General features: G+C 46.7%; 1 protein-coding gene across 1 annotated transcript; it reads right to left on the reverse strand.

Annotated features, from left to right (window-relative positions):
* Positions 1 to 18,237: 18,237 nt before the first annotated feature.
* LOC142784769 (tetraspanin-33-like) lies at positions 18,238 to 52,145 on the reverse strand. Its single transcript, XM_075883269.1, has 5 exons — positions 51,988 to 52,145; positions 46,343 to 46,439; positions 43,391 to 43,712; positions 25,563 to 25,719; positions 18,238 to 18,589 (listed from the first exon to the last, which is right to left on the reverse strand). Exons 1-5 carry the CDS (start codon positions 52,143 to 52,145, stop codon positions 18,238 to 18,240), a joined length of 1,086 nt encoding a protein of 361 aa, XP_075739384.1.
* Positions 52,146 to 72,089: the final 19,944 nt, after the last annotated feature.

Here is a 72,089-nt window from a genome sequence, read left to right on the forward strand (position 1 = left end):
ACGAACAGACACATGGACGGATAGATAAATGTCTGTCTGTTCACTGGTCTGTCTGTCTGTCTGTCTGTCTGTCTGTCTGTCTGTCTGTCTGTCTGTCTGTCTGTCTGTCTGTCTGTCTGTCTGTCTGCGTGTCTGTGTCCGCGCGTGCTTTCATCCATCCTTGTGCCTATCCATGCGTGCATGCGTCCATGCATCGCATCGCGTTCGAGAATGCACACGGCACGCGGGTAACACCGACGAGACGCCAGCCAAAGAACCAGAGCGCAAGCTTTTTCAACGCACCCACCACTCTGCTTCGCGATTGGGAGAAGCAGGGGTGGCTACTACGATGGAAGCGATACTAATCCACACCCAAAGAAGCTTCGTCAATAAAAAAAATTGCCCGCAGCTTCCCTCGGGGGAACACTGAGGAGGATGCGGAGCATATAATTGGTTAACGGGGTGTTAAAGTGCGACTTACTTGGGTCGATGGCTAAATTGGTTAACGTGGTTGTGAAATGGGGTGTTAAATTGCGACTTACTTGGGTCGATGGCTAAATTGGTTAACGTGGTTGTAGGAGGGGTTGTTAAATGAGTGAACACGTACACACGTATGCGAAAGGGCGGCGCTGGTCAAAGGGACGTCGATCATTGTGTTTGTGGATTCGTTGGAATTCATTTCACCGCGACCTTGGACGTCGACGCGCCGTACAAACCAACTGACGAGCGGCAACTGAGCGAGCGAGCGCCAACCTTGAGTATATATACAGCGCGACGGCGCATGCACTGTCAGCTGTCGAATGTTCGAGAAGGGGGAGAAGCGCAATGGCGCATGCGCGCGCGTCAGCTGCCGATGTTCTCGAAGCGCGACGGCGCATGCGCGCGCGTCAGCTGTCGAATGTTCGAGAAGCGGTGCGGATGGCGCGGACGGCGCACTACAAGGCGCGAGTATAAGATGCTTCCGCATCTAATAGAATTTATTTTATCTGTTTCAAGGTAGCTGAGCTCGCAACTCTTCCTCCTCACCTGGGGAGGAGAACTACTCGGCCAGGAAGAGACAAGCCTATGAAAAGAGCATAGCAATAGAAAATAGCATAACAAGCAAGGTGCCTTTTTTGAAGATCATACGCATGTAACGTCGTTGATACGACACCGCTTCGAAATATTCTGCCGGGTACGTGCGCGGCGAAGAGTCATACGCAGCTGGAACACCACAAATAAATGTTGGCATTTGGGTGGTTAGGGTGCTCTTTGGGATATTTCTATGCCAAAAATTTGGCTGACCCCACGTACAGTGGAAATCGATAATAATCCAAGCACGAATGAGAGATGTTGATATGTCATTTTAAAATCAGCACAAAAATACGAGGTGGAGGTGAATGATGCCATACATGACTTCCGTGTTATGATTATAATGTTTGGATGTGTGGTTCACCTTCATCATATATTTAAGTCACGTGATACCAATATTATGTGTGGAGCTAGCGAAACAGCCTTGAGAATGCTATGAGCGTGGTATGTTGCAATGTTCTTAGATGACACGTGTGTCAGGATTATCATGTTTGCACCAGTCATATATTTTGTCATCCAATGACGACACGTAACACCAAATTTGGTATATGTGGAGCTAGTAAAACAGCCGCGAGCGCATCATGAAGGGCCCATTATACCCCAATGTAGCGTTGAAGCACGCGCACGCTGGACACAGTGACGCTACGTTAGCAAAACACGAGCACTCTTTAGTGTGACGCTAGGCGTGACCGGCGTGACTAGCGTCCATCGGCGCGGCTTGATGGCAACCGGCGAGAAATGTGACACGCTGCATTTCGCGTCGATGCGTTACCCAGACAACACTGCGTCTCCTTCTTTTTGTGACAGAGGGATGCCGGACGCGCTGAAACGTGCATGCGTCACAGCAACGCAGCGCGGCGCGTGCCTACGAATATAAGGCAGGACCAGCGCCTGGCGTGGCAACACCGGCGTGGCGCGACTAAATGAACGCCGACGACCACGCGCACCACTTCACCTCGAAATGTACTGGAGCCTTGACTTTGGCATGTAGTCATGTATTCACATGACAGGCATCTCCTGATCATCATGTTTGGATGTCTCATTTATCTATGTCGTCCGCTTGCGTCGCGTAATGCGGTGTTTGGTACGTGTGAAGCTAGCGAAACGGCCGCGAGCACATCATGAGCGTAGCATGTCGTCATGTTGTTATTACAGGTATTTCATGTTTATAATGTTTGCGCCAGTAAAATACCTTCATCATCCATTCACGTCCCGTAATGCCAAATTTCGTATAAGTGGAGCCAGCGGAACGGCCACCAGCACATCATGAGCGTGGCATGTAGTCATGTTTTACATGACACGCATAGCATGATTTTCTTGTTTAGGTCTGCTGTTTGTGTTCGCCATGCAATCATCCCATACCATGTCAGTTTTGGCACATGCCATGTGAACAAAACCACCTCAAGAGCTTCAGGACGATGAAAGGTAAATCTTGACATTCATAACAAATACGTCCAGATTTTCATGTTATAGCTAGTCAAATGTGTTCTTCATACAGTCATGTTATGCCATACCAAATTTGGTATCGATACCATTATCAAAACGGCCAGCGGAGCTAAACGTCGTAGGCGGTTAGATAGATAGATAGATAGATAGATAGATAGATAGATAGATAGATAGATAGATAGATAGATAGATACGCTCAAAGTCGCTGAAATTCGCTAAAAAATGCTTCGCTCTTGAAAATAGTAATTGCTTAGCATACTGGCAGGATGTATAAATATAAGTTTGTTATAATGTTAAAAAAAACTTGAATACAATGACTTGGTCTTTCTTCGTTCAAGGCGTATCATTTACAATAGAGAGTTTTAGTACTGCGGAATGGTGCTACGTACGCATCACGCAAGCGCCTTGCGTTACGTGGCGTTGTTTGCCTCTAATCGGCTTTTAGTATGCCGTAGTACTCACGTACGTAACGAGTGTGAAGCGTGTTGCGCCATCTGGTATATCAAAATAGAAGCACGTGTTGTTGGCAGCCATTGTGAGCCCATCCAAGTGTTATAGCCAGATAATGGCCATATTTTAAGCCACAGAGCCGGTCGGTGCTTGACCTCGACGCTTGCCCTCGATGCCGCCATTTTGCAAAACGAAGTCTCGCGCTGTCGCGAACTTGTTCGGGAGTGGCGCGATCACCTCATACGTACGCACGCACGCATCTCATGCGTGCGTACGTAGCGGCTGCGTACGTAACGCGATACGTGCGCGTTGCGGTCTGCGCATGCGCACTACGCAGAACGTGGCGTCCTTACTACGCAACGCCGCCACGTACGCAGCGTACGCAGTACTAAAACTCTCTAATAAATGGGTGAGTCCAACGCATTGGCGTAGCGGTTATGATGCTCCGCTGCTGACCTGGAGGCCGCATTACTCGATTCCGACCGCAGCGTTCGCATTTCCATGCAGGCGAAATGCTAGGGGTCTGTGCACTCTGCCATGTCCGCGCACATTAAAAAACGCCAGATGGTCAAAAATTCCGGATCATCGAATCACTGCAGCAGCCCCTCTTTTCACAGGCCGCTTTTTGGATGGAATGTGTGATATAATAAAATGCTAATTATTAAAAAATTGTTACCTAATATGGATAGGAATATTCGGAGTGGTCATCGTAGCGGTTGGCAAATGTCTTCAAGTATTAACTCAGGTACATGCGATCGTTGACACATAACCATATGCGACGGAATTTTACAAGCCAGGTTAGTGCTTGAAGCCGGACACACCGATTCCGTAGTTCGTGCGGTACATTTTGTACCAGTTTTGTTCCCCTGCACAGGGACAATCCGCCTTAGGTTTTGTAGGAAAGTGCCTTTGCATGTAGCTTATTTTTTTAATATTTCTAACACGTGAATGTTATTAGTTGGAATTAAAGAAAGGTCATGCCATGTTATGATGTCCTTGACGCAGTATACATGCAGTTGAAGTATATTATTGAGTGGTTAACGCATTTCCGTTTTTCAATAGATGAAACTTAGCCTATATATTTCATGCAAAAAAGCCGAAAGGGGTAACTATGTGACAAGTTCTCAATTTCTAGATATATTTGTCGAGAAGAACACACGAAATGATTCCCAAATTTTCCCGTTGTTACTGTGTCACCGATAAGCCTCAGTCAGCTATATTTTCTTACCAGGAACAAAAAATACCAGAACACCCAGCACAAAATTGATGAGAATGAGGAGAGTGAGTGCGTGGGAGTACATATTGAGCAGGAAGGTGTTCTCGCGCAGTGCCCCAACGCATCCACATGAGCTGACCGTGAACAGGGCGAGCCCGAATGAAAAGAGCAGCACCTCCAGGTGCGACAGTAGCGTGCCGGGAAAGTCCAGGTTTTCCAAGATGCGCTCGTCCTCCTCAAACTCCCACGATTCCACCAGAAAAAGCGCCCCGGCCACCATGAAGAACACCTCCACGAACCACAGAAGAAGATTGAGAAGCAGCAGCGGGCATCGCACCTTCAAAGAGAAGAAACCGGATTTCAATCAGTCGCTCACGTCAGCGTTCTATAGGCCGCCATTGTAATAGCCGATCTTAGGAACTCATAAATTGGGGAATAATAAACGACGTTTTCTTTTCGAACTACTACTGGTACATGCAGTACGAAACAATACAATACGATACAATACATTTATTTCTTCGAATATAAGAAATATGGGGTATACTAGTGGTTAAGAGCTGTTGGAAAAAAAACACAGCATATCCATGGAGTGCAAGATAATGAGTGGGGCGATGAAGCATCCGTCAGTCCATCAGTCCATCCATGCATCCTTTCGTCCATTCATGCTTGCTTCCTTCCACCCGTGTGTCCGTCTGTGCGACCGTCCTTGCGACCGTCCGTGCATCTGTTCATGCGTCCGTCCACGCGTCCGTTCGTCTGTCCGTGAATCTGTCCGTCCGTGCATCCTTCCTTCAGTGCGTACGTCCAAGCGTCCGTCCATTTTTGCGTGTATTCATGCTTCCATCTGTGCGTCCATTCATGCGTCCATACGCGCGTTCATTCGTGAGTCCGTCCCTGCGTTCGTCCATGCGTCCATCCATGCATTCGCCCATCTGCCCGTCTATCCTTCCATCCGCCCGTGCATCTGTTTGTCTGTCAGTGCCACCATTTCGTACCTTTTCGTCATGTATTCATCATATTGAAGTACTGTCATCCAAAGGACCTTTCAAGGACTGAACGAGAGGTGGCACGGCCGGACTAGAGGAGCGGCCCACGCGCACTGTCTTACGCCTGGTCTTTGTGTCTAGTTCTCACCTTTCACTGCCGCTAGTTCAGCACTTGCTTGGCATCTTGGAACGCCAGCGGCCGTAAACGGCACCCGCGCGGATTAGACACCTTTGACTAAATTCTTAAAACGTGATACAGTCAACGTGTGTGCAGTGTGAGCAGTAGTTTCTTTCTCTTTTTAAGGGCGAAGCTATTTATAACGACACGCGTTCGTCCTTCGAAGCCGTTGTAGTGTAACACAAGGTAACAAGTATAACATTTTGACCGCCAAGGTAGTTCCGGTGAGAGATTTCTTCTGTGCGTTGTTGAATAATAAAAAATAGAGCTCCATGTACATGACAATGGCTGATAATGGACAATGAGAGACAGGAGCATTCGGCTTTTAGTTAACGCGCATGCTACGATCTACATTAGCAGCCATTGGCATGTATATTGAGTAATATATCTGACAAGAAAGGGTTGCTATGTTATACTCGCTGGGTATAACCTCCTTGGTTTTTGAAAGGTTTAGCGAGCGTTGGGCCGCAGTGCCATGAACACAGTGAACTAGTATATACCATGAACTCGAGGTGGTGAAAGGTAAGAAGTAGACCGGAAGCGCAAGCAGTGAGAAAGAATGCGTGTGCCACCTCTCGTTTAGTCCTTGGAATGTCTGCTGGATGGCGGTGCTTCGATAGGGGGAATATATGAGGAAAAGATGCGAGATGGTGGTACTTGGAGCGTTGAAAAGATGAACGAACGGACACACAGACAGATGTATGGATGGACGCATGAAGAGACGCAGGGGCGGATGTATGGAAAAACGCAGGGACGGATGCACGATCAGACGCACGCACGTACGGGCGGATGGACGCATGGACGGTCACACAGACGGTCGCATGGACAGACGGAAGCAAGAACGAATGGACGGACGAATGCTTCTTCCCACTCTCCATCATTCACTCCGTGGATATGCTGCCAATTTTTTTCTAAACATACAGTGGTGGGGTGATAAGTGAATTCAGTAATCCCTGTATATTTCGTCGATACGGCCTCATCAAGTGTGAGACCCAAAGGACAGCTTTTAGTTCTCTCATATATAGTAAAGTACCGAGTACTCCAAATCGTTATGTACTTTTTCTAAACACAGTTTCTTGCCTTGGATATGTTCCGTAATTGATAATCTGTTCACTCTTTCGGAACTTATAGCCTAGAAAATACTGACCTGAATTGCGACTATTGGTTCATTAGATATTAAGTCCTAACGGGTACTCTTGAGACACATAATGTCAAGCTTCTCTTCGCGCAGAGCAAAAGAGTGATAGGCATGGAAGTTTTGTGATATTTAGATTATAAAAAGGTAAGCTGGGTCGTGTGCAAGTTATAGGATAAACAAAAATATTGCTGATATACCTGATGAAGAGATTTGTGGAAAGCTCTATTACTTTGATTGATTCTTTGGAGCAGGCTTTTCATTTATTTAAACAAGCATGAAACTTATGATGGTGATCCCGGAACGTTAAGAATTACAATATTGACCCGCACGTTTATCTATCATATTATTAATGCACTATCGACACCGCGGTAAGCTCACCACTGGATTGACGTCAAGAAGGATCGTTGTCTCAGCCTGCGGGCTGCTGAGCGGAGCCGAAAGTCCGCTTGAACGTGAACTTGCACCACCTTCATCTTTATATGTCCGGGACATGCAGCTGATGAGGTTGGAAAGGACTCTGATGATGCTGATGCTGATGACCTCTGATGTATGGCGCTTACCCACAAAGGACGATGGGTCAAGAACCGGGTGGCAGGGTACTTAAATGAAACTAAAATGAAAATGAAGGCAATCTGAAAAAGTAGCTTAAAATATTACTACCAAAAAACAAAAGTGTTTGCTGAGCAAGCGGTCAAACCATATTTTGTTTTTGAATGCTTTGTGGTTCACAATATACACGTTCATGTATGTTCTTCTTCTTCTTCTCATCTCATGGCTCTTACCCAATGCAGGGAATTTTTGTTGTTGTAGTTGTTCTCCTCTGAAAACGGCTCGTACCCAACGGAGGGGATTGGCCGAATATAAGGTGAATTTGCCCGATACTTTCAGCATTGCTTCATTCCTAAAAACTTTTGTTATTTATTTATGATTTGAAGTGAAAATTGCGAATTTGCAGGAAAAAAAATAAAAGGAACATATAGAGACCATAGCTTAGGAAAAAAATTGTTTAGTCGCAGTGATGTATTCCTGAACAGCGGATAAAACATCCCTGTGGCAGAAACCTCGTGTAAAAGCTTCAAATGAAAGAAAGTCAGGTTGTGATAATTGCAAGCTCAGTTTTTGAAGAGGTGGTGCTGGTATGCTTCGCCTGAATAAATCAAAACGGCGACATTAAAATAAAAAGTGACTGATCGTTTCGTCTTGATTACAGTAAATGCCCATAGGGGAATTCAATAAACCTGCTCTATGCAAGTAGAAATTGAAGGAGGTTACGCGGCAACGAAGTTTTGTGATGTCAACTTCCATCATCCTTGAATTAGACAGTTCACTGCGCCAGGGAAATAACAAGTGGTTGTACTACGGAGAAGCCGTCAATGCAGGGTCCAATCAATTTTGCCTGTGCGAAATTGCGCCACCGTAATGTGTACTGTAGGAGGGAAAATAGGAATGATGGGTTTCAAAAGCGATGCCTTCGTAAGAGAATCCGCTATGTTATTTAACAACAATTAGCCGAGTGTTAGGTGAGTTTGTTTTTTTTCTTCGCAATACTACTCGTATATGCTAGGGACAAGCTTTACAACAAATCATTACTGAATAATTATATTTAAAAGTTTAAAAGACTGAAGAACTTAGCTCTATATTTTTTAGTCTGACTGATAAATTCCTCTATTTCGTAGTGAACATCCCTGTGACTGTAGCCCACAGTAGAGGCGCCGAATGCTCAAAGCAACCTTCTTAAAACAGCATCTTCTTTTCACCTATGGCCTGTGGCGTACACATACCGTCGGGGATCGGTCAGGAATTGAGTGGTTTTACGAAACAGTATGAAGCTTCAGAATAATACAAGTCATATAATAAAAAGATTACAGATTACCTTGAAAACTATGGTGCTTGACCTAATGCACACATTTAAATAAAAAGAAAACAAGATAACGAAAATCCATTTAGGTTAGAGCATTACCCTTATTTTTATACGTATAAGGGCCAAACCTAATAAGTGCGAAAATGCACGCAACAGCGACGAGCGATGCGACGTAGATCGTCTTCGCGCGATCAGTCGCTAGCACAGGCAAACCTCATTCACGCGATGGCTTCGGCGAGTGAACTCCAGTTTTGCTGGCATGAGGCCGTCTACTCGCACCAAGAAAACCGCGTAGTGTGCGGTATTCAATTTAAATATAAGATGTATATTTGCGTATTGGAACGGAGTGTGTTTATGAATGCCTTGCAACACTCTTTTTATATGCACATTCGTAAACATTGCGTTATTTCTTGTTGCGCATACGTGACTGGGGCAGGGTCACGTGCACCATGTAGTCTTTGTCTTTTCCGGTTTTTCGCTCTTGGCTGCTTGAGCCCAGCACTTCCGGGCGATGAGCGACGGTTTCCAAATCTGGAGAACCGAGCGATCGCGCGAAAACGAGCACGCGTCGCGCGAACGCCCTGTGTCGTCGCTGATAGCATCGCTCGTCGCTGTCACGTGCAGTTTAGCGCTTACGAGGTTTGCTCTTAGATGTCCTAATTATGTCAGCTTATTAATACTGATAAATTAGTCAACCGATGAGTTTTATTATTATAGTCCTTGACAGCCACGCATACCTTCCTCATGGAGAACCCAGATATAGAGGCTCCTAATGACCAAAGGTGATCCTGGGGGTTGAGCCGACGCTGGGTGATTGGACCGTTAAGGCCCCCCGGCAGAGGCAACACACCCCTTTGGCCCCGGCTTCACGTAGACGGCACCCCTGAGCTGACCCACCCAGGGGAATCGGCAGTCGCCTTTTCCTATCTCTCTCTCCCTGCATCTTCGTCTTTATCTCTTGCTATTTATCTGTCCTGTCTTCTACTCTCTTCCGTTTACTTCCAAACTTCATGGCGGCTAGGGTTAACCCTGTACAAATAGCCTACCTTGGTCTACGCGCATTGGGGTTATAGTGGCGTTGTACGGCTGGCGTATGCAGGTTTCAGCATTTGTAAACTTGTAGCGTCCCCTCGTTGGGCTCCGTGGTGGGTGGCCGCCAACGCTGCTGAACAACAACAAGGAAGACATGCATGGAGCAATCCCACTACTGTCTGATCGTACCGGCTTAAAGCCGGTACGATCATCGGTGCGTACCGGCTTAAAGCCGGTACGCACCGATGATCTCACCAGAGAAGGATTGGCCACCCTGGTGCAGTATCTGGCCACCCCCTCCCGTAGGCATTCATCAGTTAACTCACGGCCCTCAGTCCCCACCAGTTGCGGAGCAACTGACCACGGCGGCGGTCAGATCTGCAAAGCAGCAGAGGGTGCTAGGAATCTCTGGATACGGACAGGCCACCATTGGAACTTGAACTTAGCAACGTTTAATGTTAGAACGTTATCTAGTGAGGGAAGTCTAGCTGTATTATTCGAGGAGCTAGAAGGCATTAAATGGGATATAATAGGGCTGAGTGAGGTTAGGAGGACAGATGAGGCCTATACTGTGCTACAGAATGGGCACGTCATTTGCTATCGGGGCTTGCCAGACAGAAGAGAACTGGGAGTAGGGTTCCTAATTCACAGAAACATAGGTGGCAACATAGAGGATTACTGTAGCATTAATGAAAGGGTGGTAGGCATTGTAAATAAACTGAATAAAAGATACAAAATGAAGGTAGTACAGGCTTACGCGCCTACATCCAGCCATGATGACGCTTCAGTTGAAAGCTTCTATGAAGACGTGGAATCGGCAATGAGTAAGGTGAAAACACAGTATACTATAGTAATGGGCGACTTTAATGCAAAGGTAGGGAAGAAGCAGGCTGGAGACCAGGCAGTAGGAGATTATGGCATCGGCACTAGAAACACCAGAGGAGAGCTACTAGTAGAATTCGCAGAACGCAATAATCTGCGTATTTTGAATACCTTCTACCGAAAACGAGAAAACCGCAAGTGGACATGGAGGAGCCCTAGTGGCGTAAATAATACGAAATAGACTTTATAATGATTGCACACCCAGGAGTCATGCAGGATGTGGAAGTGGTTGGCAAGGTAAGATGCAGTGACTATAGAATGGTACGGGCTCGAATCCGCCTAGACTTGAAGAAGGAACGACAGAAACTGATACGCAAGAAGCCAATCAATGAGCTAGCAGTGAGAGGGAAAGTACAGGAATTCAGAGTGTCACTGCAGAACAGGTACTCTGCTCTTAGCGAGGAAACCAACCTTAGCGTAGATACAATGAATGATAGTCTGACGAGTATCATCACGGAGTGTGCAGTGGAAGTTGTGGGCAGGGTAGCTAGACAGGACACCGGCAAGCTTTCCCAGGAAACGAAGAACCTAATTAAGAAGCGTCAAATCATGAAAGTGTCAAGTACAACAGACAAAATAGAACTGGCAGAGCTTTCGAAGTTGATTAATAGATGTAAAGTATGCGATGTAAGAAGGTATAACATGAAGAGAATTGAGCACGCTCTGAAAAACGGAGGAAGCGTCAAAGCAGTGAAGAGGAAACTTGGGATAGGCAAAAGGCAGATGTATGCACTAAAGGACAAAGAAGGCAAAATAACTACCAATATGGATAGGATAGTTAAAGTAGCGGAGGAGTTTTACAGAGATCTGTACAGTAGCCGAGACAACCACGACCTTAATGCTATAAGAACTAGCAGTAACCCAGACGAGACCCCACCGGTAATGATAGAAGAAGTCAGAAAAGCTTTGGAAAGCATGCACAGAGGCAAAGCTGCTGGTGAGGATCGGGTAACATCAGATATGCTGAAAGATGGAGGACAGATTGTGTTAGAAAAACTAGCCACTCTATTTACGAGGTGTCTCCTGACGGCAAAAGTGCCAGAGTCTTGAAAGAACGCCAACATCATCTTAATACATAAGAAAGGAGATGACAAGGACTTGAAGAATTACAGGCCGATCAGCTTGCTCTCTGTAGTATACAAGCTATTTACAAAGGTAATTGCTAGCAGAGTAAAGAAAACATTAGAATTTAATCAACCAAAGAAACAAGCAGAATTTAGAACAGGCTACTCAACAATTGACCACATCCATACTATCAATCAGGTAAGAGAGAAATGCTCAGAGTATAACCAACCACTATACATAGCCTTCATAGATTACGAGAAGGCGTTTGATTCAGTAGAAATATGAGCTGTCATGCAGACACTGCGGAATCAGGGCGTAGATGAAATATATATATAAACATTCTGGAATAAATCTACAGGGGATCAAGCCCCGCCGCGGTGGTCTAGTGGCTAAGGTACTCGGCTGCTGACCCGCAGGTCGCGGGTTCGATTCCCGGCTGCGGCGGCTGCATTTCCGATGGAGGCGGAAATGTTGTAGGCCCGTGTACTCAGATTTGGGTGCACGTTAAAGAACCCCAGGTGGTCAAAATTTCCGGAGTCCTCCACTACGGCGTCTCTCATAATCAAATGGTGGTTTTGGGACGTTAAACCCCACAAATCAATCAATCTACAGGGGATCAACTGCTACCATAGTGCTTCATAAAGAAAGCAACAGAATACCAATAAAGAAGGGTGTAAGGCAGGGGGACACAATCTCCACAATGCTATTCACTGCGTGCTTACAGGACGTTTTCAGAAGCCTAGAATGGGAACAGTTAGGTATAAGAGTTAATGGAGAGTACCTCAGTAACCTGCGCTTCGCCGATGACATTGCATTGCTGAGTAACTCAGGGGACGAATTGCAACTCATGATTACGGAGTTAGACAAGGAGACCAGAAAGGTGGGTCTTAAAATTAATCTGCAGAAAACGAAAGTAATGTACAACAACCTCGGAAAGGAGCAGCGCTTTGCGATAGGTAATAGTGCACTTGAAGTTGTAAAAGACTGTCTATTTAGGGCAGGTAATAACCGCAGAGCCTAACCACGAGATTGAAGTAACTCGAAGAATAAGAATGGGCTGGAGCACATTCGGCAGGCACTCTCAAATTATGACAGGTCGATTGCCACTATCCCTCAAGAGGAAGGTATATAACAGCTGTATTTTGCCGGTACTTAGATACGGAGCAGAAACTTGGAGACTCACAAAGAGGGTTCAACTTAAATTGAGGACGACGCAGCGAGCAATGGAAAAAATTGGTAGGTGTAACCTTAAGAGACAAGAAGAGAGCAGAGTGGATTAGGGGACAAACGGGAGTTAAGGATATCATAGCTGCAATAAAGAAGAGGAAATGGACATGGGCCGGGCATGTAGCACGTAGACAGGATAACCGCTGGTCATTAAGGGTCACCAACTGGATTCCCAGAGAAGGGAAGTGGGGTAGGGGGAGACAGAAGGTTAGGTGGGCTGATGAGAATAAGAAGTTTGCGGTTATAAATTGGCAACAGCAAGCACAGGACCGGGTTAACTGGCGGAACATGGGAGAGGACTTTGTCCTGCAGTGGACGTAGACAGGTTGATGATGATGATGAATGAGCAAATGACAGGCAGAAATAAATTCATTCTAGTACCACGTAAAAGTATTTCTAAAACAATTTTTCGCTCTGTATTATACTGAGCGCAGGTATAAAAAATATATAATTGTTTTTAGTTCACCACAGAACGCGCACAGTGGCGAAGGTGCCTAACCAGACCTGTGTTTGTAGAAATTTAGAGTCGGCAGCGCAGCCTCATAACATGTACTTCTAGTTTACAAGATTGGCAAAAGGCATACTGCCAGGAATATAATAAATGTAGGTTGATTGATTGGTTGATATTTGAGGTTTAACGTCCTAAAACCACCCTTTGAATATGAGAGACGCCGTAGTGGAGAGCTCCGGCAGTTTCGGCCACTTGAGGTTTTTCAACGTGCACCCGAATCTGAGCACATGGGTCTACAGCATTTTTGCCTCCATCGAAAATGCAGACACTGCCTTCGGCATTCGATCCCGTGACCTGCAGGTCAGCAGGTACTGGTGCATGGAACGCCATTATTAGTTAAGATTCAGCACAAACAGAAAGTGCCGCACTTAAAGATAGAGAATATGTTATCATGACAGCTGATGTAATTGACATATCCCACTGGCGCAAAGCAATTACATCTGTCAGAAATTTAGCCACAAAAATGGGTATAGATCAGATAGTGGAAAAGTATAAGAACAATCTGAATTCGGTCTAAGTATACCAACACAGCAGTTATCATTCGATTGTGATGCGTCTGCAAGCAGAACAATTGTGGTAATACTGCGCAGGTGATCTTGTAATAGAGCCTCTAAGATATTACGGGAAAGTAATTGGGCTTTATTTGAAAAAATATTATCAAATTGAATTTCCACAAGGTATGACTTATGACGAGTCGGGATGATATCGCATATATGCGCGTTTATGATTTGTTAGCTGTGAAATTGTGACCATGAAGCTTCGAAAATTCATACCGGGTTGAAAAAAAGGCTGTTTCTGATTGTCGTAATAGTGAATTATAAATTGTCAAGAGTGTTTGTACAGTCAAAGGCAGACTCTGCTGGAAATAGAAGGAACTCTCGATTCTAGGTACAGCACATATTGTTAGGAACTGTTTTATGCAAGCTAGGACATAAGCGCAAAGCTTCACTTTCCGAAAACAAAGAAGAGGTCTTATTTTCAAGCTGAAGCCTTAGAGAAAGGTGTACAACCAGCTCCCAAAATAGGAGGAGTATATATGAGATATATCATTAACAGCGGCTCTCTTGTAATACTTATGAGGTAGTTGCTCAGCCTACGTAATACGCCACAGGCCCGCGCACAATTTCCGGCGATATATTCAATTTGAGGTTGTCAGTAAAGCAATGTATGATGAATTACTTCTAGTTGCTTAATAGATTCTGCCTGCTTTATATCCTGATGATAATAAGACAGTGAGATGTGCACGGGGAATTGCAGCGGGAGTTTAAGAAGCACGCATTCACTCGAATTAAGCATAAATCGCTTAACATCAAGCCAGCTATCTGAGGTAATAAGGTAAATCTGTGGCCGTTTAGATAAAGTCTGAATATTATCTGCGATTGCGAAAAACGTGACATCGTAGCATAAACATAAGTTGTTTTCTTCTGGTGACGTGTGATGGTGCTGATTAATGCATGAAATAGCACTGGGAAAACCACTGAGCCTTGCGGTATATTCCTCCAATTTGTGAGTGAGTAGATTATCTTTATAGATAATCTATAAAATTTTCTTTCTGCAAGAAAAATGTGAGCCAACGTTATCAAGTACAACAGAAATATTTTAATTGATGTATAAAAATACAATGCTCTACAGTTTGATATGCTTTAGCGAAGTGTAAAGTAATTACAGCTGCAGATTTGTTATGTAGCCAAGCAAGCTGCATACGAATATTCAAATCAACTCGGATATTCCAAATTAAACAACCAGTCCTTAACCCAATTAAACAAAGGCTATAAACTAGCCTCTCGTCAATGAGTTCTTTATTTGTATAATGATTATCCTCTAAACCAATTTTACTAAAGTTTAATGTCAATGTAATTGGTGTCATTTTATCCAACATACATGCTCCATTTTGATTTTAGAGCAACATTATTCTTTTAGCAAGTTTCCATTCTGGAAGCATCCATGCGTTCCCGAACAAATAATTCACAAGTTCCAGCAGAAGATTAGGTAATTCCTGAAGTAAGATTGTAAACAAAAAATACTTTTTTATTCATCTGGTCCTGCTGATGTCCTTATTCGGCATGGTACTTTGTGACTTATTTAAGCTAACAAATTTTTTTAAAATCCAAGTGAATTTACTAGCACAAAGCGAATAGCCAAAAAATAGCAGTGAAGAAGTGCTCTAAGCTTAGCACTTTGTTTTTTAGAGAGTAGTTCATTTCTTCCGGCACAAAGACACATGATTGTAAGGTTAAAGTCATTGGCAGTGTTTTCCTTCTCACGAGCTATGGGAACAAATCACATTCATTCTTAATTTGGAAGGGTAATTGTAATGTGAACTGTCGTATTTTTCTTTCGCGCGCTTAATTGTACGCTTCAATACGAGAGCAAGAAATTGATAGCTCATCGAGTTTGTTGAGTACTGATTATTAAGAAGTTTTTTAACGAAATTTAGGCTTCTATAATCCCGCGTGCATTCATCCTTCCACCAACTAGATGAAGATCATTTACTCAATCGAATAGTGAATTCAGAATTTTCTTTAAATCTCTCTAGTAAATAGCCATTCGTACATGCAATCTCATTAGCACTCGAATTTTGAAATTTAGAAATGGCAGAATGCAGGCAGGCTTGAAATTTGCCATGGTTTTCATGTGCGTGTTGGCCGATCTAAAGTTATTATTCAACAAGTAATATAAAAAACAATAGGAAGGTGATCGCTGTTAGTTGTTGAGTCAACAACAGCTGATGAAAAAAAGATTGATTGCATTGAAGGAAAAGGGTCAATCCAATACTGAGCAAGTCTGACTTCGGACAAATGTTACGTGGCCTTTGTTCGGACACGAGAGGCTGTGGTCAATGGTGTATTCCCACAGCCGCCTACCACTGGTCACCAATGATCAATTAAAATGCTGAGTGAGGGGGAATTCAGCAATAAGGCGCATGTAATTGAAATAGCTTTTGAAGACTGTACACGAAACACCAAGCACACACGGCAAATTTGACAATATTTAGAGGAATACTGCGGTCGTTGGTGGAAAAAAATTGCTTGATTTGAAATTGAAATATTTGATGATAATGGCAGAAAATGCAATTGTAGTTTTTGCGTTTTTATGTTCCTTTCCCAAAACTTTTGCGCCTGTTATAGGCGGCTGTGGGAATACACCTTAGCTCCCAAGAAAATGCAGTGGATTAAAGTCTCCTCTGAATGCAGTTTTTCCTTCAACTGGCTGCTAAAACACTGCCAACGTGACTAGTACTTTGAACACCGGAGAGGAAATGACAAATAAGAAATGAAAAACACGTGGTATCCGGGGACACACAAAGGTATTGCTACAATTTGACGCCCCGAGCTTAACATTCTGAAGGACATTATCGCCCTATCACATAGTTTACCTGATACAATTATCATTAAACCACCTCACTTGTTTGACGATCTAATCAAAAAAGAAAAGAAACCGATCGTCGTCTTCTTTTTCTACTGCATGATTAGTGTGGCTGATATTGTATATAAAGAAAGGTTAACAGATAGAAAGACTGTTCTAGCATGTTTTAAAGGGTTACAACATCAAGCCGCACCAATAAAGGCACCTCCTTGCGTAGTACTATTACACCCTTTAGGGCACATCTGTAAATAGATAGGACATTAGCAAGAGAGAAAAAAATTACACGCTCAAGAGGAAATTTTACCATATTGAACGGCCCTTACCAACTTAAAAAAATGAAGGGGACTGTGTTACATAAAAGTGTTTAAAAGTCTAAAGAGCAAGTTGTGCGCTGGCAGTCATTAGGTGTACCTTGCATATAAAGAAAACCACACTACTCAGCACTGGTACACTTCAAAAGTCAGGAGTATCCCACTTCACTACTCACCAATGATCAATTAAAATGCTGAGTGAGGGGGAATTCAGCAATAAGGCGCATGTTTTTGAAATAGCTTTTGAAGACTGTACACGAAACACCAAGCACACACGGCAAATTTGACAATATTTAGAGGAATACTGCGGTCGTCGGTGGGAAAAAATTGCTTGATTTTAAATTGAAATATTTGATTATAATGGCAGAAAATGCAATTGCAGTTTTTGCGTTTTCATGTTCCTTTACCAAAACTTTTGCGCCTGTTATACCCCTATTGTTGGCTGCAGTGAAAGTGGCGCCTGTTATATTTACCATCAGGTGCCAGAAACGCATGAACACTGTTTTTTACCTATCCTGCATGAACTCGCGAACGACAGAATTTTATTTTTTTTTGCCGATATCGTATTGTGCCGCAACGTGATCAACTTGTGTTCGGCGCTTGACTTGAGGTCAACAGTGAGACGGTGGTCCTAAGATCATTCATAACCTTCTTGTGAATGAATCGACTCGATGTAGAATATAGCACTTGGTGAACTTGTAGCAACGGTACATACTCACAACGATAAATCAACATCGTTATCCATCGTGTGGTTGCTTTCTCGTTTCCCTACCCGGTGTAGAGAAGCAGGCAAGAGAACACTGTTACTCACGCAGGCCTCTATTCTTTTCTGGGAATCTAAATCCCTCTATCTAGGTGTATTTCAGCTTTTTCATGCAAAGACGGCGTCACCTCTACGTCATGTACTGTACCACTTTAATCTTCATCCATATTCCCAGAGGGGAATAGGTAATGATGAATGAGCCTTACATTTCCGATTTCTTTCCTTTGTTCGTAGTGAGGCTTTAGTTCTGGAAGACTTGATGTATTTAGGCTGTATACGAGTGATTATTATTGAGATGCCAGCTCGTAATATATTCACGCGGTGTGGGACGCCAACAGGCCGAAAAATGTTCTAAACTTAGAGTCAGGGCTACTAGCGGCCCTGACTCTGAGTTTGCCTGCCTAAAGAAGACAGATGGGTTACCGCAAGTAACAGCAAGTAACCCATCTGTCTAACCCATCTGTCTAAGTAACAGCAAGTAACTTTTTTGCCTACTTTTCTTTTTTTCATAGACTTTCCTTGCATCATTGTCTGTTAAGAGTAAATATTATAACGTATAACAAAGGAAACCAAGCCCCTCAACTTTTACATCCGTCGATCAACTATTTAGGTTGCGATTATTCGCTATTGTGGCCTGAGGTGCTAAAGATTTATTTTAAAGATCTTTAAAAGTTAACAAGATTGATTACCAGGAAAGATCCAATGTGTAAATGTAAATAGAAAAAAACGGGAAACGTTCTAACGAATAGTGCATCTTAGGTTGTGAATGCAGACGACACTCCAGCCTCTGCACCGTTTATATGGTCATATATCTTGCGAATGATGTCAATCTCGTCAATTACGGCGTTCGTGACCATGTCTATGAAGGCCAGAACAATGACAGCGACGAGGCAGACACCCCCGATGATCATGACGTGCTCCTTCACGTAGCGGTTTGTCGCGTCAGGGCAGCTTCCCGTGTGAACGCGGAACCAAGCCTCGTGATCGGACAAGTTCAGTACGCTGCGCCCACAGAAGATGCCAGTGAAAGCCGACTCAGGGCGGCAACAAGACGGCGGCACCGAGCACCGTTCATGGCTAGGGTTCGACGCGTCACAGTGGAAGTAACTGCAAAGACAAGTTAAGGAATTGGATACTTGCGATAGGTTAAGTTTTTTCCAAGCATCGAATATCAACAATTTAGGATGACCTGCATCCTCATTGATACTATAGACCATCCTATGGGTGGGTTTGAATACGCCGTATTGGGCTGTCAGCTTTGCTTCTTTGCATCTTTAACAGCTAAAAGAACAGTGCTGTGTTCAACACATACGCACAAGAAAGTGCGGGTCAATGCATTTTGACGTTCCGTGACAATAAAGGAACACTGTTGTGAAACATTGATTTGTTCTAGATTGACAAACTGCACTCTGAAAACTCTGGTGGCATTTGTTTGACTATCATAAGCTCATTATTAGCGAAGAAGATTCAGGTTGAAGTTTTCTTTTCACTTTCCCACCGATGCATTGGCCGCCACGGGGCTGAGGTGTGTAGTCGCACCTCAAATGGGCTCCTGCTCTTATTGCTATTTTCTGTGCAACCTTGCCTGGACACTGCTCGCGTTTGGTTACCTGGGATCCCTCACGTTGCAGGGCATCGTTTGACACCAGACTCATCGCAGTAAGTGTACTTTTTTACTAAATAATAAACTCTAAAAATATTGTGCCTGTTCGCTGGGATGCAACATAGCCAAGGAATTCAAAGGCCGCGCTGCTCGCGAACGCCGCTGTGGCACGAGGACGGGTCTGCGAAACGAGCTGGACGCCAGCGGCTCGTAGGTGCATGAGCACGCTGCTTGCGCAGCACAGGTATGCAGCACCTGAGGTAAAGAGCTAACGCTCTCATGGAAACGCAGACATCTAACCCACGTCAAGAAAGCCCGAGTACGATGCAAGTGCACAACACTGAGGGTAACTCAAGAACGGCATCACAATGGACGTTTGATGAAAATAGTGGCAAAACGACAAGCAAATCCCACATTTAGTGGCTTCAAGCTGTCCGTAAAGGCAGGTCAGCCAAAGAAGACAAGTCAGCCGAAGAATGAGCTACGCAACCTGTGAAGCCAGACGCCGAATCTCAACCGCAATGTCAACGCAGCACTAGGATGCGGCCATTCCCTACTGATGACTTCAAAATTGTATTCCGCCCGCAACCAGGACGAGATCTTTCAAAACGAGCACTCATAGAGGTTACACATGCCATCGGAAGATCAAGTGGCTTGGCCCAACAGGAATTCTATGACCATGTGCGAGTGCAGTTGCAGAAAGTAGAGAATGTGATCATCGCAAGCACAGCAAGTACTGAACGAGCTTCCAAACTGCAAAGTAAAAATGCTATACAGCTCGTTGGAGTAATCTATCAGGTAAATCCGCACATTCGACACCCCGATGATGTGTGTCGTGGAGTGAACTACGGCCTCGAACCAAAAACAAGTGCCACAGAGATTGTTGCAGGCCTTCGTGTAGACCCAAGATACCACGTCCTTGGCGCGCGCATGCTGGGATCTTCCACAGCTGCAGTTATCACTTTCGATGGGCAGCACGTTGCTTTTTACGTAACGTACCCCAGTGGAGACTACCGATGCAAGCCATACGGAAAGTCCAACCAATATTGCCGAAACTGTGGCGCCATAGGTCACTGAAAAGACATCTGCCCTCAGCCAAAAGCGAACTTCAGCTACTAATGTGGCCATGACATGGACACAGAACCACATGACTGCCAACCAATTTGCAAGATCTGCGGAGAAGAGCATGAGACTACTGGAAAGGAATGCAAGAAGAAACTCCGCAGCAACCCCCCTCCTTATCAAGTAAGACGCCAGCAGCTCGCTAATGCCCGCGCCCGTGAGAATCGCTGCACTGCTTGCACAAATGATTTACCCGGGTCAGTTATCAGACCAGAAATTTCACGGGCCCCCTATTTTCCCCTAAAATTTGACCGAAGTCACTCTCGCTCTAAGAAAAAAGGTCGCTCTGGATCCCGCACGCCAATACGGTCTCGCTCCGTTAGAGGAATCAGTTACGCCGCCGCGGTGACCGGTAGTGACAGGCCCAAATTTCTAAATACTACAAGTGCCTCGACCATCTCGCCTGCTCAGACAGCGACCATCCGGACCCTATAAAATAAAGTCTAAGATCTACAATGGAGGGTACAACAACGCCCACCAGCCGAGTGTAACACACTAGAACTTGACGACAGCATACTAAAACAGACGGAAGCCAGAATAATGAAGCGGGTAGAAGAAAGGCTGCAAGCACATGAAGCGAAGATGCTCGACCTCGTCGAACGACGCCTTGAAGCTTTCGAAAAATTCCTCACTGCAAAACTCCTCGTATCCATAGACATAACCATACAGAAAGTGGTTACTAAAATTATGGAAAAGGTAGACCCACTGACCCTTACTGTATGCAAGCTCGACGCCAAGCTTGGTGGCTTCATGGCACAACAGCATAACTTCATAACATATGCATACAAAAATTCCGTTACCCATGAGCAGCTGGTGGAGCAATCAGGGACCAAACGGAAAGAGCGAAAGACATTAGGGGATGAAACTGCAGCGGAAATTTGATCGACAGCACCAAACGACCGGGACCAGGCGAGAATCAACTGCCAGAATGGCAGCTCCCACAAATAGACAGCCTGAGCCACTCCCCGCTCTTCGAATTTGGCACTGGAATTGCAGATCGTAGAGACCTCGTTCTGCAAACATGCAACAATATGTTAAAACGAATAATCCAGATATGATCGCGTTGCAGGAAACCCACACAGAAAAAATCAAGCTTCTTGGCTACAGCACTTTCACATGCTCACCCCGCACCGCAATTCTAGTCAAGAAGACTCTAACTGTACAGGCTCAGGAAATTGAAGACATTGGCATCGAACACACCATCGTGAAGATAGTTCCAACTTGGAAGACTCAACAAAGCGTATACCTGGCCAACCTTTACAGCCCTCCACGGGAGCAGTTACACCAATACGACCACTTTGTCCACGAGCTCCGTCAAATGGTTAACGGACACCGACTCGTCATAGTTGGAGTTACGTGGCGTAGCGCTATCACAGCACCACCAAGAAAGGGGCGCGTGTTCACGACGCTGTACAGCAACACGGTCTGACGCTGTGGAATGACTTGCTCCATCCAACCCGGGTGGGCAACAGCGTGTCGAGGGATACTAATTATGATCTCACGTTCACTAGAGACGTGCACAACGCAACGTGTACAAGGCTACCAGACACTCTAGGGAGTGACCATCACATGATTCAAATAAAAGTCGAACAGGCTCACCACTCGCTCAAGACAAGAAAAGCTCGGTTACGGACTGGACCTCCTACAAGAATGACCTTGATGATGACTCGACTATTGAAGACATTGAAGCCTGGTTAAACAGTATTGTAAATGTTGCTGACAGACATACCAAAACGATACACTTGAACAAGGACAATCCAGCCGTCAATAATCATCTCCTTCACCAATGGGAAGCTCGAAGATCGCTTAATAAACGATGGTAACGGCAAAAGCTCAACCGCAAGCTGAAGCGCCGCATTGCGTACTCATTGGACAGGCACAGGAGTACGCCGAAAACCTTGCGAGCCAGAACTGGTGGTTCTTCTGCGACAAACTTCAAGGGACATTGAGCACAAAGAAGGCTTGGCGCATTCTTCGAGCCCTGATCGACGACACCCACACCAAAACTAATCAAAGAAATACAATTCAGTGGCTCATGCACAACTATGAGTGCATAGAGCACCAGTTACTCTAAGAACTTCAAGCAAAACTGCGTGGCTCGGTTAACCAGCAAGCTACCTCCATCAACAATTCGGCACCCAAGTAGTATAGAGGAGCACCGAACGAAGCAATAGACCAGCCTTTCACGCTGGCAGAGCTACACGCGGCCCTCGCTAAGATTACGCGCAACACGAGCCCAGGAAAAGACGTAGTGACCAATGAGCACCTACTACAGCTACCGCCCCAGGCGTTGACGGCGTTCCTTCGGCAATATAACGACTGCCGGAGGAAGGGCGAGCTACCCCAAGCCTGGAAGCACTCAGAGGTAACCATGGTATCCAATCCAAACAAGCCAATCTCGATTGCGAATCTTCGTCCCATTTCCCTTACATCTTGCGCTGGGAAACTCTTAGAGCACATGGTAAACGAGCGGATCACCATACATCTCGAAGACAATGGTCACTACCCGAACACCGTGTTCGGCTTCCGCCAAATGCTCAGCACACAAGACGTCTTCTTGCAGATAAAAGAAGGTAATCGTCTCCGCTTGAGCAAGCACAGTAAGTAATCTGTTCTAGCTTTGGACGTAAAAGGCGTATTTGACAATGTGAGCCACGAAGCCACTCTGCGTAGCCTCGAAGATGTCGGCTGCGGTGCCAAGACACACGCCTAAGTGCTGGCTTTCCTCACCAATCGCACTGCGACTGTGGGGATTGCCAATACCAGGAGCGAGCTTTTTCAACTCCCGAACAAAGGCACGCCGCAGGGCTCAGTGATATCGCCAGTGCTTTTCAACTTGGCCCTCCTTAAGCTCCCACGTCTCGCGGACGCTGTCTCTGGGATACATCACGTGTTATACGCCGATGATATTACTATGTGGACAAGAGGTTCAAGCACGGGTGAACAGGAGGACTGACTTCAAGAGGCGGTTAACATCACTGAAAGATATCTCAAGACCTGCTGCCTCCAATGTGCTCCGGAAAAGTCAGAACTGTTAGTACTTGCGGTACGCACCCGGGGTAGACCACCAAGCGACGACACTCCTGACCCACAAATCTTTCTACAGGGAGTCCAAATACCACAAGTTGACACGCTTCGAGTCCTTGTAAATATACATAAAGATGGGTCTGGCTCTGCTGCCTTACCCCGGCTGCAGAAGACTGTGACACAGCTCACCCACCTAATCCGTGGCTAACTGCCGCAATGGCTTCAAAGAACACGATACCCTAAAACTGGTACAAGCTTTCCTTTACAGCCGCATAATGTTCGGAACTCCCTACCTCAACCTGAAGACAGCAGAGAAAAAAAAATTATTCTGCTGATACGAAAGGGTACGAAGCTTGCCCTAGGACTGCCGCCAGCTGCCTCCACTGACCGAATGCTTCGCATGGGAGCTCATAATACGTGGGAAGAACTCACCGAAGCACACCTTATCAACTGGGTCGAGAGACTCAAGCTGTCACTCACAGGGCAAGCCGTCCTTCGACGCAAAGGATACCAGATCACCCTTGAAACCAACGAAGAACGCATAGGCAAAATACCGTCACAGCTTCTAGAAAGCCTTCAATTCAGCAGATCTCTCGAAACATGCATCCTCAACATCACCGAGAAAGGCGGCTCGCCAGGGTTAACATGATCCGGAAGGAGCATGGCAATGACTCGCAGACGCGATACGTGGACGCAGCCAAATATCCGGGACGTAATGTCTTCGCGATTACCGTCGCAGATTACAAGGGCGCGGTACTGGCATCGGCGACTATCTTCACCAAACGTGCGGAAACAGCTGAAGAGGCTGCTTAGCGCCCGCCACCCAGACGAGTGAGGATCCCATCGTGGTCTTTAACGACTCACAAACAGCGGCACAAAACTACCTGAAAGTGATTTAACGATTCACAAACAGCGGCACGAAGCTACCTGAAAGATAGGGTCTCCACGGTAGCGATTAGGCTACTAAAGCGCATGGACAATCATCTTCCCTACACATACATCGTGTGGATTCCGGGTCATGAAGGTCTCAAGGGAAATAAAGCGGCACACACCGCAGCCGGTGAATGAGTCAACCGGGTATTCCCATACGAAATTCAAGGCACCTGCCACTTGACAGAATCAGAGGCCAAAGAAGTCATATACCACTAACGTACCATGCATTAGTGCAACATTATCGGCTCGAACGCAGGTTATACCCTCCGCCAAATCCAAAACTCACAAGAGACGAAGGGACTGGATGTAGACGTCTTCAACGCAACACGTTCACCCACGGCGTACAATTGCACCATATGAGGCCAACGTTGTACAGCTACATCTGCCTTCGCTGCAATGAGGCAGACACTCTGGCGCATTTCCTACTGCAGTGCAAAGTAAGCGTCCCAAGACTACGAGCAGCAGCACCAGATGCGGACCAAGAACTCCTCAGTGAAGCGTGGGAGGCTGCGATCTCCCAGCCGGACCTGGTCGAGCAGCGTCAACTCGTCGCTCGAGCTTGGCGGGCTGTCCAAGCCAGAGGGTTCCTGGAATAAGGAACCCTCCCATCTTCACTTATAAGCCTCTTTCAATAAATGTTTTCTCTCTCTTTCTCGCACCGATGCTTACCCATGTGGCGTCAAACATTTTACCATGCACTATTGAAATTTTCAAGACGTTTTCTCGATAAAATTTCCTGGAAATTCGTTTGATAAATACCCACATGCGAAAAAGTACTGAAGATGCATGTATTAAGAGCTACCTAAGACCCAGTACACGCCTTTAAATCCCATCACGTCATGATGTTTGTGCAGGAATCTCGAGGGGCGTCTCCACATGCATTTTTGTTTCGCGCGTTTTCTTTCTTAGCAAGCGCTGAGCCGCGGCGAAATGTGCGTTTTCGGGATTGTGAAACTGTGCTTCACTAGTACGCAAATAATAGCCTCGCTCTTAAGTGTGCTTTTAACTAACGCCTTGATATATGCACGAAAATAATATAACAGTCGCTAACCGCTGAAGGTGGCGTGGCCAATATGCAATTTTTTCAGAATATTCTTTCAGTGACCATTGCATATCTTACCAATAAAATTCCATAAAAACAAAGGATCGCGTATTGCTGCCTCAGTATGTGCAAAGGCTACAAAGTGCTCCTTTTTTTGTTGAGAGCCGATGCCATGAACCACCGGCTTTCGCAAAGAGCTTCATTAAATTCGTACATTGCAGTACCTCTTCCGACAATTTTCCACAAGTAACATTGTTTTTCAATGCTTCCATGATTTGAGGCATTGTAAGCTCTCTGCACCAACACTTGTTTTCCGAAGTTAAAACTGCGAATGAGGTTGGAAGCTCACTTACATGTTGTCGTTCCAGTCACGAAAGTTTCGTGACGTCATGCCACAGCACTTGAGGTAACGCTGCATTGCGTCTACGAGGTCGTGAATATCCTGAGAATCACGGTAGTGGACCACGAGCTTCTCAGACATCGTCGTCTTTATCACACTCTTCATGCTTCCTACGAAATTAGACGTATCACGCACATTAGCAATAGATTTGCACTAAAGTCCATTATCTGCTCTGGTCGCCTTGCGTGCATCATGTTAAAACAGCGCGAACAACGAAATCCTGAAAAAGTGACGTGTCGCCCTGTTTTTTTTCTTACTCTTTCAATTCATCTCTGTATTTTTGAAAATGCTATGAAAAAACCAGAGTTGTCCCAAACTTTTCAGGATTGAAAACATAGATTCAATCATGAAGTGTTAAAATAAAAAAAGCACGATGCCTCCAATGAACACGGAATATACAATTAGGATAGATATTGGTGCTCCGTGAAAATGAGGTACAGAGCAGTCTAAGAAGTATCATGGAAATTCACAAGACCAGCGTAATCCTTTCGGCAGCGTAGCGCAGAAACACAGCATAGTGAGGGCCAACTTCACGCACCACTACACGTGCCACCTTTTTAGACAAGGCATGTAATTGTGTTTTGCTAATGTATATATACATCGTTCCTGCATACGTATGATAAACATGCTGCCTGGAGCTAAAGAAGCGATCACTTCTAGAAATGTGCACTTTTTTATTGACAATGCTGCTTACTCGACTGTGAATGCCTGCACAGGTTTAAAAAATGTAGTGTACCGAAGCATAGTGGCGCCAGCTCTGTGCCAGCGTGAAAGAAGACGTTGACGTCGTCGTTGACGGCTCGTGCTTGCCGGGTTCCTGCCTGTACCAGCTTGTTGCGGCTAACGTTTCTGGAATAATAACCTGTGTTTTTACGCAACCTTGCTCGTTGCATTTGGTGGAAACGTGCTGGGTAAGGTCCTGGAGCTCCGCAGCCGTAAGCTACCATCTCAGTCCACGGTGACCGAGCGCGTCGATCCCCCACAAGGCTCTTCCACGCTGCCACCCGTCATGTGTTCTGGTGTACTTCGTCTGCGTGACCCACCAGTATACAACGGCACTGAAGATCAAGATGTCGAGGACTGGCTGGCAGAGTACGAGCATGCCAGAGCGATTAACAAGTGGGATGACCCTGCGAAACTGATTCACGTCATCTTCTACTTGACGGATTTGGCCAACCTATGGTTCACCAACCACCAAGCCGACATCCCCACCTGGCCAGTTTTCAAAGAGGCCGTCGCCTCGTTTTCGGTCGTCCAGCCATGCGTAAGCTTCGCGCTGAACTGGGACTGCGGGGACGATTTCAGCGAAATGGTGAGAGCTTCATGAGCTACATTGAGGATGTGATCAGCCTCTGTAGGCGAGTTGATGCCAGGATGACGGAGGCTGACAGAATAAAGAACATAATGAAAGGCATTGATGACGACGCTTTTCATAAGCTTGTGGCCAAAGACCCACAGACCGTCACGGCCTTGATTCAGTTATGTCAAAGTTTCGATGAGCTGCGCAAGCAACGAGTTTCTACACGTCGCGCTAATACGCAGACAGCTGATATTTCGGCCTTGGAGTGCAAAAGCAGTGGCTCCGCCTACAGCGTGTTAATGCCTCAAATTCAACAGTACATCCGGGAGGAAGTTGCTCGACAGCTCTCTCTTGTCGCCACCATCAACGAGACCCCCACAACACTGAACTACTCACTTCGCCGTGCTATTCAGACGCAAGTTGCCGAGGCTCTCCCTTCGCCCACATCCCCAATATCAGTGGCTGCACCGCTGACTTATGCAGAAGCCGTCCGCCGACCTTCTGCCCAACCGCCGCTCCCTTCATACAGTCCAGCCACCAACTACTACAGGTCACCAGTTTCAGTTTATCCGGTAAATCGGCCCATTCCACCACCTCGAGCACCTGTCAACTCTTGGCGTACTCCGGATAACCGGCCCGTCTGCTACAACTGTGGTATTCCAGGACATGTCGCGCGCTACTGTCGTCGTTGTGGATTCTATTTTAATGATGTGCAGCATTCCCCCAACATACCTCGGCCATCAGAATCGCATGTGACACCTGATTCACATGACCCCCGCTCACGTCGACCAGACTTCAGCCGACGTCGATCTCCTTCACCCCGTCTTTGGTCTCCTTCCCCCATGCTTTGCCGTTCCAACCACGCCCAGGAGGAAAACTAACAGTCGCAGTTCCTGAGGCAAGAGCTGCGCCACTGACGAAATTTCCAAGGCCTCATCTATCGCCCCTAACGAGATTGCCGTGTTTGTGGACGGTTTCGCCACAACTGCTCTTGTCGACACAGGTGCCGCTATTTGTATAATCAGTGAAGTGTTATGCCGCAAACTGAACAAAGTGACGACTCCACTGGTTGAAATTTCTTTACGCACGGCGAGTTCGCAACACGTCCAACCTTCTGCCACATGCACTGCTCGTGTTGTGATTCAAGGAGTGCTTTACATCGTTGAATTTGTCGTCCTTCCGCATGCGTCTCATGAAATCATCCTGGGGTGGAACTTTCTTTCCGCTAATCATGCGGTTGTCGACTGCGCTCGCGCTCAACTCGTTTTGTTTCCATTCAGCACGACATTCATAGATCTCCCTCGCTCACCCAAAAAGGTGATCGTCGCCGCTGACGTCGTCATTTCTGCTTTTTCGGTCACCGCGGTATCTCTTTTGTGCAACTCCGTTTCCGATTTATGCCGTCACAAGAATGCGCTCGTCGCCGGAACCTTGTCGTCCCGTTTGCCGTCATAACACTTGCCGATGGCTCCAGTGCCGTGTACGTGTGCAATCCGTTCCCTTGTCCCGCTACCTTATTGCATGGCGAATGCATTGGGAGTCTTGACACTTATGATGACATCTTTCCTTTCGATGCCCGTTCTGATACGACACCGATGTCCGTGGATGCTGTCACAGCTGGCACCGCGCCCTCACTACCTGACGAAGACGTTCTGTTGCGCAGCGTAGACACCGGCCTTACGCAAGACCAGCGCAATCAGCTCATTCAACTACTTGACCGTTTCCGCGCCTCCTTCGACCACGGACAACCTCCCTTGGGAGGCACGTCAGTTGTCGCTCACCATATCGACACCGGTCATCATACTCCACTTCGTCAGCGCCCCTACAGTGTCTCGCAGGCCGAGCGTGACGTCATCACTCAACACGTCGACGAGATGCTGCAACGTGGTGTTATTCAGCACTCACACAGTCCTTGGGCTTCGCCAGTGGTCCTCGTGCGAAAAAAGGATGGCTCCATCAGGTTTTGCGTGGATTATCGTCGACTAAACAACATCACACGCAAGGATGTTTATCCCCTGCCACGCATTGATGACGCCTTGGATTGCCTTTAAGGTGCGGAGTTTTTCTCTTCACTGAATTTGCGCTCTGGATATTGGCAAGTGCCAATGACTGAACCAGACCGTCCAAAAACGGCGTTTGTGACCCCTGATGGCTTATATGAATTTAATGTAATGCCCCTCGGTCTTTGCAATGCGCCTGCGACTTTTGAAAGAATGATGGACAGTGTTCTCAGGGGGCTTAAATGGCACATCTGTCTTTGCTATTTAGACGACATAGTTGTATTCTCGGCGAATTTCGAAACTCATCTTTCCCGTCTGGAACAAGTTCTCCAGTGCCTTAGCCGGGTTGCAACTAAACTTCAAGAAATGTCGTTTTGGCGCCCGCAAACTCACAATTCTCGGCCACGTCGTTTCAAAAGAAGGAACATCGCCAGACCTTGCCAAACTGCGTGCCGTTGCCGAGTACCCCAAGCCTACTACCCTAAAGGAGCTTTGTAGTTTCATAGGCTTGTGTTCCTATTTTCGGCGTTTCATTCGCAATTTTGCCTCTATAATTGCCCCTCTGACTCAGCTTCTCTCCCGTAGCACGGACCTCTCTGGCTGGAATTCCCACTGCGATGAGGCATTCATGGCGCTACGGCGGCTACTCATCTCTCCGCCAGTTCTCCGCCACTTCGGTCCCAATGCACCCACTGAAATTCACACGGATGCAAGCGGTGTCGGCCTCGGTGCCATTCTCGCTCAACGCAAGGATGGCTGCGACGAGTACGTTGTCGCCTATGCCAGCCGTACACTAACGAAGGCAGAGTCCAACTATTCCGTCACGAAAAAGGAGTGCTTGGCTATCATTTGGGCTATAGGAAAATTTCGCACCTACGTTTACGGACGCCAGTTTGATGTTGTCACAGATCACCATGCCTTATGCTGGTTATTGTCCATGAAAGATCCTACTGGCCGCCTCGCTCGTTGGGCTTTACGCCTTCAGGTATACGATATCCTTGTTGTTTATTGCTCAGGACGCAGACATTCAGTTGCCGATGCACTATCCCGTTCTCTACTGCTTCCTGACCTTGCCTGCTTATCAACTGTCATTTGCGATTCGTCATCGTTAGCATCACTGACATGCCTTCCGAACAGCGCAAGGATCCCTGGATCAATTCTTTGCTCGACGTCCTCTCTCACAGTTCGTCAGAAACGACATCACGCTCCCTCTCTCGTCAAGCAAGACACTTTGCTGTCCGTGAAGGCTTGTTGTATCGCCGCAATTACGTGACGGATGGCCGTAGGTGGCTCCTTGTCATCTCTCGTCATTTGCGTTTGGACATCTGCGCTGCCTTTCACGATGACCCCCAGTGTGGCCACGCTGGAGTATTTAAGACTTACTCTCATCTTCGTCTAAGATACTACTGGCGCGGCATGTATCGGCACGTTCGCCAGTACGTTCGGTCATGCACCACGTGTCAACGACGCAAGACGCCTTCTCACAGCACTGCTGGCCCTTTTCAACCCTTAACCTGCCCAGCGAGACCATTCGACCGCGTCGGAATCGATATTTATGGTCCTCTACCCAACTCTCTTCGAGGCAACCGGTGGATTATCGTCGCCGTGGATCATTTAACACGCTACGCTGAAACATCTGCGCTGCCTGCTACTACTGCGAAAGACGTTGCGTCCTTTCTTCTTCACCATCTCATTTTGCGACACGGTGCACCTCGTGAATTACTCAGTGACCGTGGACGCGTGTTTCTCTCGAACGCCGTCGACGAGCTACTCAAGGCATGTCGCACCGTCCATAGGAAATCCTCGGTATACCACCCCCAAACCAATGGCATGACAGAACGCTTTAACCGTACCCTTGGAGATATGCTTGCCATGTACGCCTCTGACGACCACACTAATTGGGACCAAGTGCTCCCTTTTGTCACGTACGCGTACAACTCTGCGTCACAAACAACCACTGGCTTTTCTCCTTTCTTCCTTCTGTACGGACGTGAGCCATCATGCTCCATGGACACCATTATCCCTTACAGGCCTGATGTTTCCGAAGCGACGCCTGTTTCCGAAGCAGCTGCTTATGCCGAAGAGTGTCGTCAACTCGCTCGCTCATTTACCGCACAAGACCAATGGCGCCAGAAAACTGACCACGATTCTCTGCGTCTACTGTACACTATTACCCAGGAATGCTGGTTTGGCTCTGGGTCCGGTCTACCCCTCCCGGTCTTTCCCCGAAGCTGTCGTCGAAATACCATGGCCCCTACCGTGTGTTGCGGCATACATCTCCTGTCAACTATGAAGTTGAACCCATTGATCCACCCTCGGACCAACGCTGCCGTGGGCGTGAAACAGTACACGTACCACGCCTAAAACTGTGCTATGACCCCCTTGTCGTGTCCTTTCCCTAGGTCGCCAGGTTGGCTCCTTTCTGCGCGGGGAGTAATTGTACCGAAGCATAGTGGCGCCAGCTCTGTGCCAGCGTGAAAGAAGACGTTGACATCCGTGTGTGGCTCGTGCTTGCCGGGTTCCTGCCTGTACCAGCTTGTTGCGGCTAACGTTTCTGGAATAATAACCTGTGTTTTTACGCAACCTTGCTCGTTGCAGTAGCAACTTTTGCTGCACTTATGCGCTTACGGTTAGGTTGTAAATGTCTTAATTGACTCACTGTGTTCCAGCTCTCAAAATTCATCGCCGGCACAAAGTTATCCTGGGTAGGGCAGAATTCAACTTCTATAAGGACATCAGTGCTTCATACACTAAATGTCCTGGAGCTTTAAAGAATATATTGCTCAATCATCCTCCTCTTTTTCTTCAGCTACCACGCTCGTTAAGCTCCTTTCTTTAAATATAATCGCACATCTCGCAATGCGAGAGTGACAGGTGGCACAGTGCTCTAAAGGCCTAAAGGCGATCGGCATTTCTGCCCATTCTTTAAGGCCATTTCTTTTTAGTGTTAAGTGTGAGGCAGTAGATTTCGCCACAAAATATGTTACTGGAACTTGAATTCGTACTAATTGAGTACTAATTGTGTTGAAATGAAATGCTTTAGCATTAGCTCCAATGACGCTTCAGCGGGAAGTTTGAGGTTCGTACGACTTGATAGCTCATTTCACAGACGTTTCGTACTGCGGTACCTTACCACATATATGTATAAGGTAGGGACACCGTTGTACTGTAATATATATATATATATATATATATATATATATATATATATATATATATATATATCAAAATGAGATTTAACAGACAATAATGCCAAGGAATGTAAAGGAGAAGTAATTAGAACCAATAGATTGTAAATAAGAAAAAAGAAAAGTGGGTGAAAAAATAACTTGCCCTGAACAAGAATCAAACCTATGACTTTCGCATTACGCGTTCAATACTCTAGCCACTGAGCTATTATGGTGGCTATCCCTCCAGCCACTTTATTGGGTTTATATGTGAGTTTAAACGTGCGAGTGCCAGTCAGCGCCATCTGTAGCCACCACGCCGATTGTGGAACACCCTTTTATGAGCCTGTGTGGCGTCAAGTAGCACGCGAACTTATTACGAGTGGGCAGCTGACCAATAGTCCCTCGTATACAACATAGCGGCGCCAAATCTGCCAGTGTGAGGCCCTCGTTAATGAATAAGGGAAAGAAGTGTATACCTAAGGGCTCGTTTTTTCATGTTTTGACACACTAATAATGAGATCTAACAGACAATGATGTCAAGAAATGTATAGGGGGAGTTATTAGAACCAATGTAATGTAAATAAGAAGAAATAAAAGTGGGTGAAAAAGGTTCGATTCCTGCTCACGGCAAGTTATTGTTTCATCCACTTTTTTTTCTTCGTTTTTACATTACATTGGTTCCAATAACTTCCCTATACCTTTCTTGGCATTATTGTCTGTTAGATCTCATTATATTGTGTCAAAACACGGTTAGTTTTACACTTCTTGCCCTTATATAAATATATATATATATATATATATATATATATATATATATATATCTCACTTGGAACGGAATAACAGACCGCGACCAATCGACGCCTTGCTCACTTCCAAACCAAGAAGCAAAAGTCCTCTTCCTTCTCTACTTCCAAGCAATTTCACGCTACAGTTATGGCTCATACCCATTACCTTACCTGCGACATTACTCCCTCTCCTCGAAAAGCATCGTTTCAATGCTGGTGATGAGCGTTGAAAAAAATGAGAAAGAAAAGGAGCTACCTTGGAATCTAACAACTGCGTCGTAAGGCAAAAAAATGGGCTGGTGTCTTTGAAGTACTCAATAAAGAAACGATCGATTTAGGACAAAAGACAATAAAAAAGTGAAAAAAAAGTCATTTAATGGTAAGTCAGTCCACGTTCAATTGCTGACGCGAGAAATCTGGCTTGAGCCTTGACACATGCACCACATCACTTTGTGGAAACCGATGGGAACGTCTTGAGGTGTCCTCAGGAAGAACTTCGTATGTAACGTCACTGAGCCGGCGTAGAACTTTGTACGGGCCGAAGTAGCACCGCAGCAACTTTTCAGAGTGACCACGCTGTCGAATGGGAGTCCACACCCAAACTTCATCGCCTGGTTGGAAGGTAACCTCTCGGTGTGTAAGGTTGTAGCAGCGTGCGTCGGCAGTTTGGTGAGCCTGAATACGACATAGGGTGATGTGACGGGCCTCCTCGGCGCGTTGAGCGAACAAGGCAGTGTCCGCGTTGAACATGCCCAGGTTGTTGGGAAGGCGCATTGCGTCGAGCATTGTAGTGGCCCCTCGACCATGAACTAAGCGAAATGGGGTGAAACCTGTACTCTCTTGAACTGCTGTATTGTAAGCGAAAGTAACGTAAGGGAGTATATCATCCCAGTTTTTGTGATCAATGGCCACATACATTGACAGCATATCTGCAATGGTCTTGTTCAACAGTTCAGTGAGTCCGTTTGTTTAGGGGTGATAACCCATGGTTTTCCGATGTTCTGTATCACTTAGTCTCAGCACTACTTGAATTACAACTGCGGTGAAAGTTGTACCACGATCAGTAATTATCACAGCTAGCGCTCCGTGACGAAGTACAATGCTGGCGACGGAAAACTGGGTTATTTCTGCCATGGTAGCTCTGGGCAGGGCTTTTGCTTCACTGCAACGCGTTAAATATTCGGTGGCAACCACAATCCACTAATTTTCAGACGAAGACCAGGGAAACGATCCGAGCAAGTCAATGCCAATTTGACGGAATGGTGTTTTCGGCGTGGCGATAGGCTGTAGTAGTCCTGCTGGTCGGACAGGTGAAGTCTTACGGCGTTGGCAGTCGTGGCATGTGCGGACGTACTGCTTGACTGTCTTCGCGAGGCGTGGCCAGTAGTATGAGCGGCGCATTTTTCCAATATGCGCGTGTAGCCAAGGTGTCTGTATGATGTTCGTCGTGACAAACATGTAAAATACCGTCCCGAAGCGAGGTCGGCGCAACGAAGAGGTAAGAACTCTAGGTATGGTCGAAACTTTTCTCATAGAAGACTTCATTCTTGATGCAGAACTAGGCCAGCGAACGTGCAAAGTTTCGAGGAAGGCAGCCTTTTCGGCCTTCGATGTAGTCAATCAGCGGGCTTAGCTCCATGTCGTCGCGTTGTTGTTGAGCCAAAAGGGTTGCTGATACAAAGAAAAGGAATGTATCGTCCTCTTCAACGTCCACGTTCGTACTTCCAATTGGTGCACGTGAGAGGCATCAGCATCAGCGTGTTTGCGTCCGGACTTGTGAATGACTGTAACGTCAAATTCTCGAAGGCTCCACCATACTAGACGACCGGAAGGATCTTTGAGGTTGGCGAGCCAGCATAAAGAATTGTGTCGCTAACTACCCTGAATGGTCGACCGTACAAATAAGGGCAAAACTTTGTTATAGCCGAAACACCGGCTAAGCATTTTTTGCTGCGTATGATAGTGTTCGACTTGCATAGGCAATCACGCACTCTACGCTATTTTGCCATTGAACCAGTACAGCTCCAAGTCCGACGTTGCTGGCATCGTGTGTAGCTCTGTGGCAGCATTGTTGTCAAAGTGACCGAGTGCAGGTGGTGCTTGAAGATGGTTTCGTAGCGTGTCAAAGGCGTCATGGTGATCATGACACCAAACAAATGATACGCCGTCTTTTGTAAGTTCATTTAGCGGTTCAGTGATTTTAGGAAAGTATTTGACGAAGCGTCTGTAATATGCGCACAGTCCCAGAAATCAGCGGAGATCGCGCTTGTTCGTTGGGACAGGAAATGCGGCAACAGCTTTCGTTTTCTCAGGGTCTGGGTGTATACCGGCGTGGCTGACAACGTGACCAAGAAACTTCTGTTCCTCGAAAGCAAAGTGGCATTTCTCAGGTTTGAGAGAAAGTCCAGCTGTTAGAATCGCCTGAAGAACTGCCTGTAAGCGCTGGACGTGCTGCTCAAACATGTCCAAGAAGACGACCACATTGGTAAGGTACACAAGACACGATTGCCATTTTAGCCAAGAAAGAACCATGTCCATCATTCTTTGAAAAGTAGCTGGCGACGAGCATAAGCCTAAAGGAAGGACCTTGAACTCGTAGAGTCCGTCAAGAGTAATGAAGGTGGTCTTTTCTCGGTCGCGCTTATCAACAGATATTTGTCAATAGCCGCTGCGTAGATCCATGGAAGAAAAGTAATGAGCGTTGCGAATGCGGTCCAGCGAGTCATCTATTCGTGGTGAAGGATACTAGTCTTTCTTCGTGATCTCTTTCGGTAGTCGATGCAAAATCGCTGGGTACCATCTTTTTTTCTTTACCAACACAACAGGGGACGCCCAGGGACTGGTCGATGGCTGGATGATTTAGTCCTTGAGCATCTGCTGAACCTGTTGGCGTAAACGTCTTGTTCTTTTTGCGAGACTCTGTAGGCGTGCAGTGGAATGGGTGTCTCGGTAGACTCGGTGATGATACGATGCTCGGCAAGTGGTTTTTGGTTCACTTTCGAAGTCGCAGCGAAGCAGTCCCGAAATGAGTCGAGTAGCTTCAAAAGACTTTCCCGTTGTGCGGATGGTAGACTCTGGTTTACGTTGAGAGTGCTTTCGAATGTCATGGCGGAATCTTCGCACGACGAAAGAGCAGATAGTATTGAGGAACCAGGGACGTCGGCATTATCCTCAAGGTATGCGATCACAGTGTGTTTGTTAAGATGGCGATACTCCTCACTGAAATTCGTGACTAATAAACAAACCTGTTTCCTTCTGAGCTGAACAAAACCTCAGGCAACGCAGATTTGTTGTGCAAAAAGTAGAGACAGATTTCCTTCTGCAAAACAGCATCAGAGACGTCTTGGTCACATTCAACGTTGCTGAAGAGGCTGCTGCAGGGAGTCGTAGTAACAGATTCGGAGGATACACGTAGAGCAGCCTTCGATAAGTGGGTGTTCTTAGGTTCAGGAAGAAACGGTTTCTCGAACGACACCTGCAAGTCTGGTAGGTCAATAATTGCGCCATGTTCACGAAGAAAGTCCAGTCCCAGAATGAGTGGACGGCAGCGCACAGGTAATACCAACAAAGACCCTGTGAACGTCGAAGCACGGACTCGAACACGGGCTGTGCACATTCCAGTCGGCATGACGAGGTGGCCCCCTGTCGTGCGCAACGGGGTTCCTTGCCAAGGGGTAGTTACCTTCCTCAGTTGGGATGCCAGGGCGCTGCTCATAACCGAGTAATTGGCACCGGTGTTGACAAGGGCACTGACGACGTCATTATCGACGTGTACTGTGATGTCGGCGGAAACAGTCTTATGACTTTCGGAAGTGACTGGAAAGTCAGAACGGTCTTCGTCGGGTCTTTGCGTCGAGGGAGGCCCTTTGACAGTTCGGTGGGACGCTGCTTCATCCCTAGGAACCGTGGTTTCCAGTTTCCCCTGTGGGGACTCGGTGAACAGCCTCTGAAAGGAGCATAAGATGACGAGGGAACGCTAGGTGACGTGGGGCGGCGAGGTGATAGTGATTGTGATTGGAGGCCTTGACCAAGGCGAGGAGCTTGCTGGCCCATAAGGTACGCTTGAATCTCGCGGGGACGCTCACCGTAACGCGGGCACCGATCATCAGGGTGAAAGCCACGGAGACCAAGTTGGCGGTACTGGCAATGGCGGTAGACGTGACCCGCTTCGCCACAGTGGTAGCAGAGTGGACCAGCGACAGTGGTAGCAGAGTGGATGGTTATCTGACGTACGCCACACGCTGGCCTTTGCGGCGTTCTGTCGCGATCCAGACGGATGATAAGTTGGTGTAGTCGGAAACCTTGAGGCGGGTGGCGGAGTGCCCTGGAATCGATGGCTAGCCTGATACATTGTCCGCATGGTGGGATCAGGAGCATATGGTGCAGGAGATCGCAGAGCCGCCGCATAGGTCAGCACAGGGGCCTCAGGCTTTGTTGGCGCGAGTGGGGTGACCACCTGTCGGATCTCGATGTCTGCGATAGCACTTACGGGTGGTTGGGGTCCCGGTGCTTGGAGTTGGCGCAGCTCGTCCCGCACGACGCTTCTTATGAACTCTGCGAGGGCATGCCTCTCGCTGTCAGCCCCGATAGAACGTGCAGCAGGTGTCACATCGTGGCGTTCATACTGTGACGACCAATTCTGGAGAGTACACTCCATTGTGGTTGCTTCATTGATGAACTCAGCCACAGTCGTCGGTGGATTGCGCCCGAGTCCGGTGAAGAGCTGCTCTTTTACACCACGCTCTAAATGCCGCACCTTCTATTTCTCTGACATTGCAGGGTCGGCACGCTTGAAGATTCGAAGCATGTCCTCGACAAACATCGAAACTTTCTTGTTTGGTCATTGGTTCCGAAATGAGATGGCCTGCTCTGCTCTCTCTTTCCTTTCAGTGCTGCGGTACGCATCATGAAATTGTTGGCTGAACTCTTGCCACGTCGCAAAGGAACCCTCGTGATTCTCATACCACGTTTTGGCAGAGTCTTCTAACGCAAAGTAAACTCTCCGCAGCTTGCGAGCTTCATCCCGTTCATTGATGTTGGCAACTCGATCGAAGTGGTCGAGCCAGTCATCAACATCATCATAAAAATTCCCATGAAATGAACGTAGTGTTTGCGGCGCATGAAAAACATGCGGGAGAAAAAAATAGGCGTCATTGGTTTGACTCGCTTAGCTGGTAGTCGAAGTTGCCATCTCGTCCTGAGAGAGAGGACCGTATTCGGGAGATAGTCCTCGCAGGTGGCGACTGCTTCTTGCCGTGGAAGCTGTAGCTGTCTCTAAGTAGCTCGGTGTGTCGGCTGAAGATCCGCAGCCGAGGCGCATTTACCCCACACCTCCACCAGTGCCACGAACGAAATAACAGACAGCGATGAATCGACATCTTGCTCGCCCCCAGACCAAGAAGCAAAAGTCCTCTTCTTTCTCTAGTTCCAAGCGATTTCACGCTACAGTTATGGCTCATACCCATTACCTGTGACAATATATATATATATATATATATATATATATATATATATATATATATATAGTCTAGTAGATCCTCCATGAGCGGTCACAACGTGGTTTATTTCGACGTTTCGGCCTAGGGTCTGGCCTTCATCAGAAGTAAAGATATAGTTTGTTGGTGCTCAGCTTTATACATTCTCAAATCAGAGGGCAAGGAAAGAAAAAAAAGAAACGAAAAGGAAAGAAAAAAAGAAAGAAGAGAAAAATAATATACGGTGGACGCCCCTCGGGTGCCCCCCTTCCACTTTTCCTTCCACTTCCCCCCTAATCATTCTCCCCCCTCTCCCCTTCACCTTTCTGATGCCAGAGGTCTGTGTATGTTTCCGTTCACTAGCACATTCCTCCCGATCAGACGGCCCCTCCTGGCACTGGCAGTTCGGTGTGGGGCAAAAAAGAGCTTTTCAGGAAGTCCTAAGCCTTTAACTACTCGGGGTCCCGTAAACAATTCGTCGTAGAAGAACGGGGGCCGCGTATTGTGGCAGAGGCTGGTCAGCGGGCATTTTAGGAAGTTCTAAGCCTTAACTACTCCGCGCCCTGTCAACATTTCGTCGTAAAAATAGGGGTGCCCCGTATTGCGGTAGGCTGTGCAAGCGCGTGCAATGCGAATTCCTTGCCTGCTTCTAAATTACGCGTGTCTTGGGGGCCTCCCGGCTGTGCACATGGTTGCTGTTGGGCATATCGTGCATGGCACAATTGATTGGGTAGTAAAATAAAACAGAAAACAGACGATAGCTGCACTTGGGAAGAGTAGTTACACTTGGAATTCTTTCGGGTTGTCCAGTGCCCTTCGCAGCTGCAGTGCCGTGAACTTAGTTACTATTTTCATTGTTGCCGTTATTGTTTTCTGATGCTCTAATTGCTGCAAGTGTACCAGGATTCTCATTTATTCCTCTATCGAGGGTGTTAAATCTGTGGATAAGGTATGCCTCTCGTTGTTCACGTTCTCGATTTGATTTAAATCCCGTCTCTAAGAGCGTTACTGATAGTTTGTCGAATGCATGGTCGGGAAGATTGAGATGTTTTGATAGAGGTAGACTTGGGGCTGATTTCGCATGGGCTCTGTAATTATTGAAGCGAATCCTAAATGGTGTTTCTGTTTGTCCGATGTACTGCATACCACACACGTTGCATTCGAGTAGGTACATCAAATTAGAGGAATCGCATGTTAGGTTTCCTCGTATGTTAATCGAAAACTTGGATTGCGTGCTGGTTGCTTTGTCTGTTTCTCGCATCGCCTTACATACAAGACATCGTGGCTTTAAGCAAGGGCGGCTTGAATTATTGGAGGGTGATGTGTTAATTTGGGAGTGGACAAGGGTGTCTTTGAGGTTACGTGGTCGTCGGTAAACGAAGTACGAAAACTTGCTGACAAACGAATTAGACATGAAATGCATAAATCAACATTGCAAGTGTACCTTCGTGCTAGAATAGCCCCCAAGGGTATGACACTCTCCCTCACACCAGCCGCTACAAATCTAGATAAACACGACCAAATAACACGAAAAAACGTCCTCCTTGAGGCATCTCTTAAATTAACAGAACTTGCTCTTAATCATAGTGACAAGCAGGTAAAGAAACTGGTCGCTATGACCAACACCATTCTCCGCCACAACACTTTATCGAACGAAGAAATCACGCGATTAAGAGAATTTGAGCAGAATAAATACCAAGCCATCATGACCACAAAAATCCATAAACTCGAAAGAGACCATGTGCCCAAACCCGCGTTCCCTGATACAGTGCCTTATCATTACAACACCACCACCCAGAAAAACACTAATGGTACAAACGAGCATCCATCTAGAAACACACCGTGTGACACTGTGGTTGTAAACTTATCGGACACGAGCTTGTCACCTGACGAAGTAAAACTGCTATCTAAGGGACTAAGCTTCTGCCCGACCACAAAATTTTTCGATGAACTCCACTTACTCCGAGACCTCGACAACTTCGCTCGAAGCTTAAGGTTGCGCGAATATTTCTTGGACAGGCCTTCTAACCGCGAAACAATTCACCGTCGTAAATCAAATGATTGGACACCAAACAGAAATCGAGACAAGTGCTTGGACCTTTATATCACTGCAGTACAGAAAGATATAGTACACGAATACCACAGACAGAAAGGAAACCGAGAAAACTTGACCAAATCTGAAAAAATAAGTATGAAAAGTTTGGCATCTAGGACAGACATAACAATAAAACCCGCTGACAAAGGAGGAGCAATTGTAGTCCTTAATACAACCAACTACTCACAAGAAGCATACCGCCAACTAAACGACTCAACATTTTACGAACGCCTCCCAGGTGATCCGACAGACGAATACAAACGTATCGTATCAACAGAACTAAAGAAACTGTTGGACGCAGAAAAGATAACCAACACTGACCACAAACTGATGCAAGCAGCATACCCTCGTCCAGGTCGCTTCTACATCCTCCCAAAAATTCATAAACCCGGTAACCCAGGTCGACCAATCATATCAGGCATCGGTACAATAACTGAACCCATATCAGGGTACGTGGACAAACTAATAAGCCACATTCCATGCACCCTCGCGTCGTACATAAAAGACGCCACACATTTTCTTCGAGACATTACGGGTATCTGTGTGCCGAAAAACTCGTACTTGGTTACTCTTGATGTCTCTTCATTATATACAAATATTTTTCACGATGACGGCATAGCTGCATTACAACACATGTACGCAAAGCATAGACAATCTAACACCCCAGATTTCTCTGCCATTGCAACATTGACGAGGATGGTCCTCGAATTAAATTCATACGAGTTTAACCTAGAGTATTTTCGACAAATCAGCGGGACCGCTATGGGCACCGAAATGGCACCTAATTATGCCAGCATATTTACGGGAAAGCTAGAATCTGAATTTCTTGCACAAAGTTTCTTGAAACCAATGTTATACAGAAGATGCATAGACGACATCTTTCTTATTTGGACCCACAGCGAGGACGAACATCTCAGCTTTTTAGACACTTACAATGCTGTACATCCGAACATACACTTCACACACACATACGCGCAAGTTACCGTAAACTTTCTTGATGTTACCATAACGATAGAAGAAGAGAAGCTCTCTACAACCCTATATCGCAAACCAACGGATCGACAACAATACCTTCATTACCAAAGCGACCACCCACGCCACTGTAAAAACAGTATTCCATACAGCCAGGCTCACCGGATTAAGCGAATCTGCTCTAGAGACGCTGACTTTGACACGAGCTCACAGAGGCTAAAACTTATGCTCGAGCAACAAAAATACCCCCCACATGTAATTAATGACGCTGTTCAAAAAGCGAGAAAACTAAAGCGTGAAAACTTACTTTTGAAGCGACCACCACGAAAAGACCCACAACGAACAAACCTCTGCTTGACTTTCAGCACAAACTTCCCCAATGTAAACAAAATCCTTAAACGACATTACAACATTCTGGAACAAAGTGAACGTCTGAAACGCGCATTCCCATCCGCTCCAGGCGTCGTTTACCGACGACCACGTAACCTCAAAGACACCCTTGTCCACTCCCAAATTAACACATCACCCCCCTATAATTCATGCCGCCCTTGCTTAAAGCCACGATGTCTTGTATGTAAGGCGATGCGAGAAACAGACAAAGCAACCAGCACGCAATCCAAGTTTTCGATTAACATACGAGGAAACCTAACATGCGATTCCTCTAATGTGGTGTACCTACTCGAATGCAACGTGTGTGGTATGCAGTACATCGAACAAACAGAAGCACCATTTAGGATTCGCTTCAATAATCACAGAGCCCATGCGAAATCAGCCCCAAGTTTACCTCTATCAAAACATCTCAATCTTACCGACCATTCATTCGACAAACTATCAGTAACGCTCTTAGAGACGGGATTTAAATCAAATCGAGAACGTGAACAACGAGAGTCATACCTTATCCACCGATTTAACACCCTCGATAGAGGAATAAATGAGAATCCTGGTACACTTGCAACAATTAAAGCATTAGAAAACAATAACGGCAACAATGAAAATAGTAACTAAGTTCACGGCACTGCAGCTGCGAAGGACACTGGACAACCCAAAACAATTCCAAGTGTAACTACTCTTCCTAAGTGCAGCTGTCGTCTGTTTTCTGTTTTATTTTACTACCCAATCAATTGTGCCATGCACGACATGCCCAACAGCAACCATGTGCACAGCCGGGAGGCCCCCACGACACGCGTAATTTAGAAGCGGGCAAGGAATTCGCATTGCACGCGCTTGCACAGCCTACCGCAATACGGGGCACCCCTATTTTTACGACGAAATGTCGACAGGGCGCGGAGTAGTTAAAGGCTTAGAACTTCCTAAAATGCTCGCTGACCAGCCTCTGCCACAATACGCGGCCCCCGTCCTTCTACGACGAATTGTTTACGAGACCCCGAGTAGTTAAATGCTTAGGACTTCCTGAAAAGCTCTTTTTTGCCCCACACCGAACCGCCAGTGCCAGGAGGGGCCGTCTGATCGGGAGGAATGCGCTAGTGAACGGAAACATACACATACCGCTGACATCAGAAAGGTGAAGGGGAGAGGGGGGGAGAGATGAGGGCGGAAGTGGAAGGAAAAGTGGAAGGGGGGCACCCGAGGGGCGTCCACCGTATATTATTTTTCTCTTTTTTTCTTTTTTTTCTTTCCTTTTCGTTTTTCTTCTTTCCTTTTTTTCCCTCTTTTCTTGCCCTCTGATTTCAGATTGTATAAAGCTGAGCACCAACAAACTATATCTTTATTCCTGATGAAGGCCAGACTCTAGGCCGAAACGTCGAAATAAACCGCGTTGTGACCGCTCACGGAGGATCTACTAGACTATATGCAACGCTACGGCCACTCAACCACCATGCCTGCCTATATATATATATATATATATGATTGCGAAATGTCTTGACGTTTTTTCTCGTTCTAGAACGCTAGTTCATTATGCTCCATTTTGAGCGTCAGTGTCTTGGTGCTTATTTCTAGTGAGTTCTAAAGTTCCCCTTTCTTACCTGGCACGATGTAAACGAGAACGCCGAGGACAAAGTTGACGACAATAAGAATGGTAAGTGCAAAGGAGTACACTCTGAGCAGGAAGGTGTTCTCCCGCAGTGCCCCGACGCAGCCGCACGAGCTGATGGTGAACAGCGCAAGCCCGAATAGGAAGAGCAGCACCTCCATATGTGTTAGCAGCATTCCCGAGATATCCAGGCGTTCCAGTACGTGCTCCTCTTCCCTGTCCCACGAATCCATGAACATCCTCAAGGCAGCCCAGATTAGGGAGATGCCCACAAACCACAGGAGAAGGTTGAGAAGAAGCAGCGGGCATCGCACCTGTAAGTCGACAGCGAGAGCAACTTTGCACTAACTAGCATGCTCCCTCTAACAAGTTGGTTCTTGAAATGCCTCCAAAATTATCTGAAATTGCAGGACACCATTGGTGGCTTCATTCCTTCAGGATGATCTTTCGGGGCGGCACTGACAGACATGTGAAGTTGAGAGATGTCGTAAGCCATCCTGCCACTGCAGTAGCCACTGCCAATAGTTTGCCAGAGTAATTTAAAACTGAACTGATCATTTTTTTAGATTACAGAGCAAGTGTACGCTAGCAATTCAAACCAACCAACGAAATCCAACCTATTTCAGCGGTTTTTACATGACACGCGTGTCAGGATGATCATGTTTGCACCAGTCGTGTATTTCGTGATTTACTGACGTCACATAACACTCAATTTGGTAAGTGTGAAGCTATCAAAACGACTTCAAGCACGTCTTGAAGGGCTCAATGTACTCCAACGTAGCGTTGAAGCGCGCGCACGTTGGGAACAGCAGCGCTACCTTAGCAAAACGCGAGCACTCTATAGTCTGACGCCAGGCACGACCAGCGTCTGTCGGCGCGGCCCGACGGCAACTGGCACGAAATGCGACATGCTGCATTTCGCGCCAATGCGTCAGCCAGAGAAAACTATGTCTCCCGATTTTCGTTACCGAGGAACGCCGGATGCACTGAAATGCGCATGCGTCAAAGAAACACAACGCGGCGCGCGCCTGCGATTATATGGCAGGACCAGCGCCTGGCGTGCACTAACGCTGGCTTGACGCGACAAAATTAACGCCAGCGAGCACCCGCATCGCGTCACGTCTAAATGTATTGGCGCCTCGACTGTAGCATGCCGTCATGTTCTCACATGACCCGCATCTCATGACTATCATGTTTGCAGCAGTCACATACCTTCGTCATCAATTGGGTCACATAATACCAAATTTGGCATACGTGAAGCTAGCGAAATAGCCACAAGCGCATCATTAGTGTGGCTTGTAGTCATGTTCTTACATGACACGCATCTCGTGATTATCATGTTTGGATGTGTCATTTACCAATGTCGTCCGTTCGCGCCGCGTAATACCACAATTGGTACAAGGGAAGCTAGCTTAATGGCCACGAGCACATCATGAGCGTAGAATGTAGCCATGTTCTTACATGACACAGATTTCATGTTTATCATGTTTGCACCAGTATATTATCTTCGTCATTCATTCACGTGCCATAATACCAGATTTGGTATACCTGAAGCTAGCGAAACGGCCAACAGCGCGTCATGAGCCTGGCAAGTAGTCATGTTGTTACATTACACGCGTCTTATGAATATCAAGTTCGCACCAGTCACATATCATCTTCATCCATTTACGTACTGCAATACGAAATTTGGTATGTTTGGCGCTAGCGAAACGGCTGCGAGCGCATCGTGAGTGTGGCATGTAGCCATGTTGTCACAAGACACGCATGTCACGATTTTCATGTTATGATCTGTCGCTTGTGTTCGCCATGCAATCACGCTTTACCATACTAGCTTTCCAGCATGCCATGGGAACGAAACCTCCGCAAGAGCTGCAGGACTATGAAATGTAAGTCATGACATTCATGACATACATATCATGACTTTCTTGTTATAATTAGTCAAATATGTTCTTCATGCAGTCAAGGTATGCCATGCCAAGTTTGGTATCGATGGCCAGGAGAGCTAAAACTTGTAGGACGCTAGATAGATAGATAGATAGATAGATAGATAGATAGATAGATAGATAGATAGATAGACAGACAGACAGACAGACAGACAGACAGACAGACAGGCAGACAGACAGACAGACAGACAGATAGATAGATAGATAGATAGATAGATAGATAGATAGATAGATAGATAGATAGACTGAAAGTGCTTACAGTTCACTAAAAGCGCTTTGTTTTAAAACAAGTTTTTATATAAATTAAAAAAAAAACTACTTTGGCCATCTATCACAAAGATCTTAAAATTCGTATTACTAATGAAATATTTAGTTTTACGTGTGAAAGGCACAATATATTGCACGTCATTTGGCGCACTTCAAATAATTAGAGCCGCTGTAAGTTCGTCTCTTCCTAAAATATTGATCTAAAATACCAGCGCAGGCTTTCTCTCTGCGTCTTGTTACCATCCATGTGCTCATACCCCAGCTGGTCAAGAAACCCATGCTCCCGTGCTTACAAAAACTATGCCATTCCTGCTTATCCATCATTCTGGTACTCACTTACGACTAATTCTGAATAGGAGGGTGGGAAAACACGGACACCAGCAATAAATCATGAAACCTACAAGATCTGACTGTTCAGTGCCTTATATTCTTCGTAATTCTTAGAGGAAATATTCTATTGGCGTTATTGTAGAAGGTACCCAATATCAATGCGGAATGCGTGTGAAAATATTTGTAAGGAATTCTCAGAATTTCTATGCTATTGATTCCGTCTCTGCCAAAAAAGCTGACGCTTTGGTACTTCCTAATACGCACACACTGCTTTGCGAAAAGGTGCGCTGCTGAATGAGCAGCACGATGGGTCGCTCATTAACCAATGTTTATCTTTCAACGTCTGCAACTTCTTGTACGTAAGCTTGCAATATGAGCAGGTTGTGTACATCACATGAACTCACCGCTGGATTGACGTCAAGCAGGACCGTCTCCTCCTTCTCTAGGCTGCACACCGACACTGGCTGTCTCAGCGAGCTAGTGCATTTACTTAATCGACCCCTGGATTGTTCAGACATGAGGCTGAGAACGTCAGTGAATGTCCACTTTGCAGCTCAAAAAGCGCTTGCACGTAACAAGAGTTTTCAGTTACACCAACCAATGATCGCCTTCTTCTGCATGTTGACGTTCTTTTGTGGCTAATACCCACTGTGGGAGATGGGCAAAGAATTGGGGGGTCTTACTAAATCTTATGGAGTTGTTATCCTTGTTGTTGTTATTTTTGTCTCTACACAAGGTTTGTACCCAATGGAGGGGATTGGCTAATTATAAGGGGAATTCTCCAAATATTCCCTGGATTGTTTAATTCCAAGGAACGAATGTGTAGAGGCCTTCCCAGAATAAAGACCTTGTCTTTTTCTATAATGCGTGCAACTTGATGGAGATAAGGGCCCATTACCAATACTTGTTCTTTTCCACTATTCACTTTACGGATGTTTTAGTTTCTCAAGAAGAACACCGAACAATGCACTATATTTTAATCAAATCTTACCTTCATTCGTAATGAGTTAGAAAATAATCTTTTTATGTGGTTATTCGTGCTATTACTTCAGTTTGATTTTTTTAGGAATACTCACAATCTCATCAGTGATGCTTACAGCAGTTGGTCAAAATGGCGTGAAAACAATAGAGCACTCACTCACACCATTTCACCATCTGGCTTAATGTTCTTAAAAAAAAGAAGAAACATAGCGACAAATCGCTTTTGTAAATCTAAAATAATGAAAGTGAAAAGAGAATGATAAACTCAAGAAATCGAAAATTGATGACAAGTTTACACCAGCCTTCCCGAAATTTTTAATTACAGGTGAGAAAGAAAGAGTTGAACACATATAAGTGACTAAGTCTCCTCATACATCTACTGCCAAAATGATTCGTAATGCAATGCAATTATCAGTGCTTCGATTTTAAGCGAAACGCAGATTTCCTAATTATTTCTTTTAGAGGGAACTCTGTGGCAGTCGTTGCTGAGCCATATTGCGAATAATTGCTTTCTGAATAAAGAATAATGGAAAGCGCGTGGGTTCCCGTGGATTCGTACTTGAATATTAGAACATTGGGTATGTTTCAATACTCGCCATAGACGGGTAAATAGGCAGCTGAATGGACGGCAGCCATTTTAAGTCCCATTCCAATTATCTCGTAGAAGGCAAATAGACAGCTCCGAGAAGACCGCATCGTAGACAAATACGATGCACGCTACTTTGCTGTCTATACAAGATGGCGACTCAACAATTCGCTCAGATATGTCGGATCTCGCCCGAATGGTCATCTGCACCCAAGTAGACACTTCGCCACATACTCATTGTGAGTAACGTCTATTTTTTAATTTGAACACGAAATAAGCTACAAAATACAATCTTTACATTTGCATATTTTAGCTTTCTTTTCGTGACGCGAGGCAGTGCCTCATCGCGTAGAAGCCGGCTTTCCTCAGAGAGGAAAACCAGACAATGGTAGAGCGTATATCAAATGAAATTCAGGAGTTAGAAGGAGAGTGCGAGATAACTATTCTAGGTGATTTGAATGTGCACATAGAAGATATAGATGGGTATACCGACCCAACAGGCAAATTGATTATGGCTATGTGTGAAAGGCATGATTTGATCATTTTCAACAGTACGAGAAGTGTGAAGGGCAAATAACACAGGAGGTAGGAAGGCTGCAGTCGACGATAGATTACGTACTGATGTCTCATAGGATGTATCATATGCTCAGGGGAATGCACATAGATGAAGGTGGCTCAAGAAGTCTGGGTAGCAATCACAAAAGTATCAAGCTAAGTTTTGGAAGAGCAGTGAAAGTGGGAAGGAGACAAGATGAGCAACTACAGGAAAATTTTTATTCAGAAAGGCAAATAGACATAGCTACTAAATAAATTGAGAATGTAATCACTGAGAATAATAAAACAGTGTGGACATATACGAATCTAATTAGGCTGTTTGAGCTAGAGCTTGCTCAGACACGTCACAAGTGACCCCGGAAAAGAAGACACAAACCCAAAAGTTGGTGGGTTGAGGAAGTTAAGAGAGCCATAGCAAAACGTCAGAAAGCCTCTAGGAAACACAGACATGCTATGCAGCGGGGTGAACCGATAGATGATGTTGAAAGAAAATGGGAAAGCTTTCTAAGCAGTAGAAGGAATGCATCCCTTCTGATCAATGAAAAGATTAGAAGAAAGGGAGCTCAGTGGCTGGCAGAAGTACATAAAAAAGGTAGAAAGGTAGCTGCGAAATTTCAGAACCATCTAAACTCTCTAAGAAATGAGACCAGCCTAGAGCAGAGGTTTATAACTACAGCTCAAGATGCTAGGCTGGAAGGAGACGAAGCTATTGAATATATAAGAACAGGAGTGACAGAAACATTTCAAACAAAGAAGTGCTTTAGGCAACACAATAAACAAGGATAAATCGAGTGGCACAATGGCTCCATTTTCACAATGAGAGTAGGAAAGGGCTGAGAAGGGGGTTCTAGTAGTACACCAACAGGCCCATATGGCATTCCAATTATGCTGATAAAGACATTAGGTCCGAAGCCGTAAGCAGGCTTTGAGAGAGGCAGTGAGCAAAAAACTAATCAATGGTGAAGTTCCGATGCATGGAAACTTAGCAGGATGAGCATAATCTATAAAAAAGGGGGACAAAGTTGACATAAAGAACTACCGTTCAATAATAGTGACATCAGTGGTCTACAGGCTGGCGATGCAGATTATAAATGAAAGACTGCAGGCATGGATAGAGGATGAGGGGTGCTGGGGGAACTGCAAATCGAGTTTCGGAAACACAGGAGGTTGCAAGACAATCTGTCCTCACTGACGCAGTGCATCAAAATAGCAGAAAAAAAACACAGGTTCCTGTGGCTAGCATTTTTGGATATCAAGGGAGTGTACGATAGCGTGCTTCAAGAGGAACTGTGTGGAATACTAGACACACTAGGGGTGGAAGATGTAGTCACTAATCTTATCAAGGATATCTCTAAAGGTAATAAGGTAATTATAAAGTGGGTAAAACAGGTACCCAAGCCTACAGAAGTAAAACTGGGGCTTAGACAGGGGTGTCCTCGGTCACCCTTATTATTCATGATGTACCCACGAGGATTAGAGGCCAAATTAGAGGGAAGTGGACTGGGATTTAACCTCTCTTCCATCAAACAAGAAAAACTCATTGAACAGGAACTACCAGCATCGATGTACGAAGATGATATAGTGCTAATGGCTGACAACAAGGACAATTTACGGAGATTGGTGGACATCTGCGGTAATTAGAGAGGTAGGTTAGATTTCCTATGCAGTAAAAAAATCAGCAGTCATGACATTTACTTACAATAAAGGTAGTTAGCTTAGAATACAGGAGGTCACGACAGAGATCAGAGGTAAATACAAATATCTGGGCGTATGGATAAGCAATGAGGCCGAGTACCTAAGGGAACACGAAATATACGTGACGACTAAAGGTAAGAGAAATGCAGCGGTAATGAAAAACAGGGCACTGTGAAATTACAATAGGTATGATGTTGTGAGAGGAATTCGCAAAGGGGTCATGGTTCCTTGTCTGACATTCGGCAATGTGGTCTTGTGCATGAGATCGAAAGTTCAAGCAAGATTATAAACTAAGCAACGTGGAATAGGTAGGCTTGTCTTAGGAGCTCACGGGAATACATCAAATCAGGGGGTACAGGGTGATATGGGATGGACATCATTTGAGGGCACAGAAGCTAGCAACAGGATAAAACTTGAGAAGGGATTGAGAGAAATGGGGGAGAAGTGTTCGGCTAGGAAGGTATTCAGTTACTTTTAAAATGAAGAAGGTCAACACAAAATGGAAGAAGCGAACCAGAAAATTGACTGGTAAATACTTAGAAAAGAGCAGGGGGCCAAACCAAGAAGAATTATCGGTAAAGAAGAAGGTGAAGGAATCTGAGACCAATATGTGGAGAGTTGGCATGATTAAGAAGTCCGCACTAGAAATCTATCGAACATTTAGGCAGGAAATGGCCAAGTAAAGGAACTATGATGATACTCGGTGTAGTTATCTACTGTTTGAGGCCAGGACGGGAGTATTGCGAACCAAAAAATATTGGGCCAAATACGAAAGGGTTGACTCGGTAAGCAGTGCGTGTGGAGAGGAAGAGGAAAAGGCCGAACACTTGATAATGTTCTGTGAAGGGCTTCATCTTTTAGTTCAGGATGATGGCGCAGAGTTTTTCAAAGCACTGGGGTTTAGGGACAGGAAGTGCAAGATAGACTTTAAGCGGGTAGAAATAACTAGAAGGAGTTTATCCGATTGGTGGCTAAAGTCAAGGCACGAGTGAAAGTTAAACACTTCGCTGCAAATTACGAATTCACAACCTCACTATTTCAGGGAAAAAAGATTAATTTTGTTTTTCGTTCTTTAAGTATTACGGCTCGGTGGCACTTGCCACCGCCCGATCTAAAGGGTACAGCCATGTCCATCCATCCATCCATCCATCCATCCATCCATCCATCCATCCATCCATCCATCCATCCATCCGTCCATCCATCCATCCATCCATCCATCCATCCATCCATCCATCCATCCATCCATCCATCCATCCATCCATCCATCCATCCATCCGTCCGTCCGTCCGTCCGTCCGTCCGTCCATCCATCCATCCATCCATCCATCCATCCATCAATCCATTCATCCATCCATCCATCTATCGGACGGACGGACAGATGGATGTCCGTCCGCCCGTCCGTCCGTCCGTCCGTCCATCCATCAATCCATCCAAACGTGTTCCTTTTCTCGAACAGCATGGGCTCGATACTGTCTTCTGAGCTGTCTGCGTAGATGGTTTAAGTGCTCTCTAAGAATTTGAACACAGCAAATATTCTGGGTTTTTCGTTTTAGGGCTCCGGTTCTGGATGAGCACTTGGCCTGGGGTGGACGGCTTTATATGTGCGAGTTCAAACGCAGCAGCACTCAAAATTTTTGGTTTCGTTGTTGAGAGGCTTGCTTGTATTTGCTCGTCGGAGCGAGTGGACGCGCGTCGTGTCGGCTCCGGTTTCAACGAATGTTTTGCAGTGGAAGTCACCTAGAAGCCCACAAAACTTTGGTACCCGCGTATTCAGCTTGTCATCAGGAATCGCCCGGCACCAAGTTCCAGGTGGGGACTTGAATTTCTACTCCTTTACTGACGCATTTTTGTCAACCACGCTTGCGAGAGAGATAGGCCTAACGCCTGCCAAGCCACCGGCAGCGCAGCTGCCAGAGACGCTGCTGCCTAGGCCGGCCTAGCTCTGCGGGCACCAAGAAACGCCGGTAGGTGCGTTTGACGCGTCCGACTTTTTGAGAAGAAATGGAGGTCACTGTGGAGGGAGAACCCATTTCTCGTGAAGAATTCGAAGAAAGTACAGGATGGAGCACCGTAGGATCAAAGAAGTCGACCCGCGGGCAATCACTAGAACCCGGTGCAGATTCTCAACGAGGGAATAACAGCAGGAAACGGCGTGAGCAATGCCTGAGTCAAATAACAAGATTAAGCCGGATGCCTTCACTGCCCCGAGGTGGCTACCAGATCATCATCTGACCTAAAGGCGACCTTTGACTCACCGATCATGGAGCCGCCCGACTGGCGACTAGCATTTACCACGCTGCTGAAATTCCGAGAGACGCCCAAGATGAGGACACAGTATGCCCGAATTTCCAGCAAAATATCATCGTTGTGAGCACACCCATCGAGGCGCATGCTGATAGGTACCAGAAAATTTCTCGCATTGTGGTCGGCAACAAGACGTACGATACCAGCGCATATGAAGCAGCACCAGACGGTACGTCAAAAGGCGTGATACGTGATATCCCGTTGGAAGATACTGCCCGAGATATTACAGCTAATGTGATTACAACAAAGAACCCTACAGCCATAGCTGCAAAACGCCTCAGCAACACAACGACGGTGATCGTACTGTTCGCTGGCCTTCGCGTGCCAACATACGTTCGATACGGTGAGGCAATGTTGAAGTGCTCCCTTTAGCGCAAACAGATAGAGACGTGTTGCCAATGCGGTCGCCTGGGGCACCGCGCAGATGTATGCCCAAACCCGACAGACCACGTGTGCCGTGGCTGTGGTACGACCAACCCCACGCAAGATCACCAATGCCAGCCCACTTGTCAACTATGCGGCGGCGACCACCAGACGGCCGAGAAGGCGTGCAGGGCACGTTACAAGACGCCGTACCTGATGAAGCGCCGGCGATGGGAGCGACAACAACAACAATATGAAGACTACCCGACGAAGCCAACGCCTGTCGACAACATCCTCGAGCAGCGGGACACTACCCCTACCCGGAAGCCCGGAAAAAAAGCCTGGTTGAGATCTCGGTCGCGGTCTAGGTCGCGGTCTCGCCCCCCGCCCCGCTCCCGGCCCCAATCCCGGCCCCGCTCCCGACGCCGCTCCCGGTCGCAGTCAACATCTCGGAGCCGTACACCTAGACCTGGCGCAACCTTCAAGGTGGGCTGGGTAGACGTAGTCAAGGTGGCGCGCTCGGGGTCTGAGGAGGCCGCTTCTCAAGGCAAACTTGATAAATTAGAGGCTGAAATAGCACAGGTAAAGCAGATGTTAGCACAATGTAACCAGAAAATGACAGCTTTAGGAGAGGAAAACAGGACCCTTAAGGAGGAGTTACACCACTATAAAAAACAAAACATGCTCCACCAGTAGCACCACCGCTCTCAGCTGTTACACCCAGTGAAAAAATGGAGGAAGGTGCAACACCACCACCTCCCAAGCGCAGAGCCGAAACCCAGGCCAATGAATACAAACCCGCACGCGTGACGCCCGAGAATAAAGTCCTGAAGGAAGTTCAGCAATCTGTCAAAGAAATAAATGAGTGGATGAGCAACGCATGCCGACTGATCTCAGCCCTTACTGACCGCGTAGAGACTATAGCTAAAATTACCCAGCAACAAAACGAACACCTACAGCAGCGACTCATCGCTGTGGAGGCTAGAATAACCCCTCTGCCACTTAGCGGACTGGACCCCACAGCGAATGTAAAGCAACCTTCCTCGTCGGCATTCAGTGTGATACAGCCGGCGACATTCCTACCCCCTGCATCTCATCATAGCTAGAAATCACGCCTACACAATTTGGCAATGGAGTTGTAGAAGCTACGCGAATAAGCAAGCAAATCTTCACCAATACCTAAAGGGGAAAGTTAAGCCCGATATCATTTTATTGCAGGAGACACATTGTCTCACTAAATTGGCAGGCTACCGCTCGATCGGACTTGCCAACGGGGAGACGACTGTCCTTACCACCCTAGTTAGACGAAACCTTACGTTCACGCAACACGACACGGAAATTACCAATATAGACAATATATTTATTGAACTCGTTCCGCAACGCAAGACACAGGAAAGTCTTTTAGGGGCGAAGCTCCTTAGGGCGTGGGCTGTGCGTCCCCTGTATCCTGTATGTAGCCACCTCTAGTTTAGTTCTTGCAGTGCTCACTAGATGGCGGTACCGTCCCCTGTATGTAGCCACCTATAGTTTATTTCTTGCAGTGTTCACTAGATGGCGGTACCGTCTCCTGTATGTAGCCACCTCTCGTTTAGTTCTTGTAGTGTTTACTAGATGGTGGTACTTGTAGCTGATGATGAAAAGATGCAAGATGTTATAAACTAGAAAGCGGTACTTGTAGTTGATGAAAGACGCGAGATCTTATAAAATAGGAATGATGTCACATATGGCGCGTGTCATTGGTTGAAGGCAATCGTTCGATTTAGTGCGGCGACGTACGCTAGGGGGAGCGATGTAATAAAATCGAGTGGGCAAAATGTACAGAGGATTCATGGTTTACCAGGTTTACCTCCGGAGCTTCGCCCACTCATCATCATTCACTTCGTGGATATGGCGGAATTTTTATACTAAACATATACAGCAACCTTAAACAAAAGAAGCACAGATTTCTCACACTCTTTAAACGCGCCCTCAACATCGCTGGCCAAAATCCCATCTTAATAGCGGGGGACTTCAACGCACCACACACTGCCTGGGGATACTCTTATGTGTTTCCTAAAGGTAGGGCCCTCTGGTTTGACTCGCAGCAAGAGGGATTAACTCTCATCACCAACCATAGCACACCCACACGTGCGGGCAATAGCTCCAGTAAAGACAAAACGCCTGATCGGACGTTCACGAGAAACACATCAGCAGCCACCTGGAAAAATACCCTAGAGGACCTGGGTAGCGACCACTACATCATCGAGGTACATGTTCAAGGTGGCCCACGTAAATCCGCGGGAAAAGAGCTAAAGTTGGTAGACTGGACCCAGTTCCGCAAATCACGTGAGAACCAGGTCCAACCCATCTGCGACATAGAGGACTGGATACACACGCTTAAACAGGATATTAATAATGCCACCCGAATCGTACCTCCCGAGGCACACCTCGAACAGATCGATAGCCGGCTCCTCCACATGTGGGAGGCAAAGCAATCGCTCCAACAGAAGTGGAAGACACAGAAACACAACAGAAACCTCAGGAAACGCATAGCACTTCTTAACACAGAGATAGAGATGTATACAACACAGCTAAGCCGGCAACACTGGGATGAAACTTGCGATGCGATGGACAGGCAGCTAAGTCTTAGTAAAACTTCGCATTTTCTACGGTTCCTGCTCGACCCAGAAGACAGCAAAACCGCCCAACGACAAATCATCAACAAACTAATACATGCTTACAAGGGCACCGACGAGGAGTTCTTAGGGAGGTAGAGCTCAAATATATCTCTCAGGCTCCTACTCAGCAGCATCCAGAATATACGGGCCAGATCAACACTACTCTAGACGAAGAATTCACCGAAGCGGATATCCGTGCCGCCCTACAAAAACTTAACACCAAATCTGCACCAGGTCCGGATAACATCACAAATAAGATGATACGCAATTTGGACGATGAGTCGATCACGCATATCACAGACTATATTAATAACTGCTGGAACACCAGAATCTTGCCCCCGCATTGGAAAACGGCCAAGGTGATTCTGATTCCGAAACCAGGCAAACCACTGAATACTGACAATCTTAGGCCCATCTCCTTATTATCTTGCCTAGGCAAATTGATGGAACACGCTTTCCTGGCTAGACTGACAAATTACCTCGAAGACAGTGATTTTTTCCCGCACACCATGATTGGCTTCCGCAGGCATCTTTCAACGCAGGATGCCATGTTGCAGCTTAAGCATCACATCATAGACAGTACGGGACGCTCCACTAAGGGCATACTTGGTCTTGATCTGAAGAAGGCTTTTGACTCTGTCACGCATAGCACCATTCTAAATCAGGTCAATACCCTAAACTTGAGGCTTCGCACGTACAACTATATTAGGGCATTTCTTACGGGCAGAACGGCCACGATCACTGTGGGAGCACTCAGGTCGTCCGAAATAACCATAGGAAGTGCGGGCACCCCGCAGGGTTCCGTGATATCTCCATTGTTGTTTAACCTCGCCCTCATTGGTCTTCCTTCAAAACTTGAAACCATTCAAGGACTTCATCACATCATTTACGCCGACGACATCACCCTCTGGGTGTGCGACAGCAGTGACGGTTCCATTGAACAGAGACTACAGGAGGGGATTGACACAGTCGAACGGTATTTACAAGGAACTGGACTATCCTGCTCGGCGGAGAAATCTGAGCTACTGCTATATCGCCCTACACTTAGAGGTCGGCCACCCAAACAACATCCCCAAGCGCAGGCACACGCTGATATAAACTCACTACAAGCGATGGTCACGCCATACGAACCGTGGACAAAATCAGAGTGCTAGGTTTGATCATAGAAAGTAAGGGTACCAACGGAGAGACAGTTTGCAACATTGAAGCCAGAGTGTCTAATACGATGCGCCTCATTAGGCGCATTACCAATAAACACAAAGGCATGAAAGAGGCCAGCATCATCCCTTTGATCCAAGCGTTTGTTCTAACTCACATCACCTATACGGCGGCGTACCACCGATGGTTCACCGCGGAAAAGTCAAAACTCAACAGCCTAATTAGGAAAATTTTCAAACTAGCGCTAGGTTTGCCTCAAAACACTAGCACCGAACTACTCCTTCAACTTGGTTTACACAATACCCCTGAGGAACTTATTGAGGCGCAACAAATCTCCCAATTCAAGCGTTTAGCCAAGACTAAGCCAGGCCGCCAGATTCTATGTAATCTCGGTATTACTTACCACACTCAACACGGAGACAAACACGACATACCACGCACTATCCGTGCTAAGCTAACAGTACCACCCATACCAAGAAACATGCACCCTGAACACAACAATTGCAGACGTGTCAGTAGAGCCAGGACCAAGACAAAGATGTTTGGGCGCAACCATGAGGCAGTCTTTGTCGATGCAGCACGCTACCAGGAACGTCACCACTTCGTGGCTGCTGTCGTAGACCACACACAACAATGTAAAAGCAGCGCGTCAATCATCACACGGAACGTAGAAACGGCAGAGTAAGTGGCTATCGCGATGGCCATAGCCCACACTAACGCCTCTTGCGTAATCAGCGACTCGCAGACAGCCGTTCGAAACTACGCCAGCGGCAGAATCTCCCCCGAGGCATTGCGGATTCTTATTACAGGCAAAATTGACGAGGCGGACAAATACGTACACATCTTGTGGTTCCCTGCCCACACACCACTGGGTAACGCGGAGGCCAATCCGAATGAAGTGGCGCACAACGTGGCTCGAGGTCTTACGTTCCGAGTCACGTCAAACGAAGCGGCCACCCAAACGGACCTTTCTGCGCCGGTGTGGGAATGGGACGATCGGCTCACTAAAGTTAATGACATAATTCAACACTATCGACTGCAAAGGCGGGAGTACCCTCCGCCTCACTCCAAGCTAAATCGGGCCCAGTCCGTTCAGTGGCGACAGCTACAAACACGCACATACACGAACCCGGTCATCATGCACCACATATATCCTGACGTCTATAGTTCTAATCTATGCCAGTACTGTACCACCAGAGCCACTCTCGACCATATCCTATGGGAATGTCCAGCATTAGTCAGAAATTCTGGGGTCGCGGCCTCCAATCAAGACCTTCGGGCGCGTTGGCGGACTGCGCTGCTCAGTTCGGGCCTGGACAAACAACTTTGGTCGATCCAGCAGGCCAAGGAAGCTGCCGGGAGACACGGTCTCTCCGTTGCCCCCTAGGTGGGAGCCCATCCCTGCAATCTGCCGGAAATTATTAAAGTCTATCTCTCTCTCTCGTTGTTGAGACAGCCGTTGAAACTTTTAAAATTTCCTTCCCTTTCATGATCAACTTCTGCCATGCTCGAAAATTATGTACGCTACCTCAGCATTGCAGTTAAGATCCCTGCTTTCCCTTTCGCTCATGTTCGTCCATGTTTGCATGTATATTTCTACGACACATTTTACGAGGAATTGTGTCGTGCCTACGTGTAACGATATTCACAAGGCACAGGTAACAAGATATGTATACTAAGAACGTAACTGCAAAGGCTGAAATCACTGGGGTCATCTGATAAAGCAACGTTCGTACCACTGATCGTAAGATACAATTATCGCATGTTGATGTTTTTTGGCGTCATTTGTAAGCCCAAATTTAACGTGTTTAGGCGTTTTTGAACGCACGGCGCAGTGCTTGTATCGAATTCAATGTTATTTGAAGCTGGATTGCCCTTAAATTGCGAGGTGCTGCACGCCGAAATAACTGAAACATCTTTTGCAATGTACCCGCAGTTCATTTGAGGAGCTTGGAAATTTTCTGAAGCGAGTTCAATTGACGAAAAAAGCTTCCCAGGTTCTCAACTTTCAGAAAACCGTGCATGAACATTGACAAAAGATGGCTTAAGCACTTTCGGTTGTGGACGGCTCTCTTCACAGAACCTATTTAGAATCAGCGCAGCGCTGAGGGCGCTGGTGGCGGTGTTTTCCGCAGCGCCACCTGGGCAGAGCCTGACGTCTATGGCCGCTGTAGAGCGAGCTCGGACCAACCATAGAGTGATCGTAGAGCTCTACTGTTAAACCATAGAGTTATCTCGGGCGGCCCGAGAAGGTGGCTCATCCTGTATAGAACCACAGATCCAGTCTTTTTCATCGACACAGGCGCGTCACAATATCTGTCTTGAATTGAGCGAAGCTGAACTCAGTTGTTGTTTAGTGAATTATTATTTAAATGCAAGGCCAGTTTTCACTGGTGTCCATTTCGAATAATACAAACAATGAGCAAGTTTATCGAATTAGCAAAATATAAAATACATATGCGACAAATTCATGACCCAGTGGCCTACTCAACGGCATTAGAAACGTGATCTTTGCCTAAGCAAGCAGGTGGACACTTTTAGCTTCCAACCAAACCTAGATGCGCTATGTATTCAAAGCTGCCGCAGAGAACGCTTATTTACGCTATGTTAGTGTTAAAAAGAGCGTTCCATTTAGAAGCGAGTGAGTTGTACTGAAGCGGTCAGGATACTTCGACAATAAGGTGCTATGCGCTTGACGTACGAGAAGACATTGACAACACATTCAATAATTCCTGTCTCAATAGCACAGTCATCTGCCCTAAAGATGATCGACGATCATTTAGACATTGTGTAAATGAGTGATTATTTTCCAACAGGTGCTGGTAAAGTAATCCATCTCATAAATCACTTAGTGTCAGAAAACGCAATAGAATAATGCCCATATATTATTTCGTTGTCTTGGTGACAGTTATTATCGTATCAAAAATATAATCGTCTAGAAGAGAATAATTCTGAATGGCGAGAAAAGTTAACCTCAGTATTATAAATATTTTTTCCACTGCATACATTTTGAAGTGGTGCCTACTAGCTTTACTTTAATGTTTGAACGCATTGAAGAGCGTTTAGTAAGAACAATGTTTTTTTTTGATCGTCTAGCTCAAAAGAATGGTTTCCTACGTGCAATGATGCACTTTCTTTCACTGATGACCGAAACGAAATAAAACCTTAAAAGATTCCGCTTTCTGCGTTCGCTCACGGGCAGCAATCAAGAGAAAGCATTTTTTTCACAATCAAGTCATTATGATCGCAAAAAAACGTACAGCAGGTATCCCTACATCTAGGAAAGTGCATTTAAGATCCCAACAGACAAAATGATCTATGCACTCAGTCGTCTTTATGTAATACTAAATTCGATTGATTTCTTTGCGTACGGCAATACGGCAAGCATCATTGGCTTCTATCTATCTATCTATCTATCTATCTATCTATCTATCTATCTATCTATCCGCCTACATTTGGGTACTGCGGTGAGCACCCCATTACCTTGGGTTAAGCCCAAAGTTGCATGTGAGGGTAGGAGGGTTCCACAAATACGACTCGCTGGTCATGAACAATATTAGGCTACTATGCTATCGCGAAGTTGTCAAACACTTCTCGCAAGACAATGACACACACCCGCGGGCGAGTACGTGCTACATGTGATTGACGCTTCATATCTACCTAGGAGTCGCGAGAACACACATGGGTAGTTTTAACGGGTGAGCTTCAAGGAAAAGCTTACATTGGCTTCGTTGGAGCAGTGAATGCAAAGAAATAATGTCAGGCTTCCAGCAGTTATAGACCCCCAGTATTTTTCTTGGCAAAATGTATTCTACTACAGCGCCACGCCAGGCCTCGGAAATGCTTTCGAGATAGATCGTAATCTTCGAGAAGCGTGAATTGGGGATGCAGGGATGGCTACCTATATCTCTTGCCAATACATATGTACTCCAACGATACAGCCTTCACAGGGCGTTAAGATCAGCTGTAGTTAAACGCAATGCACCGAAAGTGATTGAGAGTTTGAATGAACCAAAATGTGGCATGAACAGACAATATGTTTACTTCGAGAGCGTTAAGAAAATTCAGTGCACCTTCACGAAGTGAATGGCAACTTATGGGTGAAGGAATAGGTCCCAAAATTCATGATGTCTATGTTGAAGACCCCGACTAGTAAAAACAACGAACAGATAGATGGACCGATCGACAGGCAGACTTAAGCACGGGTGCACGGACGGTAGGACACTCGAATGAAGAGACCAACAGATGGGCCGACGGACAGATGGATGGACGGACGAAGAGAGTGGGTGGTCATCTGTTGCGCTGTTATATAGATAATTGCACACAAAGTCGGTTGTTTACACATATGTTCTCATTTCGCGCGCGCGCGCGCGTGTGTGTGTGTGTATGTGTGTGTGTGGGGGGGGGGTCCTGAGGAGCTTCTCCCCTAGAAGATGGAACCAGCAGCAAGGGCGGAACGTGTGCACAGAATGACTATCATTGTCTCAGTGGGAACCCAGCCCCACATTCTGCGTTGTAACCAAGTATTCTACAACAAAGCGATGCTACGTCTCGGAACTCGCTTTCAGGTAAACCGTATCAGCTTTCCGTTTGTCATCATTTTTGTTCTGGTTCACCTCTTGCCCGTGGCGCATACCCACGGTGGGAAATTGGCCAAGAATCGAGTGTTTTTATGAAATATTATGTAGTTTAAGAATAATCTAGTATATATAATAGAAAGATTTCTGATGACCTGAAAAATTGTGGTGCTTAGTCAAGTGCATATAATTATTCAAGCAAAAAAGGTTCTCTTGAATTAGAGCAATACTCTGATTTTGATACGTTTATAATCTTGTAGACATGTTAGGATAATACTCTAGAATTATTATTCGACTAGTTTTATCATTATTTTCCCGGACAGCCGCGCATGCTGCCGCACTGCACAACTCGAAAACGGAAGCTTCAAAAGAGAAAATGACATGCAGAAAAAAATCCATACCAATACCACATAAAATATTTCTAAAAGGGGTTTTCCTGTTGTGTTTAACCACCTGCAGGTCAAAAAATGATCTATTGTTTCTGGTTAACCACAAAACGTGCACAGTGACGAAGGTGCCTGAGCGGACCTGTGTTTGTAGAAACTTAGATTTGGTACCCCGCAACGCAGCCTTGTTACTTCTTGTTTAGCAGTTTGGCAAAAGGCACTTCGCCAGGGATGTAAAAAATGGCAATATTCAGTAAAGTTTGTCAGTGCTTTATCCCTGAAGACTTCCATAAGTGCACGTCTGCGGAATGGAGCAACTTTAATGACGATGTTTCAAAACATAACCAAACCTGGTTCACACAAAACATGAAAGACGTTTGCTACGTAGACAGAACTTCCCAAGATCTCCTGCCCACGACGAGAAATGGAGGTGCCAATGACCACTTTTTCATAGCAGACATGAACAAGTCCACGCAACTGAACTATATTGTCGCGGGTTAGAAATGACAGAGGGTTTATTTAAAAACACGGACAGTAGGGCTTGTAGAGACGCTCTCAGAGAAGGCCGCTAAGATTGTCGTCTTCTTCACTCTGCTGCGCTGCGCCTCTCGAGCGAATCCGCGTTCTTTGTTGTCGTCGCTATCTCGCCGCTAAATGCAGCTATGTACGCGGCATTACCCTCCCGCCAGAGTGAGCGTCGTCCCGACGCTCAACAGGTAGAGATGCGGCCATCGAGTGTTTACATCACTGAGAGTGGTAAAGTTTCATGCGGACCACGTGCACTGTCTCAGGCAGATGCTGGCGACGTTTTGAACAGGAGGAGGCGTCGGGCACGACTTCGTACGTCACGTCGCTAAGACGACGCAGAACCTTGTAAGGTCCGAAGTATCGGCGTAGAAGTTTCTCTGAGAGGCCTCGTCGTCGTACAGGAAACCAAACCCAGACTCTATCTCCTGGTTGATAAATGACGAATCGATGGCGAAGGTTGTACCGTTGGGTGTCAAGTTGCTGCTGATTCACTATTCTGACGCGGGCAAGCTGCCTTGCTTCTTCGGCGCGCTCAGTGAAGTCTGCGGCGTCTGTCTCTGAATCATTGAAATCGTAAGGCAGCATGGCGTCAAGCGTTGTCGTAACTTCTCTGCCATGACTTAGTGCGAACGGCGTCATTTTTGTTATTTCCTGGCGCGCCGTATTATACGCGAATGTGATGTACGGCAATATTCGGTCCCAATTCTTGTTTTCTACGTCGACGTACATGCAAAGCATGTCAGCGATTGTCTTGTTAAGTCTTTCTGTAAGCCCATTAGTTTGTGGGTGGTAAGCTGTCGTCTTCCTATGCGCTGTGCCACTGAGCGTAAGCACAGTGCGCAAAAGCTCGGCTGTAAACGCGGTACCTTTGTCTGTTATGACGACAGCTGGAGCACCATGTCTGAGAACAATGTTCTCAATGAAGAACTGAGCCGCTTCAGCTGCAGTGCCACTCGCGATTGCCTTGGTCTCCGCGTATCGGGTGAGGTAGTCCGTCGCCACTATAACCCATTTGTTGCCGCTGTCCGATGTTGGGAATGGGCCCAGCAGATCCATTCCGATTTGAGAAAACGGGGTTTCTGGCACGGGCACAGGATGTAATAGCCCAGCGGGTTTGACAGGTGGTACCTTGCGCCGCTGACAGTCAATGCATGTTCGCACGTAATGTTTAACCTCTGCTGCGATTCTTGGCCAGTAATATTTTTCTTTGATGCGTGTCAGTGTTCTTGTGAAACCGAGGTGGCCCGCAGTGGCTTCGTCATGGCAGGCTTGTAAAATTTCGCTGCGGAGAGCTCCAGAAACTACCAGCATATAGCTTCTACCTGTTGATGCAAAGTTCTTTTTGTACAGAATTCCGTCCCGTAAACAGAATGACGATAAGTTCTTCGAAAACACTCTTGGTGCATTGGCGGCTCGTCCGTTCAAGAATTCTATAAGCGAGTTGAGCTCCCGATCATCTTGTTGTTGCCGAGAAATGATTGCTGCATCAACAACTCCTAAAAAACCTGCGAAATCATCATCCTCTATAGCCGGTGATTCAATCGGTGACCTTGACAAACAGTCGGCGTCTAAGTGTTGCCTTCCGGACTTGTACACTACGGCCATGTCGTACTCTTGGAGCCGTAAGCTACACTGTGCTAAACGTCCAGATGGGTCTTTCATGTTGGTCAACCAACAAAGAGAGTGATGATCGCTTACGACTTGGAAGGCGCGGCCATATAAGTACGGGCGGAACTTCGCAACTGCCCAAACGACGGCCAGACACTCCTTCTCCGTTGTTGAGTAGTTGGACTCGGCACGTGTCAACGTTCTGCTAGCGTAGGCAACCACTCTCTCCACACCATCTTGGCATTGGACAAGAACAGCACCTAGGCCCACATTGCTGGCGTCTGTGTGGATGGCTGTTGGCGCATTCTCGTCGAAGTGAGCGAGGACAGGTGGAGTTTGTAGACGCTGTCGCAGCTCGTTGAATGAAGCTTCTTGCTCTTCACCCCATACAAATGCGATGTCTTCCCTTGTAAGGCGGGTGAGTGGAGAGGCGATGTGTGCAAAGCCTGCTATAAATCGCCGGTAGTAGGCTCAGAGACCCAGAAAACGCCTGACTGCTTTCTTATCAACAGGCCTTGCGAACTTTGCGACGGCTGCTGTTTTATCTGGGTCAGGCTTCACACCTTCGCGACTGATCACGTGTCCCAGGAACTGGAGTTCTTCGAAGCCGAAGTGGCATTTTTCTGGTTTGAGTGTGAGTCCAGCGGACCGTATGGCTTGAAGGACTGACAGTAGCCGCTTTAGATGCTCTTCAAACGTGGCCGAAAAAACGATCACGTCGTCGAGGTACACAAGGCATGTTTTCCATTTCAGGCCGGACAGAATGGTATCCATTAGTCTCTGAAACGTGGCTGGGGCTGAGCATAGACCGAAAGGGAGGACTTTGAATTCATAAAGCCCGTCTGGCGTCACGAAGGCGGTCTTTTCTCGGTCGCGCTCATCTACTTCTATTTGCCAGTATCCACTTTTAAGGTCCATTGACAAGAAGTAGCGTGCATGCCGTAGCCTGTCCAAAGAGTCATCGATCCATGGTAACGGATAAACGTCTTTTTTTGTAACATGGTTCAGCTTACGATAATCGATGCAGAAACGCAAGCTGCCGTCTTTCTTTTTCACGAGTACCACTGGAGATGCCCAAGGACTTTTTGATGGTTGGATAACGTCATCCTCTAGCATCTTCTTGACTTGCTGCTGGATTACCTCACGTTCTTTCTGAGCGACGCGGTAAGGGTTCTGTCGGATCGGTCTTGCTGTGTCTTCCGTCATTATACGATGCTTAGTCAGAGGCGTTCGACCCACTCGTGATGTCGATGAGAAGCAGTCCTTGAACTGGTCGAGCAGCTCCATAAGACGGCATCTTTCAGTCGGTGTTAGACTAGGACCGATATCAACTGGTGGTGTATGTGGAGGTGATTGAACTGTGGCTTCCCCTTGCATTAGAAGACAGTCGTGAGAGTAGTCCAGCTCTTCGAGGTACGCCACAGCCGTGCCTTTACCGATGTGCCGGCGCTCATTCGTGAAGTTGGTCAGAAGCACGTCTGCGCGCCCATCCACTAAGCTGACAATACCGCGAGCGATGGCGATGCCTTGGTGAAAAAGAAGGTCAGTGATGCGTTCGACTATGGCGTCTTCATTACAGTGCACGGCGCAACACACGGAAACAAGACTACATGACAGTGGTGGCACGCAGACGTCGTCGTCGACCACACGTAACACCCTGGGTTCTTGGTCTGGATCAGTGGTCACAGACTTGTCAGCGGCAAATGTGATCACACCGTCGCGTATGTTGACCACAGCACCGTACTCTCTTAAGAAGTCCATTCCCAGAATCATAGGTTTGCAGCACTCCGGTAGGATCAGAAATGTGGCTACAAAAGCCACATTCTCAATAGTGAGTCTTGCTGTACATTTTCCCGTGGGAGTCATTATCTGGCCTCCAGCACTTCGGATATAAGGGCCCGTCCATTCCATCCTGACTTTCTTGAGTTCATCAGCCAATCGTTCACTCATTATGGAGAAGTCTGCACCCGTATCGACTAAGGCCGTCACTTCAACGCCGTCAATCGTCACAGCAAGGTCGGCAGTCACAGTTTTTTCGGCAAAGTCTTCATCGTCGTCTCTCACGTGTTTCGGCAGCATTGGGGGTCTTTCGGCAATTCGACGGCTTGCAACCTTCCCCCCAGAGGTCGCTGCTTTCAGTTTCCCCGCGAGTGTGTGGAGAGTGTGGTAGAGGTCGGACGTGTTTTTGGAGAGCTCCGGAATGACAGCTACAGATAAGTGTTTTTGCATGTTTCCAGCTTGCCTCTGTCGGTAGCGTTATGAGAACGTAAGGCGCTAGCGTAAAGCTTGATTAGGTCTATTACGGTGTACGTTTTTTTTAGTATTTTGTACTGTGTCTTTTTTTTTCTCCAGCCACCACGTGGCTGAGGTCTGCGCGTAGACCGACCACGTGCATGCGCAGGTGCTGTGAAGTGTAGCGTATTTATTTATTATTGTGGTTCTTTTTGGCTTAGACCAGTGTATTTTAGTACAGTTTTCTAACACGTGGGCATCGGTAAACTGAGCTAGCCATGGTCAAAAAGACCGTAAAGTGTTCAGAGTGCGGGGTAGGTTGGAAGGTGGAAGTTAGTGCGGAGGAGAAAGCAGAAGATGACGCCAAGTGTAGACAGTGCGAGTTCGAGGAGAAAATGAAAAATATGATGGCGGTCCAGAGTGGGCTCATGGAGAAAATCGCAGAGCTGGAGATTGCATTGGCGAAGGAGCGAGAGAAAACGTCAGCCATGGAAGAAAGGCTCCGGTCAGCCGAGACGGGCCTATCGAAGGTCGTGAAAGGGAACGAAGACGCAGGGGACGGCGGAAGCATTATGGCGACGACCCCCCGTGCGGGAGAGATGAAGGAAACAGGCATGACAAAGGCAGATACATTGGCCACAGGGCCCAGCTACCGGGAAGTAGTTTTGAGGGAGGGAGGGAGCAAACCAGCAGCCGTGACTCACGCTAGTCACCTGGTCAGCAGCCAGGTGCAGGTTTCAGAAGGAATGTCTGAACAGGTCATCATCGCCGGTGACTCAAATTTAGTCCGATGCGCAGCGGCAATCAAAGAAAGGGTGAAAGGCGACAAGAGAGTTGCGATAGGGACGTTCCCAGGACAAACGCTGGGGACAGTAATGAGTCAAGCGGGTGAACAACTCGCAGCTAAAGCTAACAATCGTAACCTCGTTGTAATTGCGGGAGGGCTAAATGACGTCCTGAAAAAAGAATCGTCAGGACTAGCGACGACCTTGGCGAAAGGGGTGGATGACATGCGCGCCGTGTCCCCCCAGGTGCAAATTGTAGTATGCACAGTACCGGAAGTACCAGTACGCAACGTCAACCTGCAAAGAGCGGTTGTCGACGCAAACAAAGAGATATGGCGAATTAGTCGAGAGAAGGGTTTCGAGGTAGTGGATGTAAACAGGGAAGTGCACAGGTGGGGTGGATTCCAAAGAGACAAGATTCATTTCGATAAGAGGCTTGGACACGAGGTGGGCTGGCGACTGGCAGGACGCGCAGTAGCTTTTTTGGGGGGCTCACGGGCCCTTCGGAGTCCGGGGTAGCTCGTAACAGGGAAAACAACCAGGAGGACGCTTTGACAGGTAGAATTGCGAAAAACCAGAAAAAAGGTAAAAGAAAAAGGAAAAAGGCGCGTGTTGCAATTAGTTACATAAACATGCAGGGTGGCAGAAAGAAGGCAAAATGGTTAGAGATTGAGGAGCAGTTAAACAAAGAACAGATAGGCGTGTATGCGGTTACAGAAACACACCTTAGAGACTTGGAAGAGCCACCACATATTGAAAATTATGTTTGGGAAGGGTGTAACAGGACCATATCGGAAAGGAAAGGTGGGGGTGTAGGAATGCTAATTCATCGCGGAGCCAAATGGGTTAGAGTGAAACAGACGTGTTCAGAGCACCTCTGGGTTCTGGGCACAGTAGGTGGAAAGGAAACGTGGCTAGGGGTAGCCTACTTGTGGACGGGGAATAACTGCAGAGAAAAGAATCAGGAGATAGTGGATTGCATGAGTGCGGATATTAAGGAATTTGGTAATGGGGCCGAAATCATCCTTCTAGGGGACATGAATGCCCACATACATGACCTTGACGGATATTCAGACACCAATGGGAAGTTATTACTAGATCTTTGCGAGCAACATAGTCTGGAGATAGTTAACACGGGGCCTAAATGTGACGGCCAGATCACATGGGAAGTCGGAAACAAGCAATCAAGTATTGATTATTGTCTCATGACTGAAGGAATTTACCACAAACTGACAGAAATGAGGATAGACGAGGAAGGCATTAACAGCTTGGGTAGTGATCATAAACGAATAACATTACAAATGGGATACGAAACTGAAAATATGAGCATGGAATCAAAGTCTGGCAGCTCGTATTTAAATGACAAACAAATAATAAATATAGCCGCAAGAGTCGAGGAAGAAGTAGGCGAAATACCAGGCAAGGACTGGGAGTATAGTGAGCTGTTACATCTAATGACGAAGGAGATAGGGAAAGAGAAGAAAACTGTTTGCTGGAAAGGAAAAAGGAAGCCAAAAAGTTGGTGGAACAAGGAAATCCGGGAGGCGATCGAGAAGCGACGCGAAGCATCACGGGAGCATAGAAAGGCAAAAAAGGAGAAGCGGCCGCAGGACGAAGTCAAAAAAATATGGGAAATATATTTAGAGAAAAAATTCCTTGTACAGAAATTGGTAGAGGCAAAAATTAAAGGTGAAAGTGAACGCTGGATGACAGAGATACACGAAAAAAAGGAGGCCGCGCCTAGGATTTTTTGGAGCCACATAAAGGCGCTAGGTAGGAAGTCTGTCACAACGCAACAACATATTCTAGATGAAGGAGGAAATCAATTGGAAGGGTACGAAGCGCTAGGTTACATCCAAAAGGTAACAGCCGATTCGTTTCAAAAGAGCGTCCAGGGGATCTCCCCGGTGAGTAAAAGTGTGGCGGAGAAAGCAACAGAGGAAGAGCTAGTACTTGATAATTTCAACTGGAAAAAGGCCGAAGGAAAAATTCCAAAGCGCACTGCCGCGGGTTTAGATGGGATTCCCGTTAGCCTCATTAACGAACTAGGACATAACACTAAAGAAGCATTGTTAAAAGCAGTAGAAAAAAGCTTAAAGGACGGACAAATACCGGACAGTTGGCGACAAAGTAGAATGAACTTAATCTATAAAGGCAAGGGAGAAAAGGACAAGATTCGCTCGTATAGACCACTAACCATTACATCGGTACTATACAGGTTGGCGATGCAAGCAGTAAAAATGAAAATAGAAACATGGGCCGAACATAACGATATTTTGGGAGAACTTCAGAACGGATTTCGAGTCGACAGGCGGTTAGACGATAACCTGTTTGTTCTCACTCAGTGTATAGAAATATCTAAAATAGAGAATAGGCCCTTGTACGTGGCTTTTCTAGACATCACTGGGGCATACGACAACGTTAATCAGGAAATTTTGTGGGATATATTGAAAGGAATGGGCATGGGCGACGACTGTATACAGCTTTTGAGGGAGATATACCGAGAAAATACAGTTTGCATAGAGTGGGAAGGAATGCGTAGCAAAGAGAACGTTGAGGTTAGCAAGGGTCTGAGACAGGGATGTCCTTTGTCCCCGCTGTTATTCATGCTGTACATGGTGAGTATGGAAAAAGCGCTAGAAGGTAGCAACATCGGTTTTAATCTGTCACACAAACAGGGCGGCATGATGATTGAGCAGAAGCTTCCAGGTTTATTTTATGCGGACGATATCGTCTTATTTGCGGACAGTCGAGATGATATACAGCAGCTGGCGAATATATGCGGAAGGGAAGGTGAAGCTCTTGGACTAGGATTCAGTGTAACGAAGTGTGGATTGATGGTATTCAATGATCCCTGTGATCAGACGGTGTCCATACAAGGCCAAGAAATACCGAGGGTAAGTGAATACAAGTACCTTGGAGTATGGGTAAATGAGAGTGATAGATACATGGAAGTACAGGAAAAGGAAAGAGGAATGCGGCAATAATGAAGCACAGAGCGTTGTGGGGATACAATAGGTATGAGGTGCTTCGAGGTCTGTGGAAGGGTGTAATGGTTCCAGGGCTTACTTTTGGGAACTCAGTGGTGTGCATGAGGGCAGAGGTGCAATCGGGAATGGATGTAAATCAAAGGACTGTGGGACGCCTCGCGTTGGGTGCTCACGGGAAGACGACAAACGAGGCTGTAAAGGGCGATATGGGGTGGGCAGGTTTTGAGGCGAGGGAAGCGCAGAGCAAAATAAGGTTCGAAGAAAGGCTAAGAAATATGAAGGAGAGTAGATGGGCAGAGAAGGTGTTCCGTTATTTGTATAGGAAGAGCGTGGACACACAGTGGAGAAAAAGAACTAGAAGACTCACTAGTAAATATACGGCTGGTATTGTAAGCCATATGTCAACAAAGAGCGTTAAGGGAAAAGTCAGGGAGGCGGAGAGGATTTACTGGATGGCAGCTATGGAGAAAAAACCGGCTTTGAGTAACTACCGAAAGGGCAAAAATGAAATAAGGAGGGAGGCATTTTACGATAATTCAAGGGGAAGCGCTTTACTGTTTGAAGCGAGATCGGGTTGCCTTAGAACGCGTAGTTATAAAGCAAGATTCAGTAAAGAAGAAGAACAATGCACATGCTGCGGGAAAGATAAGGAAACGGCGGAGCATGTTCTGAATGAATGTGGAGATATCCACCCAGGTGTACGTTTGGGCACGAGCCTACAGGAAGCCTTGGGTTTTAGGGACAACAATGGAAAGCTGAACACACCCGCGATTGAAATAAGTAAGAGACGGTTAGAGTATTGGTGGCAGAAAATTAGAGAGAAAGGACAAAAATAAATATTGGAAAAATGAAATATGGACAGTGTGCCGTAAATGGCAGAGAACTTAAGCTGAAACTTTACCTTTTTTTCCATTAAGATAGAATTTATCGAAGTAGAGGCATTAGGCCAACATCAAAAAAGAAAAAAGCTTTTTTTTTTGTCGAGCCTGGTGGCATACTTGTCACCACCCCGTTATAAAGGGGACGCTCATAGCATCCATCCATCCATCCATCCGCCGTGGGCTGGGAGACCGACCTCTGACGGCGTCAGCAAAACTACGGCGGCTTGGTGAACCAAAGCGAGCCGGTGATGGTGACCGCGTCCGGAAGGTAGAAGAGCCTTCCCGCCGGCCAGCCTGGTCGTCATCGATGGGGGCACGGCTTTCGTCGAACTGTCGGCGCGTAGCTGTAGGTGCACTACCGCGGTATTCAGCTCGGCGATGTGGGCAAAAACGGCAAATGTGCCCTGGCTCTCCACAGTTGTAGCAGAGTGGTCGACGATCCGCAGTGCGCCATATGTCGGTCTTCCGCATATAGGGTCGCCTGACAGAATCCTGCTGAGCCCAGGCTGCCACAGGATACGGTTCACGGCACAGCGGCGCTGGCATGGGCGTGGGTCGACGAATAGCGTCTGCATAGCTGTATCCGTTCGGCTGGTACGATACTTCTGGAGCCAATGGACGACGCACAGCATCTGCATAGGTATACGAGTTTGGACGGTGCGGTGGAGCGGAATATTGCTGAGGAGAGGCAAACGCTTGTCGAAGTTCATGGCGAACTATTTCGGCGACGGAGGCTACCGTGGACTCCTGCTGCGGGGGCGCCTGTGACTGAAATGTGTATTTTGCGATCTCCTTCGCGATCTCCTCACGCACGATCTGTCTAATCAGGTGGCGTAGTGAAAACTTGTCGTTTTCGGTAAGTGCGGCGGCGCCTGCAGCTGCGCCGGTGGCCGGGCGATCAGACTGTCGGTACCGTTGCTGTAGCGCACGCTCTATTGCGGTGGCCTCCCTGGTGAACTCGTCCACTGTTGTCGGCGGATTGCGCACAAGACCAACAAATAGCTGCTCTTTGACGCCCCTCATGAGATGGGTTAGCTTTCGAGCCTCGGGCATGTTGGGGTCCGCGCGGTGGCACAGGCGCACCATATCCTCAGCAAACATGGCGACGCTTTCATGCAGCTGTTGGGTGCGTCCTTCAAGAAGGCGTTGTGCGTTTTCGCCTCGGTCCGCGTTACCGAAGGTGTCAAGAAACCGACGACAAAACTCCTCCCATGTCGTCAATGTTGCCTCCCGGTTTATAAACCATGTCTTCGCGCCGTCTTCAAGGGCGAAGTATACGTGGAAGAGCTTTCCATCGAGACTCCAGTAGTTCGACTTAGCTACCCGTTCGAACTGCTCAAGCCAGTCTTGTGCATCTTCGTTCGGCCGGCCATGAAATGGTTCAGGAATGCGCATATTCTGGACCGTCACCTGTGCAGGACTCCTTGCCATTTCTTGAGTAGGGGTGGTTGTCGGAAGTGTTGCTCCCTTTAAAAGGCCAAATTCTGGTTCAAGACCTTGAAGGCGACGGCTTGAGCGGTGCACAGGCGTCTCCACGCGTGGCTGTCTCGTAGGGCTGGACTCGGGGCTTCTCACAGGGGTGCTGATCATGAGGTGGTAGTACCCAGCACCTCCACCAGTGTCGCGGGTTATAAATGACAGGGGGTTTATTTAAAAACACGGACAGTAGGGCTTGTAGAGACGCTCTCAGAGAAGGCCGCTAAGATTGTCGTCTTCTTCACTCTGCTGCGCTGCGCCTCTCGAGCGAATCCGCGTTCTTCGTTGTCGTCGCTATCTCGCCGCTAAATGCAGCTATGTACGCGGCAATATGTCATACTTCAGTGTACATAGGCCTCTTATTGGCGCATTATTGGACGATTAAAGGAA

This window comes from Rhipicephalus microplus, unplaced genomic scaffold (genome assembly GCF_043290135.1).
Source record: "Rhipicephalus microplus isolate Deutch F79 unplaced genomic scaffold, USDA_Rmic scaffold_15, whole genome shotgun sequence".
NCBI classification, from domain to species: Eukaryota; Metazoa; Arthropoda; class Arachnida; order Ixodida; family Ixodidae; genus Rhipicephalus; species Rhipicephalus microplus.

What these genes read in the sequence shown, in the direction of transcription:
- LOC142784769 (XM_075883269.1), bottom strand. Translation starts at nt 52,145, where the DNA reads ATGCGCCTCGATGGGTGTGCTCACAACGATGATATTTTGCTGGAAATT. An exon ending in GAGTCAAAGGTCGCCTTTAG is followed by an intron (nt 46,440 to 51,987) that starts GTCAGATGATGA and finishes TGAACAATCCAG; the next exon opens with GGGTCGATTAAGTAAATGCA. An exon ending in TGCTTGACGTCAATCCAGCG is followed by an intron (nt 43,713 to 46,342) that starts GTGAGTTCATGT and finishes GTCGACTTACAG; the next exon opens with GTGCGATGCCCGCTGCTTCT.